This window comes from Balaenoptera ricei, chromosome 1, assembly GCF_028023285.1.
Source record: "Balaenoptera ricei isolate mBalRic1 chromosome 1, mBalRic1.hap2, whole genome shotgun sequence".
NCBI lineage: Eukaryota > Metazoa > Chordata > Mammalia > Artiodactyla > Balaenopteridae > Balaenoptera > Balaenoptera ricei.
The window spans coordinates 12838914-12910267 of record NC_082639.1 but is presented as its reverse complement, the minus strand read 5'-3'; the positions used below and the strand labels follow the sequence as shown (position 1 = coordinate 12910267).

General features: G+C 50.0%; 1 protein-coding gene across 1 annotated transcript; it reads left to right on the top strand.

Moving 5' to 3' along the window:
• Positions 1-22370: 22370 nt before the first annotated feature.
• On the top strand, positions 22371-70205 carry PADI2 (peptidyl arginine deiminase 2). Its single transcript, XM_059895189.1, has 16 exons — positions 22371-22462; positions 35274-35457; positions 36448-36520; positions 42996-43057; positions 48975-49092; positions 50257-50382; positions 55721-55899; positions 57772-57875; positions 58969-59080; positions 59615-59722; positions 61789-61940; positions 63821-63965; positions 64729-64822; positions 66513-66598; positions 69178-69306; positions 69970-70205. The coding sequence occupies exons 1-16, from the start codon at positions 22371-22373 to the stop codon at positions 70201-70203; spliced, it is 1998 nt and encodes a 665-aa protein (XP_059751172.1). The 3' UTR covers positions 70204-70205.
• The last annotated feature ends 1149 nt before the right edge of the window (positions 70206-71354 follow it).

The following is a 71354-nucleotide window of genomic DNA, read 5'->3' as shown; positions in this document are numbered from 1 at the left end:
CAGCTTGCAGAATCAGTTCCCTGACCAGGGATTGAACCCAGGCCACGGCAGTGAAAGCCCGGAATCCTAACCACTAGGCCACCAGGGAAGTCCCCCCTCTCTTCTTCTGAAACACTTCATTCCTCCTGTTGTCTCTCCTGTCTCCTGCATCACCAGTTTCTCTTTCTTTTCTGAATCATCCCCATAAGCAAACACAGAAAGTGTCACCCTCCCTTGATCTCACCTCCCCCTCCAGCTCCCACCCCATTTCTCTGCTCCCCTTCATAGCAACATTCTTGAAATAGTTGGTACATTCTGTCTCTTCAAAACATCATCTCCCATTCTCCCCTCCACCCACTATAATTGGGCGTCCATCCAACACACCACTAAGATTGCCCCCATGCCACCAAACCCACTGGTCACCCCTCTGTCCTCATCTTACTGGCCCTCTCAGCAGCCTCGGACAAGGTTGGCCTCCCTCCCTCTTGAAGCACGTTCTTTCCTTGGCATCCACAATAATCCCACACTGTCTCAGCTCTCCTCAACTCCTCTGTTCCTCCTCCAAATGTTAAAAGGGCCCAGGGTCCCAGGCCCCCTTCGCTTCCTAGTTACACAAAAGAAAAAAATATAGATAGCCAGTACACAAAGAAAAATGTGCTCAACCCCAACTATAATAAAAGAAATGACCAATAAAACAAATGAGATATATTTTTAATTTATCACAATGTCAAAGATTCAAAAGGTTAGATATTAGTATAGATACGGGGGAAAAAGGCGCTTTCATTCACTGTTGGTGAGAAAGATAAATGGTATCTCATTTGGAAGGAGTTTCTCAATAGCTATCTATAGATACATAAAATAGAAGAGAATGCTCAATCCTCTGCTTTGTCCTAAAATTTTTTTTGACATAATTTCAGATTTACAGAAAAGTTGCAAGAATAAAACAAAGAATTTGCAGATGCCCTGCATCTAGATCAACCACAGTCCCCAAATAGTAACATCTTACTACATTAGTGTTCTCTCTCTCCTATTTATTTATAGTTTATATATATTTATACACTATATATTTGTTTATAGTTTATATATTAATATTTGTTTATTTTCCCAAACCATTTAGTAGTAAGTTGCAGGCATGATGTCCTTTTACCATAAATACTTAAGTATCTATTTCCTGTAAGTATGGAATTCTCTTCCATAACCACAATAGTTATCAAAATCAGGAAATTAGCATTGATACAACACTCTAACCCATGGATCTCATTGGGATTTCACCAATGTCAAAATAACATCCATTTCAGCTAAAGAAAACTCAAGGTCATGTATCACATCCAGTCATCATATGTTTTTGGTGTCCCTTAATCTGGAGCAGTTTCTCAGACTTTCTTTGTGCTTCATGACACTGACATTTTTGAAGAATCCAGGCAATTTTTTTCATAGAATGTTCCTTAGTTTGGGTTTGTCTGATGTTCCCAGGGCTTGGCAAGCTACAGCTCACAGGCCAAACCTGGCCCACTGATCATTTTTCTACAACCCATGAGCTAAGAATGGTTTTAACATTTTTAACTGGTTGCAGGGACAGGGGATCAAAAGAAGAATATTCCATGACACGTGAAATTTAAATAAACTCAACTTCCCTGGTGGCGCAGTGGTTAAGAATCCACCGGCCAATGCAGGGGACACGGGTTCGAGCCCTGGTCCAGGAAGATCCCACATGCCGCAGAGCAACTAAGCCCATGTGCCACAACTACTGAGCCTGTGCCCTAGAGCCTGCAAGCCACAACTATTGAGCCCGAGTGCCGCAACTACTGAAGCCCGTGCGCCTAGAGCCCCTGCTCCGCAACGAGAGAAGCCACTGCAATGAGAAGGCCACGCACCGCAAGGAAGAGTAGCCCCCGCTTGCTGCAACTAGAGAAAGCCTGTGAGCAGCAATGAAGACCCAACGCGGCCAAAAAAAATAAATAAATAATAAATAAATAAAACCTTAATTTAAAAAAAAAAATTAAATGAAACTCAGTTTCCATGTCCATAAATAAAGTTTCACTGGAACACAACCACACCCATTCGTTACATTCTGTCCACGGCGCTTTCACCCTGCGATACGGAGTTGAGTAGTTACGCCACAGAGTCATCCTCTCATCACTTTGCCTGGCGGCCCAGAGCTCGACAACTTAGTGGCACAGCTGACAGCATGCATATCACCGTAGGGCAGCCTTTTGTGTTTTTATGACCAGTGCACATCCATCATGTCAAAACAAGAAAAGTGGACATTGAATGTTGCACTTTTTTATTGTGGTAAAATACACAAAACATAAAATTTACCATCATAACCATCGTTAAGTGTGCAGTTCAGTGGCATCAACTAAGTTCACACCGCTGTGCAGCCGTCACCCCCATCCATCTCCAGAACTCTTCATCTTGCAGAACTGAAACTCTGCACCCATGAAACAATAACTCCCCACCCCCAACCCCCCAGCCCCCAGCAACCACCATTCTACTTTCTGTCTCTATGAATTTGTCTAAGTACTTTTTGTGACTGGCTTCTTTCATTTAGTTTAATGTGTCAAAGACCCATCCACTATGTCAACATAATAAAGGCCATATATGACAAACCCACAGCAAACATCATAATCAATGGTGAAAACCTGAAAGCGTTTCCTCTAAGATCAGGAACAAGACAGGATGTCCACTCTCGCCACTCTTATTCAACATAGTTTTGGAAGTCCTAGCCACGGCAATCAGAGAAGAAAAAGAAGTAAAAGGAATACAAATTGGAAAAGAAGAAGTAAAACTGTCACTGTTTGTGGATGACATGATACTATACATAGAAAATCCTAAAGATGCCACCTGAAAACTACTAGAACTAAGCAATGATTTTGGTTAAGGTTGCAGGATACAAAATTAATGAACAGAAATCTCTGGCATTCCTATACACTGACAACAAAAAATCAGAAAGAGAAATTAAGGAAACAATCCTATTTACCATCGCAACAAAAAGAATAAAATACCTAGGAATAAACCTACCTAAGGAGGCAAAAGACTTGTACTCAGAAAACTATAAAACACTGATGAAAGAAATCAGAGATGACATAAACAGATGGAGAAATATACCATGTTCTTGGATTGGAAGAATCAATATTGTGAAAATGACTATACTACGCAAAGCAATCTACAGAGTCAATGCAATCCCTGTCAAATTACCAATGACATTCTTCACAGAATTAGAACAAAAAATTTTACAATTCGTATGGAAACACAAAAGACCCCGAATAGCCAAAGCAATCTTGAGAAAGAAAAACGAAGCAGGAGGAATCAGGCTCCCCGACTTCTAATTATACTACAAAGCTACACTAATCAAGACAGTATGAAACTGAGACACAGATGTAGAGAACAAACGTATGGACACCAAGGGGGGAAAGCGGCAGGGGGGGTGGGCGTGGGGGTGGGACGAATTGGGTGATTGGGATTGACATGTATACACTAATGTGTATAAAATTGATGACTAATAAGAACCTGCTGTATAAAAAAATAAATTAAATAAAATTCAAAAATTCAAAGAAACCCAAAAAAACAAAAAAAAGCATTTAATCCACAGTTTAATTTTTGAAAAGAATCACACATTGTCTTCCAGAAGTAGCTTATCCTTAATATTTTATTATTTTCTGGCATCTGCTGAGAAGACAGTGGTTAAAAAAAAAAAAAAAAAAGACAGTATGGTACTGGCACAAAAACAGAAATATAGATCAATGGTACAGGATAGAAAGCCCAGAGATAAACCCACGTACATATGGTCAACTAATCTATGACAAAGGAGGCAAGAACATACAATGGAGAAAAGACAGCCTCTTCAATAAGTGGTGCTGGGAAAACTGGACAGCTACATGTAAAAGAATGAAATTAGAACACTATGTAACACCATACACAAAAATAAACTCCAAATGGATTAAAGACCTAAATGTAAGACAAGACACTATAAAACTCTTAGAGAAAAACATAGGAAAAACTCTGACATAAACCACAGCAAGATCTTTTTTGACCCACCTCCTAGAGTAATGGAAATAAAAACAAAAATAAACAAATGGGACCTAATTAAACTTCAAAGCTTTTGCACAGCAAAGGAAACCATAAACAAGATCAAACGACAACCCTCAGAATGGGAGAAAATATTTGCAAATGAAACAACGGACAAAGAATTAATCTCCAAAATATACAAACAGCTCATGGAGCTCAACATCAAAAAACAAACAATTCAATTAAAAAATGGGCGGAAGACCTAAATAGACATTTCACCAAAGAAGACATACAGATGGCCAAGAGGCACATGAAAAGCTGTTCAACATCACTAATTATTAGAGAAATGCAAATCAAAACTACAATGAGGTATCAACTCACACCGGTCAGAATGGCCATTATCAAACAATCTAGAAACAATAAATGCTGGAAAGGGTGTGGTGAAAAGGGAACCCTCTTGCACTGTTGGTGGGAATGTAAATTGATATAGCCACTATGGAGAACAGTATGGAGGTTCCTTAAAAAACTAAAAATAGAACTACCATATGACCCAGCAATCCCACTACTGGGCATATACCCTGAGGAAACCATAATTCAAAAAGAGTCATGTACCACAATGTTCATTGCAGCCCTATTTACAATAGCCTGGACATGGAAGCGACCTAAGTGTCCATCGACAGATGAATGGATAAAGATGTGGCACATATATACAATGGAATATTACTCAGCAATAAAAAGAAATGAAATTGAGTCATTTGTAGTGAGGTGGATGGACCTAGAGTCTGTCATACAGAGTGAAGTAAGTCAGAAAGAGAAAAACAAATACCATATGCTAACACATATATGTGGAATCTAAAAATAAAAAATAAAAATAAAAGGTACTGATGAACCTAGTTGCAGGGCAGGAATAAAGACATAGACATAGAGAATGGACTTGAGGACACGGAGCAGGGAGGGGGAAGCTGGGGCGAAGTGAGAGAGTGGCATGGACATATATACACTACCGAATGGAAAATAGATAGCTAGTGGGAAGCAGCGGCATAGCACAGGGAGATCAGCTCGGTGCTTTGCGATGACCTAGAGGGGTGGGATAGGGAGGATGGGAGGGAGGCTCAAGAGAGAGGGGATATTGGGACATATGTATGCATATGGCTGATTCACTTTGGTGTACAACAGAAACTAACACAATATTGTGAAGCAATTATACTCCAATAAAGATCTATTAAAAAATTAATAATAATAAAAAAGATCCATCCCTGTTGTAGCAAGTCAGAATCCCCTTCCTTTTTTTTTTTTTTTTAATTTTATTTATTTATTTATAGCTGTGTCGGGTCTTCGTTTCTGTGCGAGGGCTTTCTCTAGTTGCGGCAACTGGGGGCCACTCTTCATCGCGGTGCGCGGGCCTCTCACTGTCGTGGCCTCTCCCGTTGCAGAGCACAGGCTCCAGACGCGCAGGCTCAGCAATTGTGGCTCACGGGCCTAATCGCTCCGCGGCATGTGGGATCTTCCCGGACCAGGGCTCGAACCCGTGTCCCCTGCATTGACAGGCAGATTCTCAACCACTGCGCCACCAGGGAAGCCCTCCCCTTCCTTTTAAGGCTGAATAATATTCCATTGTATGTATGTGTCACATTTTTTAATCCCTTCATCCATTGATGGGCAAATGGTGCACTTTTAAGGTGCAGTGGAGTGTGTATTACTTTTTTATCTAATTAGATGGCAAAGCATTGTGCTTATTACACAGTGACAGTATATCTGTGCTAAAAGAATACAATGTGTCTTGGTCCACAGCGCCTAAAATATTTACCATCTGGCCATCTATACAAAAGAGATTGGCCGACCCCCATTTTGGTTTATCCTGGCTTCACAGCAGCCTTGGGGCTGGACTGCAAGTCTGACTCCATTGCATGCCAATGTTGGCGTGGTTCCCATTTCAAACACAGGCTCAGATGCTCACCCTTTTATCTCCAGCTTTACGTGGGCTTCCAACAAATACACTTGACCCTTTCCTCTTAACTGTTCCAACACGAGCCCTGTACCTGGCCAAGAACCATCCCCGGCCCCCATCCACACCCCCAAGCCAGCCCTGTCCTTTCTTGCCCAAACATCAATCATTCTGTAAGTATTTCCTGATTCCTCTTCCGTACCCAGCCCTGGGGAAGTTGACACTTGAGGAAGGCGGGGTCAGGAGGTGGGGGGAGTGATGCTTATGAACCAGATTTGTCCCTGCCTTCCCCACCCACATGCTCAGCATCTTCCTGAAATTAATCATAGAATCTGCAGATTACAGGATCTGAGACACAAAGGCTCATCAGCATGTGTGAATTATAGCAGCGGTCCCCAACTTTTTGGCACCAGGGACCAGTTTCGTGGAAGACAATTTTTCCACGGACGGGAGCAGGGGAGGGGAGGATGGTTCAGACAGTAATGCAAGTGATTGGGAGCCATAGGGAGTGGCAGATGAAGCTTCACTCGCTCACCTGCCGCTCACCTCCTGCTGTGTGGCCCAGTTCCTAACAGGCTGTGGACCAGTAGCTGTCTGCGGCCCAGGGCTTGGGGACCCCTGAATTATAGAACCTCCAAGTTTCTAAACTCTTGGGTTAATAAAAGCTTAGAATGGAAGAAATATATGACCTTAGACCAGTAAAATGTTAGCATTAGGGAATCTGAGGGTGCTAAATTGTTAAAAATAAAAAACATTAAAACGTCCAAGCCTTGATCACGTGGTATCCTCGGCCCAGCTTGCCCTTCCCCTCTTTTCTCACCTCCCTACCTCTCCCTGTTGACAGTCTAGCCACTCAAGGGTCTCTCTAAACGTCACCTCCACCAGGATGTGCCCCTTCATTCCCCTGGGCAGAGGTCACAGCCCTCCTCTATCCTCAGGTTCACCTCAAGACTACAAGTCACTTTAATTCTCAGAGCCTCAGTCTCCCATCTGCAAGATGGGAAGAATAAAAGTACCCCCCCAACCAAAGGGTTGTTGTAGGAGTGAAATTAGAGAACACGGGGAACACTGATCCCGTGCTGGACACGTAACGTTATCTGAGGAGCTCAGGGGGTGCTCTGGCTCCAGGGCCCTTGCTAAGTGCTCCAGACACATGGCCTCCGTGGGCACTTGCAGAACTAATTGAACATGGTGTTGAACCTGAGCCCAGGAAGAAGCGGGGTGTGCACCTGGCAGGGAGGTGCCCTTCCAGGAAGACTCCCTGCAAGAGGGCGGATTGCCTTTGCCCGGACCCATTTAGATGATGGTGGAGAATGAGGGTCAAGTGTGGGGTGAGGCCAGTGTGTGACTTCACCCCAGCATTGGAATGGATGACAGGTCAGAGGGAGGGGCTGGGGGAGAAATGGGGGAGTCAGTCATCTAGCCTGGTAGGGGGTTAAGGTTTTAGCTCTGAGAGGACTCACCCTAGGTAGCAGGGAAAGGAAGAGTGCATTTATTGAGCACGTACTGTGTGCCTGGTGCTGTGCTGAACACTTGACGTGGTTTGGTTTGGTCCTCACCAAGGCCCAGCATTGAGATTGAAAGTGTGGCAGGAGAGCCAGGGGGACCTGGGTCCAAATCCCTGCTCTGCTACTTCATGGCTGTGTGACACTGAGCAGGTCACAGCCTCTCTGAGTCTGTTTCCTCATCTGTAACACAGGGATAATGATAAGAGGCTAAACTAAATAATTTGTCAACACTTGACTATTTTTGACCCATGAAAATGGCAATTTCACGTGATTCAAACTAAAATCTACACTGGCAGATTGCTGGGAGGATTAAATTAATTAATCCATTTAACGTCGTTGGCCCAATGTCTGGCACATAGTACGTGCTCAATAAACAGTAGCTTGTCTTTTTAATTGTCCTCATGCAACAGATGAAAACACTGAGGCTCAGAGAGGTTAAATAACTAGTCCAAGGCCACCCAGCTGGCAGGCAGCAGAGCGAAAATTCAAACCCTACTCCTCTCTGGAGGGGGTGGGATAGGGAGCAATGCCTGAGTCTATGCGGCTCTAGCCAGGCCTTCTTTCCACACTGCCGGCTGGATCCTGGGGGCTGGAGCCCACATGCCATTAACCACCCACTCCGGCTCCCTCCCCCCAGGGGCCTGAATCACAACCCACTGAGGGACAAGTGACCACTGCAGCCTGTCTGACACCTTGGGAGAGCACGGGGGTGGGGGGATCAGGAGATCCCGGCAGGCAGAGGAGGGACGAAGGGAGAGTGGGGTCATGGTCAGAGCCGGCCACAAGCTTTTCTTCAGACTCAGCTTCCTTTCCAGGCACCAGGAAGGTGAGCCTGCTGTGCCTGGCAGGCTGGGAGAGCGAGTGAGGGTGTGCGCATGTGCACGTGGGTTGTGGGGGGGGAGGGGTGGGACGTGCACACCTGTGTGAGGGTGAGCCTTGCCTTGAGGATGGGGGCACTGGTGGTGGGGGCATGAGCCCAGGTGCGAGCCTGCGTTTCTGGAGATGCGCCTTCCTTACGCATGTTGCACCTGTGTTTGCGTGCAGTCGTGGAGGTGTGTAGGGTGTAGAGGGCCGCAACAGGCATGTTAGCAGAGCTTCTGGAACAGAAGGCCTGGGTCTGAGCCCCGACTGTGCCACTTGCTAGCTGTGTGACCTTGGATAAGTTATGTCCAATAAAACCCAAGAAATCCAGACTGAGCAAGGAGAGAATTTATTCAAGAGGATGATCGCAGGGAAGGCACTATTGCGATAGGGGTGGCAGGGAGCTATGGCACCAGGGAGAATGCTCTGAGTGTAAATTCTGCAAGCATCTCAAGAACTGGGCAGAAAGAGGTTTTCTTTTACAGAGAGGAGTAAACAAGGCTAGAAGGATCAGGAGTGGGAAAGTGGGATGAAAGGGTGGGTGATGGGAAGGTAGGTCAGAGAATGTTCTACCCTGTTCTGGGGGTTGGAGTGGGGCTGTCGGCTGCCTCCAGGGGGCTACAGTTCAGGGGCCTGGATGAAGGAAAGAAGCTTAAGTTTGGTTAACAAGCATTTTGCTCCGATTGATCAGTGAGAACGAGCAGTTCATTTATTGGGCAAAGAATAAGAGTTCGGAGGGTCTGTGTCTGGCCTTGTCACGGGGAAGCCGGGGGAGCGTCGTGCGTCTTACTAAGTCATACGGGCGAGGCGGGGCCCTGCACAGTAAACCATTTCCTGAAGCACAAGGGTGGCGGCATTTCTCAACCTTCACCGTTTGGCAGGCTCACAGGGCTCAGGTAAATTCACCACGGACATCACTTAAGCTCTCTGTGCCTCAGTTTCCCCCTCAGGGATGTGAGGGTAAGAGAAGCATCCATCACAGTGAGAACACTCGGTGAGTTCATACCTGTCAAGAGCTTAACGTGGTGCCTGGCATGAAGCGGGTGCTCAGTAATTAATCTGGCTGCTACGTGGGGACAAGGTCTCTGATCTCACCCTCATTAACTGGTTCCTGAGTGTTTCCAAGCCCTGTGCCAGGCACTGGGGACAGAGAGGAATTAGAGGTCCCTGAACGCCAGGAGCTCACTGCCAGGGAGGGGGCAGGCTCCCCACCCCTCCTTGCTGCTCAGGATGAGACATGCCCTCCAAGAGGGGTGCTGGTCCCAGGGAGGGGCACGGGGATAGCACAGGGAGGGGCATAGGAGGCTTCTGGGAGCTATTATTTACAGGGTTCATGGGACTGAAGCAGGATCAGCTCATGTGTGAGACCTCGGTGTGGGAGTGAAGAGAGATCGTGTGTGTGTGTGTGCGTGTGTGTGTGTGTATGCACACACATGTGCATCTGGGCTGGCCTGTGAGCATCAGCTTATCTGTGCACGTGGAGCCTGGTTAATGGGGGCAGAGGCCGAGGCTTCGACCCCTCACAGGCCCCTCTTAATCCAGGCCTGACCACCCCGGCCCGGAGCCATGTGTCTCAGCCCCACGGGGACCTCAGGGCTCCACCTTAGAGCCCATGGCTTGTGAGGGCAGGAGGGTCACCCACCTGGCCCCAGGAGAGAGGACACTCCTGCAGGCCACATGTGTGACCCCTGTCTTCTCTCTCGGGCACACAGAGGCCACACCCAGAGTGGGACTAGAGGGTGACTGAGCTCCTCCTCAGGGTGCGGGATGCACTCGGCCCTGCTCTAGGTACCATCTCCCAGCCTCGCGATGGTGGAGCAGATGGAATGTCAGGGCCCCTCAGTCACACCCTGAGGTGTGGAACTCCTGTTGGGAAAAGTCAAGCCTGCCCCCCTGCAGCACTCGCCCCCCACTTGGTCCTGGCTCGCCCCACCCGGCCAGCCTGAACTGTTTGATACTGTTACCAAACCAAACTTGGGTTCCCTCGCCCATTCGCAGTAAAGCCAATCTACGGACACTGGTTGCAGTGAAGGAAAGGGCAGTGTTTATTGCAGGTGCCAAGCAAGGAGTACAGGCAGCTAATGCTAAAAAAGACCCGAACTCCCCAGTGGATTTCAGGGAAGGGGTTTTAAAGACAGGGTGAGGGAGAGAGTTGCAGGGTCACAATCAGCTCATGGACATTCTTCTGATTGTTTGGTGGTCACATAATCGGGAGTCAGCGTCATCAACCTTCTAGTTCCAGCCAGCCTGGGGTCTAAGTGGTCAGCATACAATTAACCTCTTCCACCTGGTGGGGGTTTCAGTATCTGCAAAACAGCTCAAAGGACGTGGCTTAGAGTATTATCTATAGCCCATAAGGAGGAACTAAAGATCCTTGCTTTGTTTTATGGTTAAACTATTATTTTGCCTTGCTTGACTGTTTTCCTTTGCTTCTGTGGTTTTTCATTTCTCTGATTAAATTTGCTCTTTGGACTCAGGGAAGGCCTAGGAGGCTAAAGCTTTTCCACGAAAAAGAGGCAGGGGACATGGCAGGGTTCTGCTCAGTTATGATACCTCTCTCAGCTCCTGCATTCATTCACTCATTCATTCATTCATTCATTCAGCACCTACCATGAGTTGGATCCTGTTCTGGGACCAGCAGCACAGCAGTGAACAAGACAGAGGGAATGACCCCTCCAGGCTCACAGGGAGAGGGTTCAGGACAGGCAATTATCAACACAAATAAGTAGGGCTGCCAGATAAACTACAGGATACCCAGTTAAATTTGAATTTTGGATAAACAACAAATAATTTTCCATGTCCCAAGCAATACTTGGAACCTGGGATAATTATCCATTGTTTATCTGAAATTCAGATTTAACTTGGTGTCCTGTGTTTTTTTTGCCTACATAAAGTATTTTCAGCTGGTAACAAACAATCTGAGGAAACTAAGCTAGGGTGATTTTTGTGATAGAGAGTGATGGGGGCGGGGTCTACTTTAGCCAGGATGATGTGGGGGGGGAATGGACCTGAATAAGGAGGAAGACCCCACCCACTTCCAATTTCTTCAGCTGCATCCTGGCTTCTAAGATTAGACTCATTATCACTAGAATCATTATCACTATCACTTAGAATTGTCCTGAGGAGCCAGGCAAAAGCAGAGAGATTCAGTTGGGTGTCATTTAGACACCTGTAACAGGGTGGCCCCAAAAGGAAGCCTTTGAACAGAGTTCAGAATAGAATCAAGCAGTAAATCCATCAATTAAACCCAAGCCCAAACCCAGACACTGAGCCTCAAATCTGACTTGAGAAATGGGGAATATGTAAACTGAACTCACAGAGCCAGGCTACATAACCACTCCCTTTTTAGATGATGGGAAATCCTGTTCAAGTGATGGTAAGTGGGACTCATGTCCCATCAAGGTCATGGGCAAAATCCTAAGTCTAAGCCTGAGGTTTCTGTGAACATTAGAGAATCTTAGAGGAGATGATTACCCCAAAATGGCTTGGGAAGTCAACCCCAAAATTTGCTTGAGGTGCTAAAATCCTTGACTTAGTGAGCCCACAACTCTTAAGCATGAAAACAATTGAGTAAAAAAAAAATTTAAGAGAATCAAACATATAGTAGTTACATGTTTGTGTTAAAAAAAATAATGGGTGCATGTTTGGAATTTTAAGTATTTGTAATATTTAAAAGAATGTGCTCTAAGGGACTAACAGATCAGCCTTAAGTTTCTAATTTAAAATGCATAAACAAATCATTGATTGATTTAGGCTTGTGATTTTTAAGTCAAAATCTTACTAAATTTGTCAACAGTATTAAAATAGTTATAAGAATTTAAATTCACCATATTTATAAACGTAATTATTAGATTTCTAAGATCTTTTTAAGTGCTTGAGAGAGTTTTGTCATTAAAGCAAGTGAAGTATTTTAAAAAGAAACTGAATATATTAAATTTATGAATGTAGTTTAAGATGTTTAAGCCTGTTTAATTAACCAAGATTATTAAAAAAAATTCATCCAATGCCCCCTTAAAATTATTTTAAAAGTTGCTATATTCATAAAAGAAGATTTTTAAGCTAACTCAAAGACTAAAGTGAGATTGTTGAATTTATAAATATAATAAATTGAACATCATAAATTAACAATTTTTGAAAACCAAAGGAGAGTCTGAATACTTTTTTCTACTCAGAAAAGCCACCCTCAAGGACACCAAAAACCCACGTTGACACTCATGTAACAATAGCTGTGGAAATTAAAATCAGGTCACCTGTTCCCACTTTCCCAGTGATCTGAGGTCCTCGCAGGGGTCGCCAGACTGTCCAGACGGACTGGCCACTCTCTGGCGAGGCCCAGGGTCTCTGGACTGCTCATGTCACCTTCTACAGACAGCCAGCCAGCCTCTTGGCTTCAGCCCTCACAGGTAATGCTGTATGCAGACCCTGCCCACCAGTAACAGCAGCACCTACTGCTGCTGTACCAGGGGCTTTATGTGCTTTATCTCATTTCATCGTTTTAACAATCATGTGAAGAAGATACTTTGAATCATCTGCATTTTACAGGCTGCAACATGGAAAGGTGAAGACACAGAAAGGTAAAGCAGCACTAGGATTCAAATCCACGCTGCCCAACTCCAGGGTTCTCCTGGCTGTGTCATCGCAAACTTCCCCCTAAAGAATGGAATCCGTCTAATTAACTAACAGAACGAGCCCCTTCTTTCTTCCTTCTTTGAGCGCTGAGGCTGAGGGTTCCTTGTGTCATTGGTGACCCCTGCTGGAAGCTGGGCATATGGCACAGCCATTGACAGCCACTCAGAAAGGAGCTCACCTGAGGTTTCTACCCAGCAGAGGGACAGAAAGGCCTCCAAATTCCAAGATTTCTAGGACCCACCCTGGAAAGTTTTTCAACCTCCAGTTTGCCCCTAAGGTCAGTTCCACTGTCCCATCTGGGCCCTCATCACTTGTCACTTGGAGTACAGCCTCCCACCTGCTCTCAGAAGTCCCTCCCACCTACCCTCACCTGCAGCAGAGAGAGATCCTACTTTCCATGGCTCCCTACTGCCCAAAGAATCCAGCCAGAATGCTCTCTGGCCTGGCACTTGAGGCCTCCACGGCTTATCCCGGGACTGTTTTCCTGGCTTTGCCCCCAAAATATCCCCCCACAATTTACCCTGCTCCTCCACATTTCCTTTCCTTGGCTGTGCTCTGCCTCCTGCCAGGAATACCCTTCCCCCATCTCTGCTTGTCAAACTCCTACCCAACCTTCAAAGGTGAGTTCAAAGGCCACCTCTTCCATGAAGCCTTCCCTTCTTTCCTCAACTTGAATTAACTTCTCCCTTCTCTCTTGAAGCAAAGGCTGTGCATACCAGCCAGACTTCCAACAGCACCTGTATCTCTGCCTGAAGGCATTCTCTTTGAGCAGACAACAAACCAGGAGTGCTGGGGAATTACCCCAGCCCCCAATCAGGCGCAGTCCTCCACCCACGATACAGTTGGAGGATGGAGGATGAACACCCCAGCTCTCTCGCCCCTCACTGGGATAACTGAGTTAGTGGTCCACAAGCAGCAGTTGCCCACCAAGGCAAATCGTTTTATTCCCTAACCTTTACTGCCGTAATTCCTCGCTCCCTTACTGGTGTTTCCTGGCACTGCCTCTCAAACAAACAACTTTCACTGAATTCCTGCCACAGGATCTTCTTCCCGGGGAACGCTCACTGAGCTGTCAGTGCATTCCCTTCATGGTACTTAGCTAATGCCTTTGCTGTAGCACTGGTCAGCAGAGACCTTGACTGATGACCATTAAAACCACAGGCAAGATGAATCAAGCACTTTCTAAGTGCCTGGCCCTTTATATATATTATCTCATTTAATCTTATGACAACCTGGGAAGTAGGGGTCATGGTTACCCCATTACACAGATGAGAAAACCAAGACTCAAGTAAAATGACTTGTCCAAGGTCTCAAAAGCCAGCAAGTGTCAGAGCTGGGGTTTAAATCTAAGAGGACTTCTTCTAGAGATGGAGAATTTAACCATCTCGTGGGGTGTAACAAGAATAATTATAGCACCTATGTCCAAATAGTTATAAATGCCTAAGAAGCATTCTTATAAAAGGGTATGTGTGTGTGTGTGTGTGTGTGTGTGTACACACATGTCTTATAGATCACACACCTTCTCCTGCCCAGCCCAATGCCTGGCACATACTCAGTGATTATTTATTAAGCTTATTAGAGTGAATCAACAACCCAGGCTCAAGGGACCAAGGCATTAAGGCAACAGGACAGCCATAAAGGATGAGGCTCAAAGGACCTGGCTCTGCTACCAATAGGCTTGGGTAGGTCACTGCCCCTCTTCAGGCCTCACTCTCCCTTCTCTGGGCCTCAGTTGTCCCTCTGTCCAGGGAGGGGGCCCTACTTTAAGGGACTGGACCTCACACAGAGTCCCTGAACCCTGACCCCAAATGCCTGTGGGGGAGAGGGTCCCAAAAAGCTAAAGGAAGGAGCTGAGTGAGGTTGGACAGAGACAGGAGGCATCCTTGATCTCTCAGATTCACGCTGGCTGGTACCTTTTCTCAGGTGAGAAAAACCTCCCTCTTCCCTGCTTCTAAAATGAGGATCTGGCGCCACCTTGTGGTCACCACCTCTTCCATCCTCCACCACATTTTCTCTTCTGTATCTTCTTGTCACAGACCTCACTGATGCCCTCTGGGAACTCCAGAGCAATTCCACTCTCTCCACCAAATATGTATGTACTATGCCCAGGCACCAAGGCTCAACCTAGGAGGGATGATCACAAACAAGGGGGCCACAGTTCCTGCCTAACAGTTTAGAAGAGTCTGGACCAGCACTGCCAATAGAAATACAATACAAGCCACAAGTGCACATTTCACATGTAGTTTTCAATTTTCTAGTAGTCACATTTTTTTAATGAAAAGAAATAGGTGAAATTAATTTGAATAATATTTTTATGTAACTCAATACATCCAGCATATTATCATTTCAATATGTAGTCAATATATTTTTAATTACCTTTTTTATTTTTTTGCACACTAAGTCTTCGAAATCTGTGTATTTTATACTTCCAGTGCATCTAAATTTGGACTAGCCACATTTCAAGCGCTCAGTAGCCCCAGGTGGCAACAACTACCTACCATGTTGGACAGCACAGGTCTACACAGACCGGTCAGCTTACTCTGGCCCCATGGCAGCTCTTCAGAGGTTTGACCCATCACATCTTCTTCAGGGTCCACATTCGTAGCTCTGCTTTAGGGGCGTGGAGGGATTAAGAATCCAAGTTCTGCCCTCCCACTGAGCTGGGTTTGAATCTCAGTGACTACATAGGACGATGGGCAGGTCAATTTACCCTTTGAAATGTAAAGTGAGGGTGCCTCTGGGGTTGTAGCAAGAATATCTGGCAAGCATAGGCACATGAAAAAGATGCTCAAGTCAGAACGGCCGTCATTAAAAAGTCTACAAGTAACAAATGCTGGAGAGGGTGTGGAGAAAAGGGAACCCTCCTACATTGTTAGTGGGAATGTAAGTTGGTGTAGCCACTATGGAAAACAGTATGGAGGGTACTCAGAAAACTAAAAATAGAATTACCATATGATCCAGCAATCCCACTCCTGGGCATATACTCAGACAAAACCATAATTCAAAAAGATACATGCACACATACGTTCATAGCAGCACTGTTCACAATAGCCAGGACGTGGAAACAACCTAAATGTCCACTGACAGATGAATGGATAAAGAAGATGTGGTACCTATATACAATGGAATATTACTCAGCCATGAAAATGGACGAAATAATGCCATTTGTGGCAACGTGGATGCAACTAGAGATTATCATACGAAGTGAAGTAAGTCAGAAAGAGAAAGACAAATACCATATGATATCACTTGTATGTGGAATCTAAAATATAACACAAATGAACCTATCTATGAAACAGAAACAAACTCACAGACATAGGGAACAGACTGGTGGTTGCCAAGGGGGAGGGGTTGGGGGATGGAGTGGGAGGCTGGGGTTAGCAGATGTAAACAATTATATATGGAATGGGTAAACAACAAGGTCCTACTGTATAGCACAGGGAACTATAGTCAGTATCCTGTGATAAACCATAATGGAAAAGAATTTTAAAAAGAATGTATATATATGTATAACTGAATCACTTTGCTGTACAGCAGAAATTAGCACAACATTGTAAATCAAATATACTTCAATAAGAAAAAAAAGAATGCTTGGTAAGAAGTCAGTGCTCCATAAATAGTGACCTCGTGCATCAGAGCATTAGCCCACTTTTTGGCACCATGAAGGCTACTTTTAAGTGTCAACTTGGCTTGGCTCTGGCTCCCCAGTTGTTTTAGTCAGACACCAGACTAGGTGTTGCTATGAAGGTATTTTTTATTTAGATGTTATTAACATTTAAATTAATAGACTTTGGGAATTCCCCGGTGGTCCAGTGGTTAGGACACAGAGCTTTCACTGCTGAGGGCCTGGGTTCAATCCCTGGTTGGGGAACTAAGATCCCACAGGCCGCCTGGCATGGCCAAAAAAATAAAATAAAATAAAATAAATCAACAGACTTTGTGTAAAGCAAGTCATCCCCCCCCCCCATAGTGTGGATGGGTCTCAAGAGCAAAGACTGAGGTTTCCAGAAGGAGAAGAAATTCTGCCTCAAGAATACATCATAGGGCTTCCCTGGTGGCGCAGTGGTTGAGAATCCGCCTGCCAATGCAGGGAACACGGGTTCGAGCCCTGGTCTGGGAAGATCCCACATGCCGTGGAGCAACTAAGCCCGTGCGCCACAACTACTGAGCCTGCGCGTCTGGAGCCTGTGCTCCGCAACAAGAGAGGCCGCGATAGTGAGAGGCCCGCGCGCGGCGATGAAGAGTAGCCCCCACTTGCCGCAACTAGAGAAAGCCCTCACACAGAAACGAAGACCCAACACAGCCAAAATTAATTAATTAATTAAAAAAAAAAAAAAAAAGAATACATCATAGAAACCCTGCCTGAGTTTCCGGCCTGCAAATTTCAGACTCAAGACTGCAGCACCAACTCTTCCCAAATTCCAGCCAGCCTGCTGGCCTACTCTGCAAACTTCAGAATTGCCAACCCGAACAATGGCATGAAGCAGTTCCTTAAAATAAATTTCTGTAGGTGACAGTAGCCCCGGAAGGATTTGAAGGGTGAGTATAGAGCAGGACAAACGTCCCTCACTCTGAATACCTATGGTACTAGCGGCTGAATAACCGCCTGGCTCCAGTCACTGCATAAATATAACAATGTAACACCCCAGCTCTGCCCTCCTCCTAAGTGGAATATCTGGCAGGACCAAGGGCAGGAACAGGAGCAGAATTAATGCCCCATACCAGAGCCCATCCTTCACTGGCTGGCCAGGGAACCCTTCCAGAGGAGTGGGATGAGAGAGTGGGCTTTGCTGGGGGAAAGGGGATGTGAGGGACCAAGGAAAGGCCCAGGGTATGGGGAGCTGCCCTTGAGGGCAGAGTTGGGGGGAGAGGAGGTCCCTAGGCACAGAGTAGCTGCCTTGGGGATGATGACCCAGGCCCCATCACCTTACCACTCTGGCCTCCTGTCAAAACTCCTGTCGAATTCAGCTCCACATGGCAGCCAGAGTGATTTGCCTAAAGCACGCATTGTGTCATTGCCATGTTTCAAGGTCCTTCCTAGGCTTTCCTGTGATGGTCCAGGCCCCCATCACCTCACCACTCTGACCTCCCACCAGAACGTGTCGAATTCGGCTCCCTATGGCAGCTTGAGTCATTTTCCTAAAGCACGCATCATGTCATTGCCATGTTTCAAGGTCCTTCCTAGGCTTTCCTGTGACCTTAAGATAAAGCCAAAAGTCCTCTTCATGACTTATATAATAAGGCATTGTGTGACATGGCCATGGCCAGGCCAGACTCTCCCCATCCCCGGCCCTGGCCAGATGGAACTCACCAGGCCTTGCATGTGTACTTCCCTCTGTCAGGAACACTCTTTCATCTTCCCCTCCCTACGTCCAGCCCACCCTCCTGGTCTCACCTTGGACACCCAGCTCCATCCCCTTATTCTGTATGGCAGCCCTGCTTCCCCTCCTGTGGGCCCCCAGGGCCCTGGCTCAGTGGCCCCTCCAGAGCTTCTGTATTTGAGGATCTTAGACACAGCCATCTGCTTGGGTGGCTTCGGGGAGGGCCTAAAGGTGATCACAGGGCACCCCCCTGCTCCTGCCCCCCGACTCCCTCGAGGCCACAGCTGTACTGTGTGGCTACCTGTTTTCACATCTCAGACCACCTGGTACCCGGTACAGCCTGGCACACAGTGGTTCACTGAATAATGTCCACTCCGTGCCCTGGGTTCCTTCATTTGCTATCTGGCTGGAGGACCTTCCACCATCCCTGTCCCTCTCTGAGTCTCCTCGGCTAATTAGAACCTTGCTTTGATTTGCAGACTCTGAAGTTCTGGACAACATGAAGGGGTATGAATGTTTGCTTGTGACACATTGCAGAGGCTTTTAAAGTGTGATATCAAATAGCATGTACAGTCAGAAGCCTATTTTTACAAAAAGTCAACTATATACAGGCATAGAAAATAATTACCATCTACTAGGACTTGAGTCTGTAGTCCTAATGCACTAAGCATTTTGCTGTGTATCAGCTGGTTATTCCTTACAACCCTGTGGGCTGGGTATTGCTAGTATCTCCTGTACAGAGGTAGAAACCGAGGCCCAGAGAGGTCCCCAAGCTACTGAGGGGCTGAGCTGGACTTGACCTCAGGTTTGCCAAGTCCAAAGGTCATGCATGCTCTTCACCGCCAGGCTGGTCGATGCCTCTGTGCAAATTGGGGATAATAATAGCTCCCAGCTCTTAGGGTTATTGGGAGGATTAAATGAGCTAAGAGGTGTGAAGCCCTTGGAGCAGCTCTTGGCCCAGCCTAAGGGCTCAGTAAGCGCAGTCACCCACAGCAGCAACAGACTGCCTCTGCGTGGGCCCTGTGAGATCATATGCCAAAGTGTTCACAATGTTCCTCTCTAGCCCTGGGGCCATGGGTGACCTTTTCTAAAATTATTTTTCCAAAATGATCAGGTAGGGGAATTCTCTGGCAGTCCAGTGGTTAAGACTTTGCCCTTCCACTGCAGGGGGCACAGGTTCAATCCCTGGTTGGGGAAATAAGATCTCACAAGCCGAGTGGAGAGGCCAAAAAAAAAAAAAAAAAGATCAGGTATTACCTGTGTATTTCTTTCTTTTTAAATTCTTGCATGTATGATGCCATCAGTGAACTTAAGGACAAGGCAGGCCTGAGAATTATCTGGGTCATCTCCCCGGTCCCCCCAAGGCCTAGCACAGCGAGAGACAGCTCAGACGAGCTTCTCCCAGCCCAGCTTCTCCAGCCACTTGCTTGGTAGGAGCCAGACTGAGTTGGGGCTGTGAGGCGCAGGTCGGTGTCAGAACTGGACCGAGATAAGCCTGCCCTTTGCTGGCCTTCCCCAAAAGGTACAATGAGATGCCTCGTGACTCTTCCGGGCCCCAGAGGAGCAGCCGTGATGGCTGAGACCTCCGGCCCTGAATCCACCAACAGCTGTGACCACTTCAGCTATTTTAAATCCTTGGGCACCCGGAGGCTCCCATCCCACCAACCAGGCGCTGTGACCCAACACTGCAGTCCCCGAGCCAGGGACAGGAGCCCTGAGCATGTGTCAGCCGGGCCTGGGTGGGATTTTATTTTTTAAGAAGAGGGAGTTTCATTTCTTGAGTGCTTGCCTGTGCCAGAGACTGTGCTAGTGTTTTCCGTACATTGTCTCATGTTATGTCATCCTTACATCCTGGGCGGAGAGATCACTTCATTCACAGATGAGGAAAATGAGGCTCCTAATGGCAGGCTGGGTGAATTGTCCAAGGTTCCACAAAGGCGGGGCTGGGATTAGAATTTGGGATTCCTCTTCTGCCAATTAAGAGACAACACTCCTTCCCTGCTCTTACCTGCTTTGCCCCTGCCGTCCACCCCCAACCCTCCCACCACACCCCTGCAAGTTCCTATCCTGGCTCTGTCGCTCTTAGGCGCTATGAGACCAGACCGAGGACCAATTCTTGAACCTTTTTGCGGCTCGCTTTCTTCATCTGTAAAGTGGTGGGGTTATTGGGAGGGTATAATGATCTAATTCCAATGCATGAAAAGTGCCACTGGAACAGCACCTGGCATGCAGAAAGAACGCATTAAGGGCCCACTGTTATTCGCTCTCTCCTGGCAATCACCACCTCCGCCTGATGTTATCACTCCCCTGCTCCTGGGATGACCTGCCCAGGCCCGGGTCGGGGTGCGGTGCTTCTCCCCCAACCCTGGGCCCCAGTGGGTAAAATGAGGGTGCTGTGTTCTATGATGTCCAGGAAGGTGGGGACCCTGGCATACACCCTGTATCTGCCGCATAGTAGGGGCTCAAAAGTAATTCTGGTAGAGGGATGCTGGGACAAGAGCTCACCTCGGGGGCCTCAAAGTCAGCTCTGAGCTGCACACGTTTTTTACCTCTTTGGCAGGTGGTCACCCTGCCTCCTGATTGGACGGTGCACTCAGCGGCCGCGGGAGCCTATCAAAAGCTACCAGCGTCTCCCTGGGTCTGTGCACCTTGAGGACAGATGCCCCCCCTAGCCTGATTCAGGCCTTCCTCCTTCCCTACCCACATTCCTCCTAGGTCCCGGCTACCCAGGAACAGCTGGGGTCTTGGCCATCTCCTAATTTGGGCCGCCTCGAGGAGGCCGCTGGGGTCAGGAGTCTGGGTGTGTCTCAGCCCTGAGCTCTTGTGAGCCCCGACCCTCTTATTCAGATGCACCCCGTCCCAGGGTTCCCATCCCCCTAGCAGACCTACCCCCTTCCCAAAAACACATCCCCTCCAGCCTGCCACTTCCTTCTTAGAACCTCTGCCCTCTCAGGAACACCTCAGTTCCTGCCCCTTCTACCAAGGACCACTCAGTCTTATGTGAATTACCTGAACAGGCCCTGGCTTGGCTTCAGAGCTGGAAGGGTCTGGGATTCGGTGGGGGCTGCTTCAGGCCCCCACTGGGTGTCATCCTGAACCTCAGCCTCCACAAGACACAAACTGACCTCTGCAGGGGCACCCTCCTTTGCCCAGCGGCCCAGGCCAGAACGGTGCCCCTCACTATCCCTCCACTGGAACATCAATATTTCAGTCTACCAACAGTGGTCAGATCAATCCCCTTCTCTCCAGCGCTCTCAGCAGCCCCAGCAGGGGTCTTCATGGACCCTGGCCAGGGGCACCTCCATCCAGGGCAGCCAGATGGCCTCCTTCACTTCCACCGGCAACCATTCCTCGCTGAGGAAGCCATGCCAAGGCTCCCATCGCCCACCCACCAGTGCCTTGGCTTGGCATTCTGGCCCTGCAGGCTGTTGAGTTCCCCACTCCCACCCCTCTCCCCACTTCCCCTCTGTAATACTGATCTGATTGTTGGGGGGCAGGCTGCATCTGGCTTCCCAGGTTGGTCACGAAGCTCCCTCTCCTCCGTTCCCCTTAGTTTGCAAACCCCTCCTTTAAGAAGGCTCAGGTCCGGGACCCTGGGCTGGTTTAACACATCCACTCGCTCTGGGCCACCGCCTCCTGTCCCCGCCCCTATGACAGCTCCACATTTGCATTATCTGCCCCGCAGGGCCGGGGGGCGCCCGGAGGGGTGGCTGGCCCTGTGTCCTGGCGCCGGCCAGCTGGGGGCCCACTGAAAGTATGTTGAATGAAAGAATGAGCAAATCAGCCAGTGAAAGGAGGAAATTGGCAACTGCTGACATCACCCAGACCATGGGGGGGTGGGGCTGGGGGGGCCTGGGGTGGGGGGAGGGGGAGGGCTGGGGGGCCTGGGGGTGGGGCCCCCACAGGAAGAGTTGTGGAGGGCGTGGCCACGCTTGACGGACGGGCCCACAGCCCACTGCGAGAGGAGGCCGACGGGCCGCTCCGCCCACCGGCGGCAGGATAAAGGCGGAGCGCGGAGGCCGCAGCGCTGGCGGATTGCTGGAGGGGTCACCTGAGGCAGGTGCTCCAGGCGGACCCAGACGAGAGAGGACGGGCACGGGGCCGGGCACTACGGGGAAGATGCTACGCGAGCGGACGGTGCGGCTGCAGTACGGGAGCCGCGTGGAGGCAGTGTACGTGCTGGGCACGCACCTCTGGACCGATGTCTACAGGTGAGCCGGGCCACCGCGCCGGCCCAAGACCCCCTCCGACTCCGGGCTCGGCCAGAAATCTGGGCCCAAGAAATCCTGAGACCCTCGCCAGACTCGGGGACACGGACAGCCTGCCTCCAGCCCGAGTCGTCCCTCATCCGACGCCCCCGCGCCCAGAAATCCTAAGAACCTTGCCCAGAAACCTGACAGCCCCTAAACTTTGTGTCAGCCTCCCCGGAATCCGGAGACCCTCCCAGACACCCTGGCACAGCCCCAGCACCCTCACTACTCCTTTCCAGGCGCCAGCCCCTTCACCCCAGTCTTCCCGCCGCCTGCCCCTCTGCAGCCCCTCTCCCAGGACGACCTCAGCACCCGCTCAGCTTCCCCACCATCCTCTCCTCTTCCCCTTCCCCGCTCTCCCCTCAGCACCTCCCTTACGCCCTCAGACCCTCCTGGCTCACCACCCGCCTCAGCCCAGCCCCTCCCTCCCCTCCCAGATCAGCTGAGCTTCCTCCAGGATTTGCCAGGGGCTGGGGCAGGGCCAGAGGGGAGCTGCCCAGGGGCGGCATCTGGCCCTAGGGGTTGCCTAGTCTCCAGTTTCGCCCTGTGGGGGTTGCTGGTGATTGCCTGTCGCCAGGCACTGGCCATGAGCTCCCTGTCCCCAGATGCCTTCCCCTGACTTCACCCTGGGGTCGGGGAGGGACCTTGTTCCCCCAGACTGAGGGTGTGGAGGTGGAGTCTTTGTCAGAAGCGCTCTCCTGTTCAGGATGCTGTTCCCCCTGGCCCTGTTCTCCTGTCCATGAACTCTGGTGGGGCGCAGGATTTCTGAGACAGCAGGACCTGGGGTGGGGGAATTGAAGTCAGGGCCCCCCTGCTACCCCCAGCCCCCAGGAAGCAGCCAAGTGCAATGACCTGTCTCCCCACCATGCATGGGGCAGGCCTTGCGAAGGTGTGGCTGGTGTGAATGCAGGAGTGGAGAGTCCAGGGTGGGATCCTGCAGCCCTCTGTTCCAAGCATTTGAAATGTTCCCCATTGCTAGCGTGGGAGGGGTCAGTGCTGAGAGGAGGGAGCATGCAGGACCCAGGGGTGGGGACCGAATGCTGATACCCTTGGGGCAAGTCCCCTGAACCTCTCTGTGCCTTGAGCTAAGCTGGAAGTGCCAAAGTGGCTTACTGCTCCCAAATCATTCTGTCATCTGGAGCGCCCTGCCTCGCTCAGGCCGCCCCCACCCCAAACCCCATCCCTGTGTCTTCCCACACATCCTCCCCAGCCCATTCTCTCTGTCACCTCCAGTGGCCCTGGCGGCCCTGCTGACCAGTCTCTAGCTTCTTCCTCATCAGGCGCTGGTCTTCCCTGAGAGCAAAGGGCCTGGTCACCATGCAGACCAGGGACCCTCTCCACTCATTGGCCCCTGGCTTCAGTTGTCCACATGTAAACCTCAGGGGTGGTTTCTGAAGGTCGTAACACAAAAGTGGAGTGTGGTCCAGGCCTCAGTGGCCTGGGAGCGCTCCCCTCCCTTCTCCACCCCCCCCCCGCCCAGTCCTAACTAGGCACTGCCAGGGAGTGGGACGGGAGCCAGGACACTCAAGTCTCTAAGCCTCAGCTGTCACCATACCCGCCTGTTTGTTCACTGGGGCACTTTTAGTGCAGCCTGAAAGGCTGGCATGGTGCCTCCATTGAGGGGTGGGGAGTAAAGAAGGGGTTCAAGCTCAGGCGCCCTGCCCGCCCTCTGTCCTGGCAGAGAGAGGCCCAGCCCGCGTAGGGGCAGGGAGCAGGGGAGATGTGGACTCATCCTTCCTCTGGCAGGGGGCAGACGTGTGACGATCTCCTTTGTCCTTTCTCAAGAAACCAGCCGCAGCCCCAGCGACCCTCACCTCCCACCTGCACTTCACCTAAGACTCTCCGCCACCCCCAAGAGAAGCAGTACAGTCCAGACCAGCGCTGTCCAGCAGAAATAGAATGCAAGCCACAAATAGAGCCACATGTGTAATTTTTAATTTTCTAGTAGCCACATTTTTAAGGTTAAAATAAGCAGGTAAAATTAGTTATAATAATATATATTTTATTTAACCTAATATATCCCAAATATTAGCATTTCAATATGTAATCAATATAGAAATTATTAATGAGCTAGTTTACATCCTCTTTTTCTTGCTAAGTGTTTGAAATTCAATGTGTGTTTTATATTTACAGCACATCTCTACGCGGGCTAACTGCATTTCAGGCGCTCGATAGCCACAGGTAGCTGGTGGCCACTGTATGTGCTGAACAGCGCAGGTCTAGAGCAGAGCTTCTTAACCTCGGCACTACCTCATTGGGGGCTGGATAATTCTTTGTCGCCAGCGGCTGTCCTGTGCATTGTAGGATGTTTAGCAGCGTCCCTGGCTTCTAACCCCTGGATGCCAGTAGCAACTCCCCAGTTGTGACAATGCCAGCAGTCTGTGGCGGACCAAGTCACCTCCAGTTGAGAACCACTGGTCTAGTGGACAGAAGCCCCTTCTGAAACTAAGGAGACTGGGCCATTGTTACTCCTGATAGCTGTAGTGGTAAGAGCGACTGTCAGTATTAATAGCAGGAGATATTAGTGAGCACCCACAGACCGAATGCATTATCTCCTCTCTTCCTCTCCACAGACCTTGGAGGCTATGCTAGGATCATCCCATTTTGTAGATGAGGAAAGTGAGGCTCAGAGAGGTGAAGCCATTTGCCTGATGTCACACAGGACTCAGGTGTAGTTCCGTGTGGGTCAGAACTCAGGCTCTGAATCTCCACTCCAGCCTGTGTGACCCTAAAACTAGCAGGTTGAACTGGGTGCACCTCTCAGCATGTGTCCCTCCCACCCTCCACCCAGGCCGTGAGCCCACTGCCCCCGGAGACTTCACCCACTTCCAACTGACCCTCCACTTCCCACTGAGCCCTTCCCCACCCAGACACAGGTCCTGACCCAAGACCCCACGTGATGCCCCCAGGGTCTTCAATTTCCAAGGAGACGCCAAGGGACAAGGTCTGGTGGACCCTGGGCCCAGTTAGTGAGGGAGTGGTGTCTTGACCCCTCACTCCTGAGTCACAAAGGCGAGTGAAGAGACCTCAACACCCACCCCTTTTCCCAAGGGCTCTGGGCCACCTTTCCTGAGATGTACACACGCCCTCCTTCCCCTCCGGACACACAGCAGGGGCCTCGCCTGCCCCTTCCTCAGCAGGCCCTAAGGGTCACCCTCCCTCTCCCATCAAAACTGGTCCTTTGGGGATGATGACCTGACCCAGCCACGTTCTGAGTGCTGGCAAGCTATAAATAGATGCGCAGAAAAAAGGAAGTAGGATTTTTTTTTCTAGAGATTTACTTGGCGATCATTGTTAAAGATACTTGCTGTTTCCTTCTACCACCCCGAAGTGTACTTATCTTAGGTCTGGCACATGTACGCCTTGTCCGCACAATCTCCCCTGATGGTCCCTTTAGCTGGCAGCCGTTTCTCCACTGGGGCTGGCCTGGGTCCCCATCTGATTCTGGCTTGGAGTTGGAGAAAGGGCACTGAGTGAGCGGCACCCCCATGTCTGTTTCACCCTCCCCGCTCACCTCGGCCGGACACCCCCAGAGCCTGGAGGGACTGGAGAAGGGGCAGCCTCGGAGTAAATTAATGGGGTGATCGCACTCTGCCCGACTCTCCCACAGACTAGGCTGTGCAGACAGCTTCTCCTATCCCTCCCTGGTTCTTGCATCTGTCCAGGGGCGTGAGAGTTCTCAACTGGGCAGGTGTCCCCTTCTCCCTGGTGGAGAGAGGTCAGGACCCATACCCTGAGGTCTGCAGGAGCTTCAGAGCAGAGATGATGGTATCAACTATCTCTTGCCTCTCCAGGGCTTTCTCCTGGTTACATCTGACCTCATGATGAGCCCATGAGGTAGGAAGCAGGGGTGATCCTGGCCCCTTTCCCTGAGATACCCTACGGCAGAGGCTAACCAGCCATTTCTCCCGGCAGGGTCTTGCCCATCACTCTCTGGCAGAAGATAGGAAAGGGGGTACCAGGGCAGGAGTTTCTAGACGTCAGCATAGCAAAATGCTGGAAAAACAGGGCACGGGGCAGTTACATATCCTGCCTTGGAGGAGAGCCTGCCGAATCTAAATTCATCCCCATCTCCCTCCCTCAACTCACTCAGACCCCCTCTCTCTGTCTCTTGGTTGGTCTGAGTGTTTTAGAAGGTATCCTTAGGACAAAGGCCAGGGAGGGTCAGCAGTCCAGTCTGAAGCGACAAGGACTTGGTGCCTTCCCGTAGGGTGCCAGGCCCCGCCTCACTGACCCCATCACCTGCTGACTCCCCTGCGCGCATTCCACTCCGGCCACGTTGGTTTTGTGGATGCTCTTGGCCCTTGAATGCACCCCCCTCATCCCCACCTCAGGGCCTCTGCAGGCGCTGTTCCCTCTGCCTGGAGCACTGTCCCCCAGACCTCTGCGAGCCTGGCAAGTCTCAGCTCACGTGACCTCCTCAAGCAGCTTTCTTTCTTTTTTTTTTTTTTTAATTAATTAATTTATTTATTTATGGCTGTGTTGGGTCTTCGTTTCTCTGCGAGGGCTTTCTCTAGTTGTGGCAAGCGGGGGCCACTCTTCATCGCGGTGCGCGGGCCTCTCACTGTCACGGCCTCTCTTGTTGCGGAGCACAGGCTCCAGACGCGCAGGCTCAGTAGTTGTGGCTCCCGGGCCTAGTTGCTCAGCAGCATGTGGGATCTTCCCAGACCAGGGCTCGAACCCGTGTCCCCTGCATTAGCAGGCAGATTCTCAACCACTGCGCCACCAGGGGAGGAAGTTTCTGTGCGAGGGCTTTCTCTAGTTGTGGCAAGCGGGGGCCACTCTTCATCGCGGTGCGCGGGCCTCTCACTGTCACGGCCTCTCTTGTTGCGGAGCACAGGCTCCAGACGCGCAGGCTCAGTAGTTGTGGCTCCCGGGCCTAGTTGCTCAGCAGCATGTGGGATCTTCCCAGACCAGGGCTCGAACCCGTGTCCCCTGCATTAGCAGGCAGATTCTCAACCACTGCGCCACCAGGGAAGCCCCCAAGCAGCTTTCTTGACTCCCCGCCATTTCGTAGTGCCCGACCCAAAGCCCCAGTCACTCCCTACCTCATGACTATTGTTTTTATCTTTGCAGATCTTATTATTTACTTAATATTACTATTACTAGCTAACTTATTCTGTACCAGGCAGCCTTCTGGGCACCTTGCACACGCATCTCACGTGTACTTAATAATTTACGTGTGTTTAAACCTCACAACAACTTTATGAGTTAGGTACTATTTTGGGGGAAACTGAGGTAAGGGATGTTTGTCCAAGATGACACAGCTGGTAAATGGTGGTGGTATGGAGACCAGGCCCTTGACCGCTCTGCTGGGCCGCCTTCCAGGACTCGTGTTTTAGGCACGTCCTCTTCCTGCTCGCTGTCTTCCTTGTTCCTGTGAACTTCCTGCCCTCAAGTCACTGAAGGGCTCCTTGGCTGGGTGAATGGATGGATGGCTGTGGCCCGGGATGCATGTGGACTGGCCTATCGTTGGCCTGTCACTGGGCTCTCCACCCCCAGCCTCAAGGGATGGATACCATTGGATGGGCCGGTGGAAGGTCAAGGGCATGTGGCCGAGTTTGGCCAGAGCAGCACTTGCTCCTGAGAGAATGACAGTAGGTGGCAGTCAGGCCAGGTCAGGTGGCCCCATAAATTAGAACAACACCCAGAGCCTTCGACTCTAAAAAGGAAGCCCTGCCAGGAGCTGCTCCAGGGCCTGGCTGTCAGGCTGGCTCCCAGGGAGTGGCAGGGTCCTAAGGAGCACCTGGCACCCTGCGGTTCGAGCCCACAGCCCCCTGCACGGCTGGGGTCCCTGAGAGCCTTCCCTCCCTACCCACAGGGCCTGAGCACAGCGGCAGGGGCTCACCCCAGTGCCCACCCCCTGCTGGACAGGCACACCTGTTCAACTTTGGGGGAGGCCAGTTTTCGGAGGCAGCTCTGTCCTGCCCAGCCGGGCCCGACCCCATGCCTGGGGCTTTGACTGGCCCAAGCCTGCTTATCCTGGTCACTCACCCAAGAGCCCAGGGCAGGAAGCCAGCCTTTGGTCTCCCTTCTCTGGACCTCTGACCCCCATGTGCAAAATAAGTAGGGGGCTTCTCATTTGATCCTCTCCTGAGCCAGGCCTGACAGTCCCCCTCCCCCGCCAGGTGTCCCTACCTGGAGGACCTTTAAGGAGGACTGTAACTTCTGGATCCTCTCCCAGGAAGGGAGCAACCTCTCCCAGGAAGGGAGCAACCAGGCCCGGAGCTCAGAGCACTTGAGTTTACCCCACACCCTGCCCATCTCAGTCTGTCCCTGAGACTCAGAGCAAGTGCTTGCCCTCTGTGGGCCTCAACATGCTCATCTGTAAAATGGGATGACATTAACACAGGCCTCGTGGGGTTATCGAAAGGATGGACTGAGGTCACGTGGGCCAAGGGCTTGAAACAGTGCCTGGCACATAATACTCAGTAAGTGGTTATCAGGAATTAGTACTGGGTTTATTATAATATTATTAAAACAAATAATAATGAACTATGGCCTCAGAAAGTTTATAACGTTCATGGGAGAGAAATGTTGAACAAGTGTTAAGTGTTGTTTGAAGCACCAGCAAAGGGAGGGAGAGATGAGTCCTGGCTGATAGGATCAGGGAAGACTTCCTGGAGGAGGTGGCAACCTAGCTGAAGGGTGGACAGGGGTTCACAGTGTGAGCAGGACAGGCCATGCAGGAGCAAGTGTACCTCGCAAGAAAGTCAGGACACATGGGGGCAGAAAGGGCATAGTTTCTGTAGCCTGGAGTGTAAGACTAGAGGGTGGATACATTTAAACTGGGGCTTTGAATGCCAGGCTCAGGTGTTAAACTTTCTTCTGCAGGCAGGAGGGAGTCATTGAAGGTGTCTGCGGAGGGAGTGACCATAGATAAGATTGTTTCTTCCTCAGGAGAGGGACCTTGAGCAGCTGGAGGCACCAGTGCCTAGTGAGAGAGGCTGCTGAGCTTACCAGGCACAGAAGAAGGCTGGCTGAAGACAAAAGTCATGTTTTGTCTTCACCCATCCCTGTCCAGACCAGCTACCCACCCCAGGCCTCCGGCCACCACCACACCAGGCGGCTCCTGGAGGGTGCTCGCCATGGGGTTGCACGCCAGGTTGGCACCCACAAACCCCCTCAGATTCCTGCAAAGACCCAAGGACAGGGTGTTACACCCAGGCTGCCAGGAGCTGGGCTTACTGTGGAGTAAGCCCCGCTAGTGTTAACAAGGCCCAGGGCAGGCGGACAAGCTGGGAGAGCCAGGTGCCAGCGAGCAGCAGGCACGTCCTGCCCTCGAGTCCCAGGCTGAGTGAGCATCCCAGCCCTGCGAGGCCAAGCTGGTGACCCTCCCCACTGACTGAGCGAAGACCAGAGAGGCTGACTGGCTCCCTAGAGGCCACACAGCATTTGTGGGGCTGAGCAGATATTAGGTCACAACACCCAGAATTCTCCTGGGCCAGGCACAGTGAACATCCCTCTTCTATCAATACATCTGACACTTTCCAGTCTTGCTCAGTGTTCCTTTGGTTGACTCCTGAATCCATTGCCCACCCTGCACCCTGGTGGATCTGTCTGTAGTGCAAAAATGATCACGTCTCCCCTGCTCAGAAGCCTCGGTGCCTGCAGGAGAATGGCCAGCTCCTGGCCATGATCTGGGTCCTCTCCCCCCACCACTCTCCCTCCCCTTTGCTCCCAAAGTGCAGCCACATTTACCTCCTTCCAGTTTGTTGAACATGCTGGGCTAACTTCCACCTCAGGCCATCACCCAAGCTGTCCTTCCTGCTTGGAAGTCCCTGCTCCTCTTCCTCTCTTCACTTTGTCCAAACTCAGCGGTTCTCACACTGGTCCCCGGACCGGCAGTAGCAGCATCCCTTGGGAGCTTGTTAGCAACGCACTTTCCTCCCACTGTATATCGTATCAAATCATCCTGTCATACACTTTAAATACGTACACTTCTATTTGTCAGTTTTTCCTCAGTAAAGTTGGGGGGGGGAAGAGAAATGCAGTTTCTCAGGCCCCACCCACCCCTCCCCCCCATCTGCTGAATCAGAAACTCTGGGGGTAGCCCGACAACCTGTAGTTTAACAGGCTCTTCAGGTGTTGCCAATGCAACTCGAATTTAAGAACCACTGATTTAACTAATTCTTATCTGTCATTTAGAGTGTAAAATTTAAACCTCAACTCAAACATGCCACTTCCTCCAGGAATCCTTTCTCGACCTCCAGGCCAGGGCTTCATGGAACCCCATACTTCTCCTTTAGAGCAATTTTCATAGCTGTAATCACATAATTGTGTAATCCATCAAAAGTCTTTCTCTTCCACTGGAACATTTGCTCCATGGACCCCGGGAACATATTATCTTTTTTGCTCTACCCCCAGGACCTAGTATACGCCTGGCACATAGTAAGTGCTCAATAAATACATGTTGAGTGAATGAATGACCACGTAAGCAAGTCCCCTCTTCCAGCCCTTCCTGCAGCAAACATTTACTTACCGTGTGTCTGTGCTAAGCCAGGTGCTGAAACAAAAAGAAAATCCAGTCTCTACCTTCAAGGAGATAAACTGCCACAAGGGGAAATAAACATGGATGGAGACAAATCAACTGAGTCGTCAGACAGGGATGGGCAGTTGCCAGGCAGAGAAGTCAGGGGAACGTACTGCAGGTGGAAGGAACAGCATATGCAAAATGCATGGTGAGATGAAACCATGCAGGGAGTTGAGAGGGTGGGAGGAGTTGCAGGAAGTGAGGCTGAGGAGTCCAGTTGAGATGCGGTGGCTAAATGCCGCTGGGCGAATACCAGGCTACAGCGTTTGGATTTATTGTTTGATAGACACTGAAGAGCCACTGAGTACTTTCAAGCAGGCAAGTAACCTGATTTCTTTTTTTTTTTAATCACACTGGTAATACTGTTTGGGAAACCAAGAAGGGTGGGTCCATTCATTCATTTATTCCCAAAATATATATTGAGCATGGTCACGTCCTGGGTACTGGGCTATGGGGGACAGTGCAGATGTGGTCCTAGCCTGTCCTTCCATCTACATATCTTTAGCCTCTTTCCCATAAGCAGGAGGTCATGGACACCACCATCCCTGCTCTACTTCCCTCCGTAACTTCCTAGGCCTCTCCCTGCAGCCTCCAGGGACAATCAAGGTGGCCGCAGCCCCTGGCTCCTGGGTTTCTGCAGGGAATTCTGAGAGGTTCTTCCTGGGGAGGGAGGGAGGCAGCCAGCAGGAGCCACGGGGGACAATAGATGCCTTTGTTGCTTCTGCCAGGGCCGCTGGAAGAATAGCTGTTTGCTCAGCTCAGAGCAGGACTGGTGCTGGGGTGGGAGGGTGTGAGGCCCCAGAGCTCCAGTGTGGATGGGGCGTTAACCCCCGAGCCTCTGCGGCCTCCTCTAGTTTCTAACTGGCTCAGAGGAATGAGGGTGGCAGGAAGCATCACTTATATCTCACTACTGTCAGAATCGGGGCCCTAAAGATTATCCTGTCCTGTGAGTTTATAAAGCATTTTTTTCTAAATAAAGTTGTTTGCAGAAACCCATTATATAAGACAAGATGAAATAATGTGGCTCTGCTTAAAGGGAGGGTGGGGATCTGGCAGAGAGCTCCCCAGCTTTTCAGTACCTCCTTCCTTCCCCTTTGTCCAGGCCTGCCCCCTCTGTGCTCCCCAGACTCCAGCCACCTCTGACCTGGTCCCATTCTCTCATTTTACACTTGATGAAACTGAGAGAGGACAAACGCCTTGCCCAAGGCCACCCAGCAGGTTGATGGTCAAACCCAGGACTTGCATTAGGGGAATGTTTCCTAGATCTGAGCCTACAACTGCCCAGACTCCCATAATTTTTACCAAAAGCATATTCTACCTCTAGTACCATTAACTTAAAATTTTTCTTTAAACCAACTATTATTTTTGTTATAACTTTAAGTGGAGATCTTATATGATTACCATAAATGCCCAACCTTTATCAATTGCCATAAAAGATAATACATTTAATAAATACATAAGTCTTCTTTTAAATTGTGCATCCATGTGCCACCTAAAAGCATCTCACATGGGTACCCACACCTCCTTTTGGGATTTGCTGCCTGGAGCTTCTAAAAGGTTCACCTCTGTCCTGCTCAGCTCCACCCTCTTTGCTGAGTATGTGTGATGTGCCAGTCCTGTGTTAGGCCCTGGAGGAGACCAGACCCTGCTCTTGGGGGCTTACAATCCAGAGGAGGACAGACACCCGGTGGTAACACCATGAGGCAAAATGCAGGCACCCCCCCCCCAACCCCGCCAAAGAATGAGAGACAGGAGGGATGGGCAGTCGTCCTGCATCTTATGGGTCGGCAAGTGGACACTCAGAAGGTGCGAGGGACACACTCAAGACCCCCTCGGCAAGTCAGCGGCAAAATTGGGCTTGAACCCATATCTTTTGCACATGTGCTCCCAATCCAGGGTTTCTACCCAGACTCTGTGCCTCTCCTAATGATGGATGTGAATGGAGGGCAGCAGACCACAGCCAACCGGTGTCCCCATGATGGACTGAGGAGTTTAGAAGGGGACAGACAAGAAACAGAGTGGTTCTGGAGCTTCTTTTACAAGCTTCTTTCCCAGCCCTAGACACAGGCTGCCCGACCATTGCCCAGTGGTCTCTCCTGCCAATGCCCGAGACCAGTGGTCTTTGCCAGTAACTCCCACAGTCTATGGCCTGGATCGAAGAGACCCTGCCTGGGGGCCTCTGCAAACTCACACTCAGGGCCTTGGCCGTCTCATCCCAGGGCTCTAAGCACCAGCGTGCGTTGCTGCACATCGAGACCAGTGGTTCTCAAGGTGTGGCCCCTGGACCGGCGGCACCAGCAGTTCCTGGACACGTGGTAGAAATGCAAACTCTCAGGCCCCACTCCAGACCTACTGAGTTTCCGAAATGCTGAGAAGGGGCCAGGCAATCCATGTTTTGACAAGCCCTCCAGGTAATACTTTTGCTGCCACCACTGCTGCTGCTGAACTTTGAGAACCACTGGCCTAAAGCTCTCATTCAACCCTGGTCACTGTGTACAGCTTCAGCTGCCCCTCAGGCCTGCCAGCCAAACTCTCTGGGAATGGGATCCACACATCTGTAGCCTTCAAAAAAGTGAAGATTTAAACAGCACCCCCTGATGATTCTGATGCCTGATCACAGTGGAGAACTCTTCAGGAGCCCAGGAGCACCAGACCTTCAAAATAGCAGATGTGCCTTTGAGGCAGACACTTGTATCTTAGTCCCAAATCCCATGAGAATCCACCTAAATCCCTCTGAGCCCTTTTCAGCCTTTAGGAACCTTCAGACCGGGGGCTGGAGATTTAGCAAAACTGTCAGCCCTGGGCACCTTCCTCCTCTATCTCCCTGTCCTTCCTGTTATCTCCCCTTAAGCCAGTGTCTTAATCTGCTTGAGCTGCCAAAACAAAATGCCACAGGCTCGGTGGCTTAAGAACAAAAATTTATTTCTCAGAGTTCTGGAGGCTGGAAGTCTGAGATCAGGGTACCAGCACGGTTGGGCTCTGCTGAGGACTCTCCTCCTGGCTTGCAGCCAGCCGCCTTCTGGCTGTGGGTTCACATGGCCCTTCCGCTGTCTCTCCCTCTCTCTCTCTCTCCCTCCCCTCTCTCTGCCTCTTCTTACAAGGTGACCAATCCTATCAGATTAGGACCTTACTCTCATGACTTCATTTAACGTTAATTATCTTCTAAAGCCCTATCTTCAACTACAATCAGATTGAGAGTTAGGGCTTCAACATCTGAGTTTGGGAAGACTCAAACATTCAGTCCATAGCAAACAGCTCAAACCAGTTAGTTTTCTGCCCTGAAATCTTGATGGCTTTTCAAGAATTCCAAAGTTATTTCCCTTTCAATAGAAAACCACTCCAGAACCCCAAGGAATGACTCTCAGAGAGAATTCCAAGCTGTGAAAGCTGTGACAGAAAGTAGGAGTCTTTGTGAAAGAGCCAGCCCACCCTTGCCCCTTTAAGACCCGAGTTCCAGGCTTCTTCTCTGTGCAAACCCAGCGCTTTGACACCTGCCTCCTCACTATCAGCCGGTCTCCTGGCCTTCAGCTCAGACGCTGGACAGGGGTTGGGAGACAGGGTTCTAGGCCTGGCACTGTCTTTGGAGCAAACTCATTCCTCTGTCTGAGCCTCAGACCTCCACCCATACAGTATCAGGTGGCTTCCCAAGCTGGTTGCCTGTCAGAAATACGAGGAAGCATGTTAAATATTCAGATCCCCAGGCCCCACCCTGGAACATTCTGACTCAGTGGGTACAAGATTGGCCCAAGGAATCGGTAATTTTTTTTTTAGGCCAAAAGATGTTTTAATTAGAATACAGTGATTTTTTAAAAATTAAAATACAGTCAATTTACTATGTTTCAGGTGTACAGCAAAGTGATTCAGTTATATCAGTTATATATACACATATATGTGTATATATAGTCTTTTTCAGATTCTTTTCCATTATAGCTTATTACAAGATATTGAATATAGTTCCCTGTGCTATACAGTAAGTCCTTGTTGTTTATTTATTTTACATATAGTACTGTGTAGCGGTTAATCCCAAATTCCTAATTTATCCCTGCCCCCACTTAAGGAATCTGTAATTTTAACAAGCGCCCTCTTCACTCCCAGGTGATTACAGTACAGCTGGGTCCCTGGGGAGACCAGGCAGCCTGGGAGTGTCCTTGCAGCCTCATCCCCCCAGGAGTCTTCTCCTGAAGCCCCTTGTCCCACCTGCCCAGGGATCCCCGTGACCGCCCTCCTCTCTCCCTACAGCGCGGCCCCAGCCGGGGCCCAGACCTTCAGCCTGAAGCACTCGGAGCGCGTGCAGGTGGAGGTGGTGCGCGACAGGCAGCCTGAGGAGGTGGCCGCCAACGGCAAGCAGCGCTGGCCTCTGTCGCCCAGCACCACGCTGCGGCTCACCATGAGCCAGGCGAGCGCCGAGGCCAGCAGCGACAAGGTACCGTGGCCGGGGAGGCGCCCCTGCGAGGGCCGTGGGAACTGGGGACCGACGGTGCTGGCATCGAGACAGGCTGGACCAGCGCTATTGATTGAAGCAGCACGTGGGCCACACGCGTCATTTTATGTTTTCTAACAACCACATTAAAAGAGCAAAAAGAAACAGGGGGACTTAATTTTGATAATATTTTTTCCTTAACTCCATCATCCAAATATTATCATTTCAACATGATATCAATGAATGTAAAAAAATTAACAAGCTAGCTTACATTCTTTTTTCACATCAAGTCTAAATCTGCTGTGCATTTCACACCTGTAGCACATCTCAATTCGGACTTGCTACATTTCAAGTGCTCAATAAACGTCCGCAGCTAGTGGCTATGGTATTAGACAGCATGTTGTTAGATCATAGAATGATGACTTTATGGCAGGTTAAAATCGTGTGCTGCTGAATGACGAACTATTAGAATCATTGGAAGTTACAGCCACAGACATCCTTGGTCTCATCGTGTATCAAACGGAATGCTGAGCGCCCACGCAGCAAAATGATTTGCCCAAGTGCTGGAGCCGAGACCAGACTCTCTCTTCCCTAAGTTCTCTAATTATGAACTTCACTGTGTGCCCCATGTCAGTGATGGTGCTGAGCGTTAATCCAGTAAGAGCAACCTAAGCGCCCTCGTTGCTTGGCAGCAGCTAGACACACACCAAGGCAGATGTGGGGCCCCCACAAGCAGTAGAATGCACCAGGGGGCAGGTCGGCACCCTGGATGCATTCTGAGAAAGGGGAGTCCCCTATCTAGTTGGATAATCTGAGAGAAACAGCCCACCAACCCAGGAGTGCTTCCTGGAGGAGAGGGTTCAGATGTTTAGAGAGGGTCAGCTTGACAGGCTGTGAGGTGTGAGGGAGGGAGGTGGTCATTGCAGATCTTCCTGCCTGTGATCTGTGATCTCTGCTCTTCTCTCCCTCCCAATGTGCCCCCTCCCTGTCAAGGTCACCGTCAACTATTATGAGGAGGAGGGGATCACCCCCATCGACCAGGCTGGGCTCTTCCTCACGGCCATTGGTGAGTTGACGTGGCTATGGCCTGGGTGCCTTTGTTTCCCAGGGGCTGGCATTGCTGCTCTTCTCAGCGGCACTTGGGCTGTTTTCAGTGCTGCCGACCTGGCACTCAGAGCTTCCTCTGAATAATGCAGGCCTGAAAAGTGATGCCACACGTGCCCAGGCCCTTCTGTCCTGGGGTGGGGATGCTGCGGGAGGAGGCATGCCTTGGTCTGCCAGCGACTCACCCCAATGTCAGGGTCCCCATCGCAGGCTCTGGGGGCCATGGAGGAGAAAGAGCAAAGTCTGTTCCTCTCCCGCCTCTCCCCTGCAGCCTGGAGAAGAGCTTGCCTCTCATAGCGAGGGGAATGGCCTGTCTACAAAACCTGTGCTGTCCTCAACAATCCAAGCTACACACTTGCCTTCCCCAGACCCAGCCCAGGGACACAAAGATGCAGCCTGGGTCCTTAACTCACCTAGTCCAAGCCCTTCATTTGATTCACAGGGACACTGAGGCCCAAAGAGGTTAGGGAACTTGTTCAAAGTCACACAGCAACTCAGTGGCAGGTTGGGTCCAGAACTCGGGATCATTCTCCTCCTGGGTTCTTTCCATTTGCAATGCACTCCCCTGCCCTGGGTGCCAGGGCACATAGGATGCGGTCTTCTGAAGCTTCATTCACTCGACTCCTCTGCAGTGGAGGTATTACATTTTTTAATTTTACATCAAATAATGTTTAAGCCAGGGGGACATTTCAGTGGGTCATTTTGTCCATCCAGCCTCAGTTTCACATTGATAGAGTGGCCACATGTCAGGGGGAGGGAACTACCAGTTACTGAGAGTCAACTATGCGCTGAGTGCTTTAAAAATAACAATGTCTATTTTCTGAGCGCCTGCTCTGTGTCCAGGACTTTGGTGAGGAGGTGGCATTTACTGAGCACCTACAGTGTGCCAGGCTCCAGTACTAAGTGGTTTACTGTCATGATCTCAATCTATTCTTACATCTATTATGAGAATACATACTAGTATTGTCCCCATTTTACAGATGAGAAAAATCAAGGCTCCTAAAAAAAGTAAAACAAACAAAAAGTTGCCTGAGGCCACAAACCCTGAAAGTGGTTTGTGGGACACCCCGCCATTTCAATTATCTCACATCCTCCAGGGGTCTCAGAACTGCCCCCACAAAACAACTAGTTCCCAAGCCAGCCCCTCCTTCTCCAACCCTGTGTCTTTAGCCACTGAAATAGGCTCAACAGCAGTGCTCTCCTGCTTCTGAGCTTATTCCCAAACGGGCTTGACTGCTGGCCACCTGCCCTTCTTTCCACACCGAAGGAGTGAGTACCCGGCCTTGGGGGTGAGGGGGTCCTCAGGACAACCTCGGGGGGCCTTGGGAGATGAAACCCAAGCCTCCCGAGTCGCAGCTGAGGGCTGGCACATGTGTCCACCTCACGGGCACACAGTGCCCCCAGATTGTCTCAGGTGACCGTCCCTGAGGAAACCTAACCCCACAGAGACAAGGACACCTGAGGACATTAGCAGGAAGGGCAGTGGCCAGAGGCCTGGCAGAGAAGGGAGATGCCCAGGGGCTGACAGCACCACTAACGAGACTTCCACCCTAAATCACGGCGGACTCAGGATGGACGGCAAAATAGTGCCCTGTAAGGAGGCAGGGCTCTGCTAGAAGACTCTAAGCTTGTGCTCGGAGCAAGCCTCTCAGGGTGCTGCGGGCATGAGACTCCAGAAGATGCCAAATACGCACGTGATGAATGACCAGGCTCATCCTTCTGGGGTTCCAAGGCTGTGCTCTCACTGAACAATTATTTCTTTAACTGCCACAAGTTCCAGATATTTAGGTTCCATGGGTCAATAAAATGTCCCCTCTTCCCCCCCACCAAAATATAGTAAACCTGACCATTTTGACACTTGGTCAGAAAGAAAAGACAGGAATAAAACAATTACCTCAGTCATCACCATCATTTTAACACCTAAAAAGTAGGCAGGGCATAATCTCAGAACAAAAGACAGTCGTTTACATTGCAGAAATAAAGCTTTATGAAAAACTCACTCCATTGAACTTGTGTTTCCTGTTCCACCAGCAATCCTAGTGAAAATTGGGTTTCTTTTGAGACCCACTGGTCTATCTGACCCCTCCGGGTCCCATATTCCCTCAGGCATCTACCCCAGGAGCCCTTGAGCCCCATGCCCTGAGTAATCATGCAGGGGCAACACCTCAGAGGCAGGAACGCTCTGAATGTCCCAGGATGGTGGGGCTGCCCCCGAAGGATGTATCTGAGTCTGTCTCACCCTAGTTCTGTGCTGAGTCCATGCTGAGCCAAAAAAATACCTGACTTCAGAGTGGACAATGTTCTGGCTCTGCCCCGTCCAGCCACATTGTGACCACCACCCTGAGCTTGTTTCCTCATCTGCAAAGTGCGATTCACGGTGCATTCTTGCGCAGTGTTTACAATGGTTCAGTGGGATGGTGCGTCCCGAGGGCCTGGCGTGGGCTAGGTGCTCAGTCGATGCTCTTTGCTTTTCTCCCTTCCTCTCGGGGCAGCCCATTTTCTCTCTGCCTGGGTGAAGCTGAAGAACCTTCCTGTGCCTCAGTCTTCCTCCTCGGATTCGAGAACAAAACTATGATGCCCTTGGCCAAATCAGACTGTGGGTCTCGGTCCCAGTCCTGCCAAAAGCCTGTGATATGCCCACCCCCTCCAGACCTCTTTTTTTTTTTTTTTTTCTTTTTTTGGCTGCACCACACGGCTGCAGGATCTCAGCTCCCCGACGAGAGATCGAACCCGGGCCCACGGCAGTGGAAGTGCAGAGTCCTAACCACTGGACCCCCAGGGAATTCCCTAGACCTCACTTTTTCCCAGCTATAAAATGAGAGTTTTGAACTCATTGATCCCTGAGGGCCTCCGAGCCCCCAGTTAGGGCTGATTTGCCAAGCCCTCCGGGTTAAGGGAGAAAGTGGGAGGGGAGGGATCACGGAGGGAGGAATAATCTCACCCTCTTTGCTGTGGTCCTGGCAATGAGAGCAGTACACGTACAGGAGCCTTGAGAATTTTTAGCATCAGCCTAAGGCCCTCATTCCTTGCACCCCCTCCGGAGAGCTGAGGATAGCTGCCCTAGTTGGCTGTTTGGGGAAGAGAATCCTTCCTCCCCAAGCTGCCCTGTTAGGCAAGAAGGCCCGGCACCCTGCCACTGCCCATGGGGGCCGGCAGCCCGCCAAAACACTTGTGCCTCTGCGTCGAACCCGAGGCAGTGTTTTGATTCTCAGGGCAGACTGCCTTGAACCCAGTCCCAGTGACATTTCCAGTTGATCTGCCCCACACCACAGGTGCCACCTGACACCTTGGGGCTATTCTGGGGGGCTGAGGTAGGATTCAGAGCCTCTGGGAAATGTCTGGACCCCAGAGGCCCTGAAACAGATGTCCTCTCCCTCCTCCCCCGGGGAAGACAGAGCCATCCCGGGAGGCCAGAACCCTGCGCAGGCCATGCCAGCCCTGCTCCTGTCCCCACAAAGATCATCCCTTGGAATCTAGTTAAATTGGACATTGGGGGAAGGTTTGAGGGGGAGAAGTCCTTGAGGGATGGCTTATAGCTTGAGAGGGTTTCTGAGGGAGGGTGGAGGGGAGAGGAAGCCATTTCAGTTGACTGTGAAGTGGGTATTGGGTCATAAGAGAGAATGTGTCAAGCACCGTGGGAGGTCAGGAGGTGGGCGATAAGGGAGCCCCATTATGCAATGCCTGAATTTCATAATGGGAAATCAGTGAAACTTGTCTGAATTTAATAAACCAAGAAAGAGCAATAAACATGTTATTTGGTATTATAGAGATTGCCTCAGGCAGGTGAGGGGACGGGCTGGACAAGGAACTCCTGGGATTTTTTAGAAGCTATTTGGTACTCTTTGATTTTTTTTTTTGCACTGTGCAAATATTACATTGATTTTAAAATTTTAATTTAAGAAATTCATAGTGGGGAATTTCCTGGCGTCCAGTGATTGGGGCTTGGCGCTTTCACTGCCATGGCCCGGGTTTAATCCCTGGTCAGGGAACTAAGATGCCGCAACCCGCGCTGCACGGCCAAAAAAAAAAGTAAGTAATGAAGTAAAGCACAATGAAGTGCTTCATAATTTCTCTCCTGTGCCCCACTGCTTTCACGGACCACAGGATCCGTGATGTGGAACCACCTTGCAGCCTAGAGACCAAAGCCACATGGCTGCCAGGGTGGGGAAGTGGCCAACTTCCCTGAACTTCAGGGGAGCAAGTCCTTGTCTTAAAAGGCAGGCTTGGGTTTTGGAAACAGCCCAGGGTAGAGGTCAGCCTCAGACAGTGGAGGGAACAGCCAAAGGCAGGAGTTTGGAGTCAGAGACCCGAGTGGGACCCCTGGCTCTGCACTCTCTGGGGACTTCATGGTCAATGCCCTGCTGGGTGCCTCTGTTTCCTCATCTGTATGGTACGGGTGGCTGGGTGGAGAGGGGGGGAAATTGAAGGGAAAACACTCATGGGAAGTGCTGTACCGTCCACAAAGAACTATACGCGCAGGAGAGATTGTTATCTTGAAAAGAAAAGCGTGATTCCTGGAGGAGACTGGGTCTGCAGCCGGTCCCCAGGCAGGAGCTTCAGGAAGCGAGCCTCCCCGAAAGGCAGCGTTCCCTAGGGAGTGTCCCGCTGGAAAGTTCATGAAGGTCTGGGAGCCAAAATCAGTGTTCCTCCATCTGAGCCTTCAGCCTCTTTAACAGTAGCTGGTGGTGCCACCTTCTTGGCTTTCTCCCTAGAATTCTTATCCTGCACCAGCCTCCCAGCTCATCAGCCCAATTTGCGGACAGGTGACGTCTCCAAGTCTGGGTTTGCTCACCTGTAAAATGGGAACAATAATATTTATCTCATAGGACTGGGGGCTTCTTGGGAGCAGGCAGGGGCCCTGATTGCCCACCACTGGTCCCCATGACTTGTGTGGTGCCTGGAACACAGTAGATGCTCAACAGTGATTTGCTGCGTGAATGGGATCAATGGGAGGAGTTTATATAACTACTTCCTATAGCATCTGTCAGTGGGGCTGCAGAGGTGGGGAGTGCTGCCTCTCCAAGGACCAGGCGCCCTTAAAGCGCCCCCGCTCCTACCTCCTTCAAGACCCAGAAGAGCCACAATCAGGGTTAAGAGGGAATCGGGCTGTGGGCAAAGGGAGGCCCCGAATATAATCCCCCGACTTAGGAGAGAGAGAGGAGATGTTTCTGCCTCTTCAGGGAGAGAGTACGCCTGCCAAGGGAACTGCCCAGGAATCCATTCATTCCCACCCAACTCCTACCTCCGTCCAAGTCATGCTCAGCATGAGGCCAAGCCCTCTGGGCAGTTCGGGGGCCTGAACCCAGCTTATCTCATTCTGCCCATCACCTTCCCAACAACTCCCCTGCCTCGCCCTGTCGGTCTGTAACTCAGGGGGCCATATTGCCTTCCAAAGGACACTTGGCAATATCTGGAGACATTTTGGTTGTCGTAGCTGGGGGGTGTTACTGGCATCCAGGGGGCAGAGGCCAGGGCTGCTGCTGAACACCCCACAGTGCATAGGACGGCTCCCACAGCAACGACAAGAAAAATCCGGCTCAAAATGGCAGTCGTGCCCACCATTGCAATTAGGGCAACTCATCTCACTGGAAAGGGCCCCGTTTTTCAGATAAAGAAACTGGGGCTCAGAGAAGCTGTCTAACCTGCCCAAAGCTACACAGCTTATAAGCAGAGAACCAAGGTTGAAGCCCAGCACCGTCTGGTACTAAACCTTGGGCTCATTTCACTGCCCCACACGGTCCCCACAGCAGGCCGAGGGATAGAGAAGGTCCCTCCCCCAAGAGAAAGGATAAACAGGGACCCTGCTCTGGATCCTCTATCTGGCGGCCTGGCCTCTTGGGCACCCTCAGATCAAGAGGGGTTGAAGACCCAGTTTCCCACCCAAAGTAAAACCCTCAGTCCTTAGAGGTGGGCCCTAGACCACCAGGAGTTCTGGGAGAGAAACACACACACATGCACGTGTGCACACATGCCTAGGGCAGAGTAGGAAAGGCAGGTAGGGAATCTTATGAAAGTTTTCAAAATATGAACTTCGATTCAGACCAGACGCAGTGTGTGCTTCAGTTCTGCTAATGCGACCTGTGTGCCCCTGGGCATGTGACTTGGCCTCTCTGAACCGAGGCTCCCAAATCTGTCCAATGAGACTCATCCTGTCCACCACCCAGAATTGACTGAGGAACAGTAAAGGGGTGAGAGATCCCTGACCCACCTGGCAGCCCCTCCAAGAGCTGCACAGTCTGCATGGTATCTGCTCGTGTTTCCATCCGGCAGTGGGGTGTTGAGGTAGGGGGTTGGCTAAGATGCCCTCAGCAAGGCACTCCCCTTCTGGGAACCAAGCAAACGGCTGAGCTGCACCCTAATCCCACCCTAATCTTCCTCCTGTCCCAGCCCCACCCAGTCTGGCAGGCTCAGCAACTCACCCATGTGTCTGTCCCCAGAGATCTCCCTGGATGTGGATGCAGACCGGGACGGCGTGGTGGAAAAGAACAACCCAGGAAAGGTACCTCACTACAAGGGCAGACTGAATGGGGGGCTTCCGGGGCCAGAGCCCCAGGCTGGGTCCTGAAGGCAGCCGTGGTCCTCCCAGCAAGCTTCAACAACTGTCATTTTACAGATGAGGAGACAGGTTCCCAGACACACACTCCAATGACAGAGCCCACCAAGGAGCAAGCTCCTTAGAGGGACAGCTATGCAGCAGGTTCCCGAGTCTCAGTGGCCCCCATCCACAGGATGGGGACACCCAGTTCATAGAGTTGGTGGAAAGGATGAATGTCCTGCCACAGAGGAAGTACTGCCAAAGCATTTGCTCTTATTATTTTGCCTTTTTTTTGACCATCAGGAGCAGAAGATTGCATTAATCATTCCCAAGTCAAGGCATATCATCTTTAATGGTGCATGCACAACCCCTCTCCCGTTTTTAGTTTTTCATTTATTCGTTCATTCATCATTCATTCATTTGTTCATTCATTCATTTATTCTCTTTGATCCCGCATTCCCCACTCCCATTCTGCTCCCCCCACAAAGGACCACTTTAATGGTTTTAACACGTCACTTTCTGTTCCTGTGATTCTTGCGAAACATGCGGTGTGGTTTGCATGTGTATATTTTTAACTTGTGCAGACAGATAGCATTGTGTTCTCCAAGTCGCTGATTCCTACTTTTTCCTCAACCCCGTTTTTAAGCTCTGCTGGTTTCGCTCTATGCACATCCAGGCTTCTGTTTTCCATTTTCTGCCCTTGTATAGCATTTAAATTTTTGCCATGGCCATACATTACTTTTATAATAACAACCTAAAGCCTGGTTTAAATTATATGGAGATGGATACTTTAAAAAGCTAAATAAATACAGCCCAGTGAGAAGCCTGGGGCCTAGCAGCCAGCTGCAGACTCTCTGCATGTCCTCAGGCCTATAGGGGAGCCCCTTCCCCCAGGCTTCTCGGGGGGGCTCTGCCCTAGCCCTGCCTTCCTGAGGCCAAGGCAGCCCCACACATATGTTCTGTGTGTCCATGGCCAAGCTATGTGCCGGTAGGCACCACAGAGGCCTCTGAGGTATCTGACCTCCGCTGAGGAGCTGGAGAGTCACCCGGTCCCTGTGGGCCGGAACTTGCCCAGGCTTCCTCCATCTCGGCCAGTGAAGTTTCATACGTTCTTTACTCATCCCATAAATATTTTTTTAAATTTTATTGAAGTATAGTTGATTTACAATATTGTGTTTAATTTCTGCTGTACAGCAAAGTGACTCAGTTATACATGTATATATTCTTTTTCATATTCCTTTCCATCATAGTTTATCCCAGGATATTGAATATAGTTCCCTGTGCTATACAGTAGGACCTTGTTGTTTATCCATCCTATATATTAGAAGTTTACATCTGCTAATCCCAAACTCCCACTCCTTCCTTCCCCCACCCCACCTCCCCCTTGGCAACCACAAGTCTATTCTCTATATTTGTGAATCTGTTTTTTGTTTCATAAATATGTTCATTTTTTTGTTTTTTTTGTTTCATAAATATGTTCATTTGCATCATATTTTAGATTCCACATAGAAGTGATATCATATGGTATTTGTATTTCTCTTTCTGACTTACTTAAGTATGATAATCTCTAGGTCCATCCATGTTACTGCAGATGGCATTATTTCATTCTTTTTAATGGCTGAGTAATATTCCATTGTGTATATGTACCACATCTTCTTTATCCGTTCATCTGTCGATGGACATTTAGGTCATTTCCATGTCTTGGCTATTGTGACTAGTGCTGCTATGAACATAGGGGTGCATGTATCTTTCTGAATTATGGTTTTGCCCAATATATGCCCAGGAGAGGGATTGCTGGATCATATGGCAACTCTATTTTTAGTTTTTTGAGGAACCTCCATACTGTTCTCCATAGTGGCTGTACCAGTTTACATTCCCACCAACAGTGTAGGAGGGTTCCCTTTTCTCCACACCCTCTCCAGCATTTATTATTTGTAGACTTTTTAATGATGGCCATTCTGACTGAAGTGAGGTGATACCTCATCGTTGTTTTGATTTATCCCATAAATATTTGTTCAGCATCTCCTATTTCAGGACTGGGTCAGGGCTTGGGGATGCAGAAAGAATGAGAGAAATGCAGCTCCTGCCCTCAGGGAGCCTGAAGTCCAGTAGGGGGGGACCCACGTTAAAAAGAGAGTGACGTGGGTGGCTGTTTCATCACAATTGTCCTAAGTCTGCCCCAGAAAGAACATGTACGGTGCCATGAGTGTAAACCCAGGGAAACTGCTTTGGTCTGGAATATCAGAAAGGCTTCCAGAAAGAAGGAATGGTTATGCTGTCACTGGAAGGAGGGGTGGAGTTGGCCAGGTGAAGGGAGACAGGACAGCATTCCAGGCAGAGGTGAGACAGGCTGGGACCTGGGACCCTTTTCTGCAGTGCTGCAATGCTTGCACCTGGACAAACATCTCCTTGAGCAACAAAATACAGAGAAACTATAAGGGACTAAAAATAACTGCGTGCAAATTCTGGACAAAAAGATACAAAGAGACCAAAGAGCCCAACTGCCACTTCTGAAGAGCCGGGAGCAAAAGCAGGGGGTCGCGAACAAAAGTAGCGTAATGGGCATGCCCCCTGCACTCAACACCACCAAAGGAGTGGGCAAAACACCCAAACCACCCCTCTGGCTCGACCCCTGCACACACCCCACCCTCACCCCGTATTAGGAACCAACTTGCCCGCCCCTGGGCAAGCGAGCAAGCAAGGGACCCTGCTGTTTGTTCTCGCTCCCCCCAGCTGCAGCAGAGGCCCCAATAAAGCCTTGCCTGAATTTCTTGTCTGGCCTCTGATCAATTTCTATCGATTAAGGAGGCCAGGAACCCTGGTTTGTAACAGAGGGACCAGCATGCGAAAGCCTGAGCTTGGAGTCTTCGGGGGGAGGCCGAGAGACAGCCAGCATGGGGGAAGCAGAGTGAGGGAGGTGGAAGATGAAAGGGAACAGATGCAGAGGTTGGCAGGTCTCACAGGGCCTTGCGGGCCACAGTGAGAGATTGGAGCTTTACCCTAAGTCAACAGGGAGCTCCTGACAGGGCTTAAAGCAGGAAAGCAACATGATCTGGTTGGAGTTTGTTCTAATATCACTCTGGCTGCAATGTTGAAAATGGATCATATTACAGGTCTCATTTGGAACACTCAGAGCATGTTTGAAAATGGCTGGGTGTCCATTCATCCAGAAGACTCCCCCTAAGCCCCTCTGGGTACTTTTTTCTCCTTCCAGTTTTATTGTGATATAATTGACATATATCACTGTGTACGTTTAAGGAGTACAGCGTAGTGATTTGACTTACATACATCCTGAAATGATTACCACACTAAGTTCAGTGGAAATCCATCATCTCATATAGTTTAAATTTTAAAAAATAGTTTTTCCTAGTGATGAGAACCAAGATTTACTCTCTTAACATAACTTTCAGGGAATTCCCTGGCAGTCCAATGATTAGGAGTCCATGCTTTCACTGCCAAGTCTAGGCCAAAAATAAATAAATAACTTTTGTATGCACCATACAGCAGTATTTGTCTCTCTCTGTCTGACTTATTTCACTTAACATCGTACCCTGTAGGTTCATCCATGTTGTCGCAAATGGCAAGATTTCATTCTTTTTTATGGCTGAGTACTATTTCATTGTATATATATATATACCACATCTTCTCTATCCATTCATTATTGATGGGCACTTATGTTGCTTCAATATCTTGGCTATTGTAAATAATGCTGCAATAACACAGGGGTGCATGTATCTTTTCTAATTAGTGTTTTTATTTTCTTTGGATAAATACCCAAGAGTGGAATTGCTGGATCACATAGTAGTTCTATTTTTATTTTTAGAGGAATCTCCGTACTGTTTTCCATAGTGGCTGCACCAATTTACATTCCCACCAACAGTGCACAAGGGTTCCCCTTTCTCCACATCCTCGCCAACACTTGCTATTTGTTGTCTTTTTTTGTAATAGTCGTTCTGACAGGGATGAGGTATTTCATTGTGGTTTTGATTTGTATTTCCCTGATGATTAGTGATGTTGAGCATCTTTTCACGTGCCTGTTGGCCATCTGTATGTCTTCTTTCGGGAAAATGTCTATTCAGCTTTTCTGCCCATTTTTAAAATCTGGTTGTTTGTTTCTCTGATGTTGAGTTGTATGAGTCCTTTGTATATTTTGGATATTAACCCCTTATCAGATATATCTGTTGCAAACATCTTCTCCCATTCAGTAGGCAGCCTTTTCATTTTGTTGAGAGTTTCCTTTGCTGTGCAAAAGCTATTTATATATTTTGAGGTAGTCCCATTTGTTTATTTTTGCTTCTGTTGCACTCGCCTGAGGAGACAGATCCAAAAACATACTACTAAGATTGATATCAAAGAGCATACTGCTTATGTTTTCTTCTAGAATTTTTATGGTTTCAGATCTTACATTTAAGTCTTTAATCCATTTTAAATTTATTTTTGTGTATGGTATAAGAAATTAGTCCAGTTTGATTCTTTTGCATATAGCTGTCCAGTTTTCCAGCACCATTTATTGGAGAAGCTGTCATTTCCCCATTGTATATTCTTGCCTCCACTGTTGTATATTAATTGCCCATATAACTGTGGCTTCATTTCTGGGCTCTCTGTTCTGTTCCATTAATCTACGTGTCTGTTTTTGTGCCAGCACCATACTGTTTTGATTACTGTAGCTTTGTAGTATAGTCTGAAATCAGGGTGCGTGATGCCTTCTTTTTGGCTACTTTAGCACCTTTCATAGAATGTCTGCCTGTTCATTTCTCTGGCCATCCTCCACTTCCCTGCCTTCTCCCTACTCCAGGCGATGGCACACCAGACGTGAGGCTTGGAAATGCTCAAGTCAGCCTTCTGTCTCTGTGTCTCTCTCTGCCCCCTCCTGAACTTGCCTTTGGTGCTTACACTGACCTTCTCCAAGCATCAGATGTAGGACTCACATTTGCCTGGTCGCAGTTGCCCCAATGGGTAGATGCTTTTTTTTTTAATTTTATTTTATTGAAGTATAGTTGATTTACAAAGTTGTGTTTAATTTCTGCTGTATAGCAAAGTGACTCAGTTTGACGTATATTACATATGTATAGTCTTTTTCCATTATGGTTTATCACAGGATATTGAATATAGTTCCCTGTGCTATACAGTAAGACCTCATTGTTACCCATCCTATATATAATAGTTCTCATCTGCTAACCCCAAACTCCCAGTCCTTCCCTCCCCCACCCTACCTCCCCGTTGGCAACCACAAGGCTGTTCTCTGTGTCTGTGAGTCTGTTTCTGGTTCATAGATAGGTTCATTTGTGTCATATTTTAGATTCCACATATAAGTGATATATTGTATTTGTCTTTCTCTTTCTGACTTACTTCTCTGAGTTTGATAATCTCTAGGTCCATCCATGTTGCTGCAAATGGCATTATTTCATTCTTTTTAATGGCTGAGTAATATTCCATTTTGTGTGTGTGTGTGTGTGTGTGTGTGTGTGTGTGTATGTATGTATGTATTATGTTTGTTTATTTATTTATTTATTTATTTATTTATTTATACCACATCTTCCTTATCTATTCATCTGTCAATGGACATTTAGGTTGTTTTCATGTCTTGGCTATTGTGCTGCTGTGAACATAGAGGTACATGTATCTTTTCGAATTATAGTTTTATCTGGGTATATGCCCAGGAGTGGGATTGCTGGATCATATGGCAACTCTATTTTTAGTTTTTTGAGGAGCCTCCATACTGTTTTGCATAATGGCTGCACCAATTTACATTCCTGGGTAGTGGCTGCAAGAGTCTCACCCTGGGGCTGTCTCTCCAGTGTCCTATGGGGTCTGCGCTGGGGTTGAGAATATCTGTCAGAAGTAGAGAAGACAGCACTGACCTCTCTCCTCGCCAATGCAGGCATCCTGGACCTGGGGCCCTGAGGGGCAGGGAGCCATCCTGCTGGTGAACTGTGACCGAGACACACCCTGGTTGCCCAAAGAGGACTGCAGCGATGAGAAGGTCTACAGCAAGGAAGGTACCACAGGATCCACACTTGAGCTTGGGGTGGGGAGCAGGGAGGAACAATGAAAGCACTTATGATAAGTCTTGGGCTGGGCCAAGGGTGAGGCAGGTGTGACCTTGGGTCTCCTGAGGATGGTGGACTCAAGTATCCACTCCTGCTAAAAGCAGACGATAAAACTATCGATATAGTTCAATTGGAACCATGTTTTTTTTCTTTTAAAGTTTTTTTGTTTGTTTTGTTTTGTTTTATAAATTCTTTTATTTATTTATTTTTGGCTGCATTGGGTCTTTGTTGCTCTGCACGGGCTTTTTCTAGTTGTGGTGAGCAGGGGCTACTCTTTGTTGAGGTGTGCGGGCTTCTCATTGCAGTGGCTTCTCTTGTTGTGGAGCATGGGCTCTAGAAGTGTGGGCTTCAGTAGTTGTGGCATGCGGGCTCAGTAGTTGTGGCTCACAGGCTCTAGAGCACAGACTCAGTAGTTGTGGCACACGGGCTTAGTTGCTCTGCAGTATGTGGTATCTTCCCGGACCAGGGCTCTAACCCGTGTCCCCTGCATTGGCAGGCGGATTCTTAACCACTGTGCCACCAGGGAAGTCCCTGGAACCACGTTTTTTAAGAAGTTGTACATATGTAGAAAAAGGAGCAGAAGGGAGTTCCCAAAAGGTTATAGGAAGTCATCTGTAGTGTTGGAGACGACAACTACTTCTTATGCTTTTTCATAACACACAGGTTTGGGGTTTGCTTTGTCCTGATTATGAAAGTAACAGGCCAACATTCCAGCCACAATTCTCCTTTGTTTTTTTAATTAAGATATAATTGACATACAACACTGTCTAAGTTTAAGGTATACAGCATAATGATTTGATTTCCATACATCATGAAGTGAGTATTACAATAAGTTTAGTAAACATCCATCATCTCCTATAGGTACAAAATCAAAGAAATAGAAAAACAAAATTGTGATGAGAACTGTTAGGATTTACTGTCAACAACTTTCAAATGTAACATACAGCCGTGTTAATTACATTAATCATGTTGTACGTTACATCCCTGGTAACTTATTTATCTTACAGCTGGAAGTGTGTACCTTTTGACCACCTTCATCCAGTTCCCCCACACCCCCACCCCGCCCCAGTGCAATTCTCTTAATTCTAACCTCCTCATGCATCCACCCCTCAGACCTCAAGGACATGTCCCAGATGATCCTGCGGACCAAAGGCCCCGACCACCTCCCCGCCGGATACGAGATCGTTCTCTACATTTCCATGTCGGACTCGGACAAAGTGGGCGTGTTCTACGTGGAGAGTGAGTGTCCCCAGCCTGGCCCTCCTGCAGTTCCCATCCAGTCAGTGCGCTCTGAGATACCCCTCGGGGGCCCAGCTCCTCCCTCTAAGGCTCCCCAGACCCCTCCCCTTAATAGTCACAGGTGCAGGTGACTGGAGAGGGCCAGCACTGGGTTCTTGGTAATGGTAACCAGGACCACCGTTGTCCTGTGAAGTCAGGAGGACCCGTGGGATAGATCTCTCCTCCCTCAAAGGAGTTGGCAGTGACAGATTTATGTGGAACCCAGAGGAGTTCCACGTGAACCAGGGGAGGAAGGGCTTTTGAGGTCCATCTTTCCCAGAATCACGTCACCTTCATGATACCTGAGGCAGGTACCCACTCCCTCCCACCCCCACCAGGTGTTTTCTGCTCATCTCAGACTTTCTGAACATGAGAACTGCCCCTGACTTTTAAAGAGCCCGTGATGATGCTGTGGGCACCCCCAAGGAGAGGACCCCTTGCTCCTCTTGCCAAGGACAGGGCCTCCTGGGTCCCCAATGAGTCAGGAACGTGCTTCCGCCATGGAGTTAATCCTCGCAGCTGCCTGCTCTGTCTCGTTCCTTCTGTGAATCGTTGTTGAGCCCCCTCAGTGCCAGGTGCTGGTCTCAGCGCCGGGATCCCTGGGTGAACTCTGCCATCACACCCTGCCCTCGGGAAGGAGACGGTCTAATGAGGGAGACATAACGGAGAGCACAATTGGAGGAAATGACACAGACCAAGTAGTAGAGAACGGCAGGGGCAGAGGCGAGGCACCGCTGGCTTAGATGGTCCGGCAAGTCCTCTCCGAGCAGGCGACATTTGAGTTGAGAACCAAAGCAGCAATGAGGAAGAACCAGCCGTTCACGAGCTGAGGGGAGAGTGTTGTAAGCAGAGGGAACAGCGCGTACAAAGCCCGCAGGAAGCAACCAGTATTGGAGGAATAGACAGAAGACCGGAAGAGGGGCATGTGTTGGAGTCAAGGTCAGCGAACTGGGCAGGGGCCAGGGCATGCGGAGAGGGCTTGCATTTTATTCCAAGTGCACTGGAAAGCCGTTAGAAGGTTTTAAGCAAGCGACTGTCAAGGTCTGATTTATGTATTAAAAAGCTTTCTCCGCAAAATCGTTTGCTATGGTGCAGGGTGAGGCTTCCCCCACATGCCCAGCTCTCTGGGGGGCCCAGGGTCTCCAGCCTAGCTCTGGGGCCCTCCTTAGTGCCCAGGCTAAGAGCAGTCACCATGAGGACTTGGTCCCAGTGGCCCTGGACCCTCACCTCAGGGAGGGATTTAGCCAGGACAGCAGTGGACCCAGCTGCCACCTGAAGCCAGTCCTCCTCCTCTTCCACCCTGAGCTTGGGCAGTGACCTCACGCAGGTTGGAATGTCCCCAGAGTCAGGCCGGCTCCGCCGCCTAAGTGGGCCGGAGATGTTGATGTTTACCCTGTCCAGGCCAGGGTTGCCACGGGGGATGGGGCTGCCGGCCGGACAGGAAGGGTACAAGCAGGATCTCGGCTTCTCGACCACATTGTGTCGTATTGTGACACTCAACCTGTTGCTACGAATGACACCTGGACGTTATCTAGAGCATCTTTTTGTTGATGGCAGTGGATTGAGATCTGGCCCTTAATTGCGTCCCTCTCCCTCACTGCCATCGAGATGGGTACTGAGCAGGCAAGAAAAGGAGGAACCACTGCTGTGAGTGCTTTAAGATGCTGTTCCCCAGTCTGTCTTATCTGGGCTGCCATCTTGCAATGTGGGGGGAGGGGCGGTGTTACTGATGCAGCGATGATCCCAGAATAGTCAGTTTCCCACAAAATTGGAATCCTGGGTGAATACTCAGTGCCACACTAAAGAACAGGATGAAAAATAATTCATCTGTGGTACAGTTTCCTCTTCTTCCTTTTCTTCCATGCAGGCATTTTGTCAAAATCCATGTACACCTGTGGATAAGAATATGTTGTGTTACATGAATGTCATGTGTCACCTGTGACCCCCAAGGACAGGGGGCTGGGCTCGAGGCTGAGGGACCCTGAGAGGGAGCTCTAGAGCCCAGGAGGTTCAAATCCTGGATCTGGGCAAGTCTACTTACCAGCCCACGCCTTGGGTTCCTCTTTTGTGATGTGATGTGGGGCTAAGAAGAGGCCTGACAGTTCCTGCTGGTGATAGAGATTAGATAAGGAACACGTGTCAGCACTCAGTAGCTGGCCCGTGGAACACTCTCTATAGATGGCACTAGTTGCTTTTGGGGGGTTATTATTATGATTATTAATTACAGTAAGTCCCCTACGTACGGACGAGTTCCGTTCCAAGAGAGCGTTCGTAGGTCCAATTTGTTCATAAGTCCAACAAAGTTAACCTAGGTACCCGACTAACACAATCCGAGGGCAAGCTGCAGTTTCACTTACGCCTGATATTGATGGAACGCACATTCGCATCTTTGAAATTTCGCAACTTGAAGGTTCGTATGTAGGGGACTTACTGTATAATGATTGCAGAGGACAGGTGTCTCCAGTGCTGTTAGGAAGACCCAGGTGTCTGTGCTCCAGCCTCAGATTCTGCCTCAGGATCCCAAAGTTGGGACTTGACCTCTTCCCACAAGGGTGCAGTGACCAGCTTGTCCTAGTTTGCCCAGGATTTTCCTGTTTTAGCACTAAAAATCCCTCATTCCGGGAAACCCCTCAATCCCAGGCAAACCAGGACAGATGGTCACCTATCAAAGAGTCTCCTTGGGAGGTGGAATGGCTCCAAAGTGACCAGAAGGTTTATGCCACGTGCCAGCCTGCGGGGCCGATGCCTGGGGCTAAGGAGAAGTCAGGGTGGCTGGCAGGGCCCAGCCCGAGGCACGTGGGCTGCTCAATAGAGGGTCATTGTTGGTTCCTGCAGGGAGAGCTGGTCACACTCAGGCAGGACTGCACCCAGCTGGGACAGGGGATGGGGGAAGGAGGCTCCTCGGGACAGTGGCTGGATTGTTCCCACCAAGTCATCAATCTGCCTAGAGCTGGCCCAAGACACCAGAAAGAGAGGCACATGTAAATTGCAGGCCATAGAGGGAAAAAAACTGCATGCAGATGGGCAAGAACGCATCCTTCCATCTGGCCCAGCTCCCCTGCCAGACCCCCACCCTCCCAGGCCCAGGTGGAGCGCACACACACACACACACACACACCACCTAGCTGCCCAGAGCCCTGGGAAAGTTTTGGAGTTTTCTGCAAAGACAAGTCAGCTTCTAGGCCTGAGGATCTCTTTCCTAGCACCAGTTCAAGTGCAGCCTGGGACAGGTGGACATGGGAGGGCCTGGGTGCCTGGGGGAGAATTTTTTAAATTATGCAGAGCCATCTGGATCTACTTAGTGATTGGGACACAAGGCACATGTTGTCTTTTCTGAGTGAGAAGGACTTCACCTTCTGTCTTGAGCTGTTCCTTGGGACACCCAGTGTCTGAGTCTATATGCCTCATTTCTTGGGCCCACCTAAGGGAAGGTGAGCTGAGGTGTTTTTCTTTGCCTTCTGTTCCTAAGCCGTTCAATGAAAAGGTCATGAATTTTGCAGTAAGGGGTGTGCTGACACTTTCATGGGCTCTCATAGTAGTAATACCAGCAAGTCCCAGCCGTGTTACCCATGGTTACCCTTGGTTACTGAGCTTACCTCAATTCCTGATGCTGCCATTTCATCTTGCAAGGACCCTGTGGCATAAGTGTTATTATCCCCCATTTAACAGATGAGTAAACTGAGGCTCAGGGAGGTTAAGTGAATTCCCTGAGGTTTTGCAGCTTGTAAGCCAAAGAGGTACATGAACCCGCATCTCTCTGACTCTGGAAGTCATAACCACTAAGGTAACCCACCCTTAATGAGATGTATAACGAGGGTCTAGTTGAGCACATTGTCCTACATGAGGAACCATCCTGAGCCTGGGCTTTGCTGGTTCCTCCATTCATTTTGCAAGTTTTAATCAAGCACCCTATTCATGCCAGGACTGTTCTAGTTACATGCTCTAGCCTTCAGGTGACTGGTCAATAATCATACCCATTGTTGTTGACAACAGTACTAAGCTGAGCCTGATTCTGCCCTTCCAGCTCTGCAGGGCATAAAGAAACTCCTTCTGGAACTGCATAGGGTCCTACCTCCATGCCTTGGGCAATGCAAGTATCTCCTCTCCTCACTGCACCCCACCTCTGCCGCCCCCAGGGGCATCTCAAAGGCTGCCTTTCTCTGCTCAGACGCCTCCCACCCCGCCTCCCTTCCCCTGCCCTCCTCACCCCAGTAACCCCACGGGCTCTCTCACCCTGTAGCTCTACTATGACGCTTCCCACATCTGCGCCATCTTATCATAAGCTGAGCACTGCTCCTAGACAGAGGGGCTGCATCTTGCCCGTCTCTGTGTCCCCCAGAGGTCCTTGCCCATGTGGTCACAGAGTAGTAATTCAATACATGTGCTCCAAATTGGCCTGAAAATTCTCCCATGGGGAGTGATGTGGGAGCCATTGGTTCATTCAGTAGATATTTATTAAATACAACCTGCCCTGGACTGGGCCTGTCTCAACCCACATGCAGGTGACAGTCTCTCAGAGCCAACAAATAACACTGAGATCATGTCCATTTAAAGGCTGTGATGGGGAAGGACGGGGGCTGCGGAAACTCCAGACAGAGCCCCTGGCTTGGTCTCTGGGGGATCTGGCTACGATTCCCAGAAGTGACACAAATCAAGGCCTGAAAGGAGGCAGATGACTCTTCCAAGCAGAGGGAACAGCGCTGTGAAGAGCTGGGTGGTTTCAGTGGGGCAGGAGCGCGGGAGAAACCAGCCACAAAAACGTGCAGCCAGAGACCCACACGCCAATGTGGCTCGCATTATATGGAGGAGAATTTGGGGCACAAATGGGCACTTTGGTGTTTTATTTATATAAAGGAGAGGAGAGGTCGGGGTTCACAACTAGACAGGGATTTGAGTCCCGGCTCAGCCACTTACTGGCTATGTGACTCCGGACAAGCCATTTCTTATTTCTGGGACTGTTTCCTCCTCTGTAAAATGGGAACAATAATTCCCTTCCTTGACACCACTGGCTGCCCGGTCCTCAGCTGCTATCATCTCATGTCGCCTTCCTGGGAGAGTTAGCTCACTTTATAGGCAAGGAAGCCAGAAGCCAGGAAGGGTGTCTGCTTGAGCGCCACATGGCTAGGGCCCTACAGTGCTGGGAAGATGACCAGGCCATAGCCCTTCTGGTGGCATTTTCTGCTTGTGCTTTTCTCTCTGTGTCTAGAGGACAGGTTACTCTGCCATCGCCTCCCCCATCAGTGACCCCGCCCCACGGACGGTTGTGGGTGGGGCCTGACCTTGGTCCTTCTCCCTCCAGACCCGTTTTTCGGCCAGCGTTATATCCACATCCTGGGCCGCCAGAAGCTCTACCACGTGGTCAAGTACACGGGTGGCTCTGCCGAGCTGCTGTTCTTCGTGGAAGGCCTACGTTTTCCCGACGAGGGCTTCTCGGGCCTGGTCTCCATCCACGTCAGCCTGCTGGAGTATATGGCCGAGGTGAGGGCTCCGGGCCTCTACCAGGAGGGGCTGCGCTGTGGGCCATGTGGGGCTCCTTCTAGAGGGCCACTCCCAGGGGGGTCCCCAGGATGCTCTACTCCCCTCAAAGCTCCAAGGGGAGGGGGTCCAGGCTTGGAGACCTGGGTGCCCCACCATCCACATGTGTCTGCCAGCGTCCTCTGAGCTATGCTGTGGGGATCCTCCTTACTGTACCTACTCTCCCGGATTCCCTCCAGGTGATTTTTTCTTACCTCATGCCTGTCCCTCGTCTGTCCTCCTCCCTGCAGAGGGCGGGCCTAGTTCTGAGGCACAGAGTGCCAATGGTTAGCGCAAGAAGCAAAGTAGGCCACAAACGTGTGCCCTGTTCTTCCCTCCCTGCCTGGTCCCACACCCTAGCTGTGGGTTCTACCAACTCTGACCACAGGCCGAACCCCAAATCCCAGTCGCAGGCCATGTCCCCTCCCTGTGGCCAGACATCTCACCCACCTTTGCACTTGGTTTTGGGAAACTGGACAAGGAGAGCACCTTCCCCTCCCGAGGAGAAGCCCCCCAACCCCCCAGCCTAGGATGTGTCCTGCCCACAAGGACCTCTCATCAAAAACTGCAGCCCCAGACCCCTGCCCCTCAGGCCCACCCCGCTTTGTTCAGATATAGCAAGGGACCTGGCTGCCCTCTCAGACACAAGGTTTGCTCCCCAGTTCCATCCCCGGACCGCTTTGAGGCAGGAGGCCGTGGGGTCTGCCGAAGGTGAAGCTAGGTCTCACTTAGATTTATGAGAAGGGGCTCTGGAGTCAGACGGCCCAGGTTTGAGCCCATGAGACATTGGGCAAGTGAATTTACTCCCTGTGCCTTAGTTGCCCCATCTGGAAAACAGGAATGACAAATACTGCTGCTTCCCAGGGTGGCTGTGAGCATACAAGCTTGTGAGATCTCATTCACAAAGCAGCCTCAAGTCGCTGGGAAAAGGGAAAGGCAGGAAAAGCAGAGCTAACAGGAGCGGGTGGGGAGAGGGCTTCTCCTGCTCCCCCAGTGCCTGGAGCAACCTGGCCATCAGGGTCTCTCAGATTGGCCCCCTCCAGCGGACACTAAAAGGCAGACCCCGGGGGACTTCCCTGGTGGTCCAGTGGTTAAGACTCTGCGCTTCCACTGCAGGGGGCACAGGTTCGATCCCTGGTCAGGGAACTGAGATCCTGCATGCCGTGAAGAGTGGCCAAAAATAAATAAATTAAATAAATAAATAATTTTTTTAAAAAGGCAGACCCATGCAGGAAAGGCCACCTCCATCCTCCCCACCAAGGGCAGGGGCCGGTTTCCTGTGGCTTTCCAAAGCCAGCCATGCAAAGGAATCATATCTCATCTTCCTTCAAGTTGCAGGCAAGCTGCCCGAACCTTTCCTTAAAGAACAATGTGGACATATCAAAATTTTCCCCAATAACTTTATAACACTCACACATAGAAAAGGGCAAGGTGCCCAGAGCAAAAATAGAGGAAGGCCGGGGCTGGCTCAGCCATCGTGTGAGCCGATTTCAGGAAGAGAACTTTGATGCAGCGAGATCAGACAGTGGTTGAGAGTATGGGCTCGGCAGCCAGACTGCCTGGGCTTATATACAGGCTCTACCACTTACTAACCATGTGACCTTGAGCAGCTATGTGGCTTGGTTTCCCCATCTGTAAAACAAGGATTATAATACTATCTACCCTCTGGGGTTATTGTAAGGCAGAAATGAAATCTCACATGTAAAAATAGGACCTGGCACACCGTAAGTGCTCCCAAAGGTACTACTGTTATCGGTTTCACCCACTTTGTTAGGCAGGAGTGAAAAGCACCCTGACAAGACTTTTTGATCCCCTCCTCTTCTCTCCCACGCCCAGGAGATCCCCCTGACACCCATCTTCACGGACACTGTGACATTCCGGATTGCTCCGTGGATCATGACCCCCAACATCCTGCCTCCCTTGTCGGTGTTTGTGTGCTGGTAAGCAGTAGGCACAGCGCAGAGAGTGGCTAAAGCTGGGGCTTCAGGGGCAGACAGACCTGAGTTCAGATCATGTTCTGTTACTTACCAGCTGTGTGACCTTGAGCAACTCACTTGGCCTCTCTGAGCCTCTGTTTCTCTGAGACGCTCACATCACAGAGTCATTGTGATGATTAAGTGAGATGAAGCAGGTGAAGTATTCATCCAAGGTCCTGGCACAGAGTTTTTGTGCTCTAAAAATAATAGGGCTTCCCTGGTGGCGCAGTGGTTAAGAATCTGCCTGCCAATGCAGGGGACACAGGTTCGAGCCCCGGTCCGGGAAGATCCCACATGCCGCAGAGCAACTAAGCCCATGCGCTACAACTACTGAGCCTGTGCTCTGAAGACTGTGCGCCACAACTACTGAAGCCCGCATGCCTAGGGCCTGTGCTCTGCAACAAAAGAAACCACCGCAGTGAGAAGCCCGCTCTCTGCAACTAGAGAAATCCTGCTTGCAGCAAACAAGACACAACACAGCCAGAAATAAAATAAATAAATTTATAAAATAATAATAATAATAGCCAGCATTTCTTTCCCATATCTTCTTGGCCCATACCATGTAGTCAGGAATCTTTCTCTACAATGGATATTCAACTCATCTTATTCATTCAGCAGTTCTTTAACTGAGCATCTATTGTGTGCTAGACAGCTACAGCGAAATGAGAAGCAGGGGAAAGAAGTGCCCGCAGGTGATACTGGCCACACCACCTGGCCACACAGCCCTGCTGTCCTGGACCCATCCCCTGCCTCCGTGCTAGGCATAGCTCTTCCTTGGAAATCTGGGGAGTCAGAGATGTAAGGCTTTGGGGCAGGTGAGGGTGAGAATTCCCCCCCTCGTTTTGTTTGTTCATGACTTTGGTAAACACTGCATGAAGGGATGAGTTTGCTTGGCCCTTGACTCCAGTGGCCTTTGCAAAGGTGCCTTTGAACACAGATGTGGCCTCATCTGCCCAGCGCAGCCCAGAGATGCCAACTGCTGTTGCCACCTCAGTGGGCTGGCCCTCATCCCTCCTCACCCTCCCTCTTGGCCTCCCCCTCTTCCTACACTTCTCAGCATGAAGGACAACTACCTGTTTCTGAAAGAGGTGAAGAACCTGGTTGAGAAAACCAACTGTGAACTGAAGGTCTGCTTCCAGTACATGAACCGGGGAGATCGCTGGATCCAGGTAAGGAACCCCAAGCTGGGAAGGACATGGTCCAGGGCTCAGGCAAGAAGAGGCAGCTTAATGTCAATGCCCTGGCGCCCAGCTGCTCCACGTATGCGAGTTCTGTCCTCAGATCACACATGCACGTGTGCACAGGGACAGAAATGTACAAGGTAATTCACTGCAGCTTCTTAGGGTAGCAGAAGACTGCAAAACAGCCTAAATGTCCATCCACGGGGCAACGGGGTGACCATATGATTGGACAGCCTTTCTGTGTAGTACTATACATCAGCTAAAAAGAAGCCAATCTATAAATAAACAATGCACTTCCAGTTAAGGTGTTACTTGCAGGAAAATGTATACAGATGTTACCAGTTATGTTTTTTAAAATGGGGTCAGTATGAGTACAAACATGCTGGGGATGTGCAGAGACTAAGGAGGGATATATAAGAAACCACTGCCATCATGTGCTTGAGAGGAGAATTGGGGAGGCTGGCTAGTATTCACTGGTGGCCCCCTAGGCTCGTCTGATGGCTCTTCCCCGTGTCCCCACAGGATGAAATCGAGTTTGGCTACATCGAGGCCCCCCACAAAGACTTCCCTGTGGTTCTGGACTCCCCCAGAGACGGAAGCCTGAAGGATTTCCCAGTGAAGCAGCTCCTGGTGAGATGCTGAGGACCACCTGGGGGATGGGGGAGGGCACAATCCTGGGGACTCTTACAGGACAGAGTGGTCGGGAGGCCTTGGGCACCCCTGGCAAATCAGTTTACTGCAAATTAGTCTGTTGCCTCTATCTTCTCATCTGCAAAATGGGTCAGTTGGGATAGTAATCTCTAACATCCTTTCCTGCTCTGATAACTGATGCTTTTCCAAAACATGGAGAGTTCTCTCATGGTAAACTCCTGCCACTGCCCCACCTCCAACTTACAGCAAAGTAAGTTTCAAAGAGGAATATTATAGTTAAGCAGTTGTCAAAAAGCATGGTTCCAACTTCAAAGCTCATTAAAGCTGTGACTTTTTTCAGTTCATGAGTTTTTTAAAAAGCAATCTGACCCCCACTCCCGATTCTAGAGGTCATTACCACTCTCCTTTTATGCCATCAACAACCAAGTGAATGAGGACAGAACCAAAATCAGTCGTCTCTGTCCTCACCTTCCGCCCTGAACAGGCAGGGGGAGGCTTGAACAGAACACGAAACAGAGACTGGGTAGATCAGGTGGCTTTGCCAAGGTCACACACAGGGCAGCCTCCTGTGAGACATCAGGGCTGCTCAGAGGGAACCCTTTGCCGGGTCCGCACCTGCTTCTTGAGAACAGTCACTAACCTAGTCCCTTCATCACAGGGAGATGGCAGAGCCAGTGGTGTGAGCACAAAGCCCTGGAATGCCAGACAGATCTGGCCTTGAGTCCCAGTTCCACCCCTTAGCAGCAATGTGACCTTGGGCAAGCACCTTAACCTCCTCAAGCCTCAGTTTGCTCATCTGTAAAATGGGGATAGAAACAGTATCCATCTCACAGGCTTATTGCAAAGATTGAAAGCATTATATAAGGCATCCGTGCTACTCCTGATACAATGACTATTATTAGCTACTGTTCTGGTTCTCATTCCACAGCCCTGGACACTGTCCTCGATGAGGACTGTCCACTTTCTCCAACATGAGGGGTAGTCAAACCAGCCAGCAGGCAGGAGAACCAAGGCCTCTCAGATCCTACTCTTACTCTTTCTTCCCGGGTCACCACCTGCCTTCAATGTTCCAGGCTGGCCTGGTACCAAGGCCCCCGGACTGCGTTGTTCCTGGAGGCCTGGGCCAAGCCCAGCTTTGTGCTGCATGCCTGCCTGCCCATGTGAGGCTGTAAAGCCCCAGCTGCCCCAGCCTCTGGCGAGTCTCACCTTGCCATCTGGGGCTCGCAGGCGAGAAAGCACTAAGCTGCAGCCATTCACCCTACTGGGCACAGCTGTCCCTTGAGCCTCTAAGCTGGGCCAGGATAAGCCACATCTTCTCACTCTTTGGTTTTTATTAGCAAGGATTTTTGTCAGACAAGCTTAGTTCCAGCCCCAGTGCAAGCTCCCAAGCAAGATCCCTACTTTTTTACCAAAAAATCATGAAAGGAAACTTAAAATTCAGGGGGCATCACTGGGGTTATATCATGTAACTGTAGTCTGTTGGAACTCTGAGCTAAGAAGGATTCTGAGGCTATATCTGGACTCCGTGAATAAATATGGTTAGTTGGGAATGGGTTGGGATGGTATATATGTTACATATCTGCTATTCCTGCATGTATTGGTCAGCTTTCACTTGGTAAGACTGCAGTAACAAACAGCCCCCATATCTCAATAGCTGACAACAGCAAAGGTCCATTTCTTGCTCACATTAAGAGATGAGTGGGGATGTCAATAGCACAAAATGAGGACCAATCCAGAAATCACCAATATGTCTCCGTGTTTAAGAAATAGAGGCACACCCAGAGACCCAGATGTACACACACACACAGACACTCATATATTCACATTCATTCTCACGCTCATACTGACATGCTCACAAACTCAGCCTCCACATGCCAGGGTCCTGTTCATCAGTGGGAATCAGAAGAGCATGGGTGACACCCCCTAGAAGCTAAGTGCCCACAAGGCCAGACCAGAGGTAGTGAAAAGTGGTCATCAGAGGGTGGCTGGGTTGGGGCTAAGTGCTCCTGGCTGCAAGAGACTAATGACGGGTGTCTCTTGCCCAGGGCCCAGATTTTGGCTATGTGACCCGGGAGCCCCTCTTTGAGCCTGTCACCAGCCTTGATTCCTTTGGGAACCTAGAGGTCAGTCCACCAGTGACCGTGAATGGCAAGACATACCCCCTGGGCCGGATCCTCATCGGGAGCAGCTTTCCTCTGTAAGAGAAGCCAGGGTGGGCCTGCGGGCAGTGGCGGTGGGGAGGGGGGGGGACAGTTATTGTTTCCCTTTAGGAGCAGACTGGGTTGCTCATACATGGAGTGATTGGCTGGGAGAATTAACCTCTCCCATGACTCTCTGACAAGATACAGACACTCTTGGAAAGAAAACCAAATTAGCCTTTGCATCTTAGTATGAATTAGGATCTAATACAAAACTAAATAAATAACCCTCTTCCCAAAATGGGAGGGAATATAACGAGATTATAAAGAAAGTGGGGAAGGGATGAAGGAGTTCAGAGAAGGAGTACCGAAAGAGGATCAGTGGGAGCACACCAACAAATCCTCGGGGGTGCCCATTCACAAAAGACACATGAGAAGACATGGCTCTGCCCCAAAGCCTGAGTCCCTGGCTCCCTGTCCTATCAACAACACCTTCACTCCCTCCCCAGGTCACCCACCAGTCGATGAGAAGACAGATTCTTCCTTAGAGCAGTTGCTAGGGAGAGAGTGAGTACTGTGGGTCCTCACTTCACAAAAGGGCTGCCAGGAACCTGCACATATGGGACCAGCCAGGATTTGGGCACCAAGTCCCTATAACCACATGGGATTCTCTACCTTCTGTGGGAGGCCACTGACACAGACAGTGACCATTTGCTCACCCTGCCCTCCTTCTCCCTCCACTCAACAGTCACTCATCCATTCAACAGGTATTTCCCAGGCACCAGCCAAGCACCAAGCCCTATGTCAGACATGGGGTTCCAAACATGAAGCCCAGCCCCCACCTTCCAGGAGATGGCGGAGATCACAGACATGAAACAGAGGGTGTGTACAGTGATAGAATGATACAGAGCCAGGGAAACCCAAGGAGGGGTCCCTAACCCCCTTAGGGGAGTTCACGGGGGTCTTCTTCGAGACAAATATCTATTGAGAGTCTTTCCCCTTGGGCCAGGTATTGTTCTGGGCTGCGGGGAGACAGCAGTGAGCAAAACAAAGTCCCAGCTCTCGGGAAGTTTTCCATTAGGGGTGGAGGCAGTATAGACAATAAACATGTAAGCAACCAAATAAATAAGATACTTCTGTGTGCTAATAGGTGCAATGAAGAAGATAAAATAGGGTACATGATAAAGAGTGATGGGGCAGGGGCACTTTGGCTTTTGTGGTTTTGAGGAAGTGACTTTGGAATTGAGGCTCAGATGATGAGAAGGAAGCAGCCATGGGAAGATCAAAGGGAGGGAGCATTCCAGATAGAAGGAATAGAAAGGACAAAACCTTGGTAACAAGTTTAGCATGTGGCTAGAGCAAACAGAACAAGGAGGAAGGGAGGAAGATGAGGTAGGAGGGACAGGCAGGGGCCAGATCAGAGAGGCATTTGTTGGCCACTGTGAGGTTTTTGGGTTATATTATAAGGGTAATGGGGAGATTGAAGACCTCAGGTAGTGGGGAAGTCAGGAAGGGCTTCCTGGAAGAGGTGTCACTTGAAATGATTGAAGTTGAGAAGTTAACAGCGAAGAGGTACATAGGCTAGGGAAGATTTTGGAATCATGCCTGTGTCCTAGCCCCCTCCAGCAGTCCATGAGGGATCCCTGAGCACAGAAGCTTCTTACACCTACTGACACCCTCAGCGGCCAAAGGCTGGGCTCTATGCTCTTCACACAGACCATGGCTACAGCTAACTCCTCCTTTTTCCCCTTGGGCTCAAACACCTTTCTGCCTGTGCCAGGGTCTCTGCAACTCAGGCTCCTTCCCATGACTTTTCCGCCAATGCTATTCTGGGTCCAGGCTAGATTCTAAACGCTGAACTCCTCCTGCAGACCCTCTGGTGAGACAGGCACAGTGGGCAACCTTCTGAAGAACTGTCTCCTCCCCAACCCCACCCTAGGTCTGGTGGTCGGAGGATGACCAAGGTGGTGAGGGACTTCCTGCAGGCCCAGCAGGTGCAGGCACCCGTGGAGCTCTACTCGGACTGGCTGACCGTGGGCCATGTAGATGAGTTCATGACATTCGTCCCCATCCCAGGCACAAAGGTGAGCTGGCCCCTGAGGCTGGAGTGAATAGGATAGTGCAGAACCCCTGTACTACCAGCTCTTGTCAACAGAGAGGGGTATCTAGAGGAAGCAGACCGCAGAGAGGAAGAAGGAAGTAGGCTGAAGCTGGTCTGTACGTTGTTGCTGTGGCAGGTAAATGTTTAACCCAATAAATCCAAAATATTAGCACCTCAACATGTAGTCATTATAAAAATTATTCATGAGAGATTTTACATTCTTTTTTTATACTAAGTGTTCAGAATCTGGTGTGTATTTTACTCTTAGCACATCTCAACTCAGACCAGCCACAAGTCAAGTGTCCAATAATCCCACAGGGCTAGTGGCTACTGTACTGGCCATAATGCTCTAGAGAGCAATGGTGTATGGGCTTGGGGCTCTGGAAAGAGGTTCTTTCATTTCCCAAGAAGTGAAAAGAAACGGCTGCAACTTCAAACCCTGGAAATTTGGTGCAAATGGCCTGGCCTCTTGGCCACTTGGAAAAGCTCTTCCTCTCTGTCCAAGGTCACCTTTGACTCTGAGCTTTGACTCGATGGCGTTGCTGAGGTGGAGGAATTTCTATAGCAGGAAGGGTGAGAAATATTCCTCTGAAATAGAGAAAACCCTGCCAGGTGGCCTTTGCTCGGCAGGGAGTGGCTTGAGACAATATGCAGGTGGGACCCCGGGTCCTGAGAGTGGGGGCTTCTTCACGTTTCTTGGCCACCTCCTCTCTGCTGACACTGGCCCTCTGGATGGTCTCTCACAGAATTTCCGGATGCTCATGGCCAGCACCTCGGCCTGCTACAAGCTCTTCCGAGAGAAACAGAAGGAGGGCCATGGGGAGGCCATCATGTTCAAAGGTGAGTGCCCGCAGGGCCTTGGCAGGGAGCAGGGAGCTGAGCCCCCAGAGGGACCCTTGGGAGGACAGGGCAGATGAGTGCCTTGTCCTTGAACACCCAGCTCCACTTCCTGGACATCCGGCCCGCTCCAGGGCTGTGAGGTCACCGTGGTGGGAAGCAGCCCTGGCCTCTGTGACCCTCGCTGTGGCCCACGGGACCATCGAGCTGCCCGCTGCCCCTTATGATCATCAACAGTGCATAGCGCTTCTTCGGGACCTAGTGTATACTTCAAATGGCACCAGACCCCAAGGAGAGTTAAATGGTTCAAAATTGACACGCAATCTGTGTTCAAGGATCTTGTGTTTTCGGAAGGGAGATAGAGAAGAATATACATAATGCACTTGAGGGGAAGGAAGAAAAGTGGGAGTCGACAGACGTGACGTACAGTCAGACATCATCACCGTCAGTCCCGGAGTGAGAAATCATCTGCTTAATTTAGACATCCACATAACTGGGATAGACAGACTGGGATGAGCTTTGCTCTTAAATTAATCATGGAAAGAGACAAAGCTGATCAGGTGCAGACAGTGAGCCAGGTTAGAGAGGCCATGACAATTTCTTATGTGTTCTTCCTACATTCCCTTTTGACACTTTTCAGGTTGGCATCTCTAATCCACCTGCTCCCAGAAGTCTGCATCCCTAAGGCTGGTGGATACTTACATACATTACCACCCTCCATGTCTAAAGGCAGTATTCCTGATAGTGACTGGTGTCTGGGATGGACAAGACCAACTTAAGACCACTGTCATTTTTTAATTCCTACTGATAGGAAATTTTTTTTAGATTGGCAGGCATGAGTCTTGACTTTCTGGAGGCTTCTTTCTATATTAACCCCTCAAAGCTACCCATAAGGATATAGGAACTATTATCTTTGTACAAATAGGTCCAAGGGGTGGTGTGGAGACAGCTCAGGTACAGGGTGCAACAGCACCGATCTCTTTGCCACTAACAAGCTACAAGACTAGGAAACACAGTGGACCAGCATCAGGCAGGGAAAAAAAGAGTTAATAGCTTAGGCTCTGGAATCAGACTGCCTGGTCTGCTTACGGGCTCTGCCACTAGCTGTAAGACCTTGGACGAGTCATGTAACTTCTCTGTGCCTTCATTTCTTCATCTTTAATGCTGGAAGCTGCCTTATAGAAATGTGGGGAGGATTATTGAGTTAATCCATGTAAATATCTAGAAGACTACCTGCCACATAGCAGGCGCTCCATGAGCATTAGGTATCACTAATCAAGCCAGAAGCCACGTGGGCCATCATGATGGAATAGGAGGCAGATGCAGGCATAGACCAGGACAAGGGCCAAGCATGAGGCAGGTATGGAAAACAGGAAGGGTGACACCCCTTGGCATCCTGCTTCTGCCACACTTCCTCTGGTCTGCTGCTCATCCTTAGAAGCAGGCTTCTTGTGCCACCCTACCCTCTGGCCAGAGAGAGAACAAGACAGCTGCCACCCCTTCCCTGGCCCAGGTGACATGGCCAACCCTGGGGAAAGGAGTTACCCCAGGGGTTGCCCTCCTGTGCCCCAGCCTGTCCCAGCCCCTCTCCCTCATCCTAAGAGTTAGCCCAGAAGCTGGGGGCCTTGGCAAAGGGGAGCGCCCAGGCTGGACACCTAAAGCTAGACTGTCTCCTGTCCTCTGACCCCCGCAGGCTTGGGCGGGATGAGCAGCAAGCGAATCACCATCAACAAGATTCTGTCCAATGAGAGCCTCGTGCAGGAGAGCCAGTACTTCCAGGTGAGGGCGGGGCAGGGGCCCGTGGGAGGGACGCGGCTATGACCAATGGCGCCTGTCACATCCTCGGGGCTTCCATAGGAAATGGCCAAGGGTTCAGGACACATGACAGAGGGAAGGGCCTCAACAAGCATTCGGTCCAGCCCTCCTGGTTTACGCCTCTAAACTGGAGGCTGAATGGGGTGACAAAGCTGGGATGTGCGGGTCAGTGGAGGCTAGAAGCAGACAGGAGACCTGGGAAGGAAGGTTTATCAGGCAGTACCAAAGAACCAAGGGCTCTGTAAGGCTAGAGCCCACAGCATTTGGGGGAGACCCACACTCATTAATATATGATGAAAACTACAGACCTGCTCTCCAGAAAATTTCATATGTAAACACATACCATGAATTTTTATTTGTTTTAGGGGATCAGAGATCCCTGAAGTTTTCTATCTATGGATGAATCCCACCTTTTGAGTCCCTAAATCTCAAAGATTGTATCCAGAAGTAGATACCAGTCAAAAGGGTCATATTTTTTTTTAACATCTTTATTGAAGTATAATTGCCTTACAATGGTGTGTTAGCTTCTGCTTTATAACAAAGTGAATCAGTTATACATATACAATATGTTCCCATTTCTCTTCCCTCTTGCATCTCCCTCCCTCCCACCTTCCCCAGCCCACCCCTCTAGGTGGTCACAAAGCACCGAGCTGATCTCCCTGTGCTATGCGGCTGCTTCCCACTAGCTATCTATTTTACATTTGGTAGTGTATATATGTCCAAAAAGGGTCATATTTAGTTGAATTAGATCTCTCTTTATTTGCATGGGCATATTTATTTATTTATTTATTTATTTATTTATTTATTTATTTAGCTGCTTTGGGTCTTTGTTGCTGCACGCGGGCTTTCTCTAGCTGCGGCGAGCAGGGGCTACTCTTCGTCGTGGTGCATGGGCTTCTCAATGCAGTGGCTTCTCTTGTTGTGGAGCACGGGCTCTAGGTGCACGGGCTTCAGTAGTTGTGGCACTCAGGCTCAGTAGTTGTGGCGCACGGGCTTAGTTGCTCCGTGGCATGGGGGATCTTCCCGGATCAGGGCTCGAACCCATGTCCCCTGAATTGGCAGGCGGATTCTCAACCACTGTGCCACCGAGGAAGCCCTGCATGGGCACATTTAGAGTATCAAGTTTAAATTTAAAAACTCAAACTGATTTTTTTAAATGGCTTAATTGACTCATATGAGTAGAAAGTCCAGCAGTGGTATGGATTTCAGGCACAGGTTGATCAGGGCTCCAGCTCCATTTCTCTGCACTTCTTGGGCTCTACAGGTGCCCTCATGACAGGAGTATAGCTGCAACAGTCCAAGGTCTCACATCCATCGAGCACACCATCCACAAAGAGGGAGGTCTGTGCCCCCAACAATTAAACAAAAGCTTTGCATTTCACTCTGATTGTGCCAACCTGAACCAATTATTGTAGCCAGGGGAATTCCATATACTGAGTCCCTTAATCCTGGTTTATTGCCCATCCTTGAACCAATCACTGGAGCAAAGAGGCAGGGGCAAGGGTCCACTAATTAGCTGTCACCAGGAGGGCAGGGTGTAGTCAACCCAACCCAATAACTGGCTGCTACATTTCAGGGGGAGGAGTGGAGTGGATGCTGTGGAAGCAACTGCAGAGTTTCCCAAAGTTCACATAATGCCTCACTGGCTATTTGAAAGTTGACTTTATTGTAACTCCCCTCCGTGGACCTTTTTTGTCATCGGGTAGATCTCAGGTCAAATCATGTCCCCTCGTTTTGGCAGTTGGACCTTGGGCAACTCACTAAGGACTCTACATTTTGGGTAGAGTCTCTAATAAGGGGCTAATAATAGTGTCTACCTCATGAGGTTGAGGCTTAAATAAGTAATGTATGTAAAGCACTTAGAACAGTACACTTAGGGTTCTTGTACATATTAGTTTTAATTATTATTAATCAAAATCATTGTCACTGTTATTCTCACCACACGGGACAGCCTAAGGATTCAATGAGATACTTCACAGCAAGCACTTAGCAGAGGGTCTGGCTTGTAGTAGGTGGTGCTCAGTAAATGAGCCCTCACTAGTGTTATTTCTGTGATTTTCTAGTATTATTTCTGTAATCTTCTCTCTCGTTCTCTTTTTTTTTTTTTTTTTTTATTTATTTTTAAACATCTTTATTGAAGTATAATTGCCTTACAATGGTGTGTTAGCTTCTGCTTTATAACAAAGTGAATCAGTTATACATATACAATATGTTCCCATTTCTCTTCCCTCATGCATCTCCCTCCCTCCCACCCTCCCCATCCCACCCCTCTAGGTGGTCACAAAGCACCGAGCTGATCTCCCTGTGCTATGCGGCTGCTTCCCACTAGTTATCTATTTTACATTTGGTAGTGTATATCGTTCTCTTTATTACTACCATTACTGGTGGGAGGGGCGCCAGAGAGGTCGGCGCGTGCTGGAGTGCCGGGGTGAGGTTGACACTCTCCCTGAAGTGCTGGGTCCCCTGCAGGCAGGGGTGAGGTTGACAAAGATGGCAGGGGTGTCCCCTCACTCGCCTGCCCTCCCTTCTTCCCCGTTGCCCAGCGCTGCTTGGACTGGAACCGCGACATCCTCAAGAAGGAGCTGGGGCTGACGGAGCAGGACATCATCGACCTGCCTGCCCTCTTCAAGATGGACGAGAGCCGCCAGGCCAGAGCCTTCTTCCCAAACATGGTGAGGCGCTCTGGACCCCAAACCTCATCCAGGCTAGTCAGGGGCAGCCAGATCCAGAGGGACCCCTCAGCTGAGGCTGTCCGATCAGGAGGCCTGGTCCTGGCTGAGTTGCTGTGTGGCCTCCCACCCACCCCAGGCACTCACCCTCTCTGGGTTTCATTCCCTTCTGGGGTGATATCCTTATTCTAGCTGCCCCCTGGGGTCCTGGGGGATCCTTTAACAGATTGGAGAGTGTTTTGTAAATTAAAAAGCCCTTTATAAACAGGAGGGATTCTTGTTATCATAGAGGAGAGTCTTCTATGTGACAGAAGGAGGTTAGAACACACATACACACACACATAGATACATATATACACACGTACACATACATGAAAACACACATACACGCATGCGTGCAATGCACACGCTGATGCGTACATATATAGCCGCATGCACATGCATGGACATACACATAATACGGGGTGGATTGCCTGGTTTTCCACTCAGCTCTTCCACGTATGAGTTGCTTAGCCCCCCCCGAGCCTCAGTTCCTCATCTGTAAAATGGGGATAATCACAATCCCTACTTCATAGGGTTGTTGGGAGGGTTCAGTGAGCTTAGAACAGGGTGGGGCGTAGTAGGTGCTCACTAAACGGAGCTGTGGCCCCCGCCTCCCTGTTGCAGGTGAACATGATTGTGCTCAACAAGGACCTGGGCATCCCCAAGCCATTCGGGCCCCAGGTTGAGGAGGTGTGCTGCCTGGAGACACATGTGCGCTCCCTGCTGGAGCCCCTGGGCCTCTGCTGCACCTTCGTGGATGACATCTCCGCCTACCACAAATTTCTGGGGGAGGTGCACTGCGGCACCAACGTGCGCAGGAAGCCCTTCACCTTCAAGTGGTGGCACATGTTACCCTGACCTGCGGGGGGCTGTTGTGTGCTTGTCACAGCCCATCAACAACCAGTGTTGAGGCTGGACCAACGCTTGTGGTTTTTATTATGATTGCAAAATGCCCTTCAGCAATAACTATCAGGAAACTTGGGGGGAAACGTTTATTACTTTTCGTTTGGTTTTTACTTACAGGACCTGGCACACCTCGGGCCACACAGTGAGGTCATGGGGAGAGAGAGAGAGAACCCACGGAACTGGGGTTCTGCTTTTATGGGAGTTGAGGGTGAGGGCCTAGGATTTCGAGGGCTCACTCTTTTTTGGTGAAGTTAAAGCATAAGAGTGGGAATTTAAAGCGAGGAAAGAGGAAAAAAGGCAGGTGGCCCAAATGGTCAGTTATCAAAAGCAATCAAGATCTCTAAAAGAAAGGAGCCTCGGTGGGGGGAGGCGGCCTGGCTCTTCACCCAGTTGTGTGGCTGGCAACGTGTTTACTCAAGATCGCCGTGTTTGAAGGGGCTGCTCAGGAAGCAAAGCTGAGTCAGGCACTCGTATCAGGAGAAGGAGAAAATCTGACTGTCAGGGCTCACACGACAGGGGCCTGGGCACCTCCCTCCTTCCCTGAGTTCTCCAGACTCTTCGCACCCCCAGAGGATCCCCCTTCCTGACGTGCACTGGAGGCCGCCATTGAGGGGCCTTCAGGCAGTGGGAGGGGATTTGAGATATCTGCGCCTTGCCTTCCCTCAGAAGGGCCTCAGGGTCCACGAAGTCACCCCCTGAGCCTCCATGCTGTCCTTCCTGAAAATAGCTGGACATTTGGCCAGTGTCTGTATAGCCCTGACGTGAAAAACAAAGCAAAACAAAAACCGCTTTACCCAAACCCTTCCCCAAAGAATCTTTAGTCTCTTGTCCAAAATTGAATGAGGGGAGAAGGGAAGGAGGTTCTGGGATGACCTGTTGTCCCTGTAGCCATGCCTTGTGGGTCAAGGTAGATGGCATGGAAAGGGATTCTGGAACCCCAGGTGTACCTTGAACTGTCATCATCCTTTGAAATTCACCTCCCTTGGCCACCTGGACACCCCCAATTATTCATTGCTTAACAGCCTCCGTCAAATCCCCTCTGCAGTGTAGACACCGTTGGCCAGCCTCCTTAGACTTAGATTCCCTGAGGGGCCAGTAATTGA

Coding starts and splice junctions, on each gene's coding strand:
- PADI2 (XM_059895189.1), top strand. CDS start 22,371: ATGCTACGCGAGCGGACGGTGCGGCTGCAGTACGGGAGCCGCGTGGAG. Junction 61,941..63,820: donor ATCGGGAGCAGCTTTCCTCT/GTAAGAGAAGCC, acceptor ACCCCACCCTAG/GTCTGGTGGTCGGAGGATGA. Junction 69,307..69,969: donor GAGCCTTCTTCCCAAACATG/GTGAGGCGCTCT, acceptor TCCCTGTTGCAG/GTGAACATGATTGTGCTCAA.